The following is a 71,745-nucleotide window of genomic DNA, read 5'->3' as shown; positions in this document are numbered from 1 at the left end:
TTTCGGTCCGAAAATGCTTCTTTTGGCCATTTTCCTACATTTTCCTAATCTTTACTGCCGTCTCTCTTTTAATTAGTCGTTTAGGTGGCTCTCCGCATCCAACGCAGGCCTGGATCGTTTCTCTACGCGCTGCTTTATCCCCAGATCCAAGTAATGATCTTTATGACGAGGATCGAGTAAAAGTTTTTTACTTTTTTACGTAAAAAGAGACTTTCCAGCATTTAATAGGTGCTGTTCCTGCATGTAACCCACATTTTAACGGTGTTCCAAACTGATCTTGGACACTCTAAGCAGTCTCTCTTTAAATCAGTAAGGATCGTGACAAACTAAATTAATGCAAACAGCTGAGAATTACACGCAAGACAAAGTGCACAAGTTTGGTCTGATTTTCCAATCCCACTGATGCTAAATCAGGAGGGAAAAAAGTCAATTAACCAAAGAGGGAATGGAAATTAAACACATTCTCATTTTACCTCAAGCTAAAAATGTATATTAGCTAACAAAAAAAAGTGCTTAACTTTCAACCAGGGACAACAATTTGTATTTCCATGCATAATGTTGGTTAAATAAACATTACGACGAGGCAGATTGTGGCCCACACAGAGTTCACCGAGGGTGCAAAGAGCAAGACGAGCTACGCCGGGTTTCCTAGCAACATGCAGCGAGGCATTTGGGTAATGAGACGAGCGAGCAGCAGCAGCAGCAGCAGCAGCAGCAGCAGCAGCAGCAGCAGCAGCAGCAGCAGCATCCTCTCACTGTGCAATGAACCAGATATTAACTCATACCTCAATACACAGTCTCTCAGTGAGCGGGAGGCGCAGAACTCACTCGAACACAAGGTTTGAGTCCTGTGTTTTTGTACAAGTGTGGTTGTATAAAGTTAAAAAAACAGTGGTAACACTTTAGATTAGAGAACACATATTCAGCATTAACTAGGTGCTAAGTAACATGCATGTAAGTCGCGTACTAGCCCTTTATTATTAAATATTAAGCACGTATTGCACTTTATGTAGGAAAAATCTGAATTTAGGTCATAATAGAGGTAGAATAAGGTGTTAATATGTGCTTAATGATTACTTACTATACACATATATAAGCTAATATCTGCTTCATTTATGCAGTTGCATCATTTCCTGCGCAGCGCTACGAGGTGCATTCATCGTCCGTCCTTTAGCAAAGCCGTTAGCCACGAATGTTTTTACGCAAACCTTACTTTTACATTTAACTCTTCACTCAACACACTGAGTTTGAGATAATATTTAGCCCCTAAACAGGAAATCAATTTTGGAATTTGCTTGCACAAACTTTAGCAGCAGTTAGCCTCCAGTGACCCCGCGAGTTAAAAACAAATAATTTTCATCTTCAAACGTTGGTGCAGGGGAGTGAGGGAGAGGAAAAACGCCAGTTTCTAGCCGTTAAAAGTCGTCTACGACATGATATCGTCGACTTTGAATTATTAAAACAAGGTTTTCGGGGGTTTTCAGCTTCTTAACTGTGAATAATTTCCGAAAACAATCCTTAGTTGCAGCCCTAGAATTAAGCAAGTGAAGGTTTGGGGAATATGGATTAAAAATCTGCTGAATAAGCACATTTATAAACACTTAATTCAGCTCAGTCTTTCATCCTGGAGCCAGTGACACGCTCGTATGATGAGAATGAAGCGATTTACCTACGGAGTCTATCTCGAGCAGCCGCTGGAGGTCGCTGATGCTGCGGATGTCGCTGTGGGAGAGCCGCTCCAACAGCTCCCGTGGGAGAGAAGACTCCTGTGTGTGTGTGTGGAGAGAATCAGTGAGAGCCTGGTTGTCACACTTTCATCATCATCATCATCATGAATGTCCAAAACTCTGTGGCACTAAAATGACGCGTAAAGAGTGGAGGAATCGTGCGTAATTACGCACGGTGCGAAACAACATCAGCTCTCACCTCAGCAGCGGTGCGTAACAGGCAGAGGCAGCCGGCGAGGAGGTGGAAAATCGCGGCTCTCATCTCCTCTCAGGTCCGCTGCAGAGGCTGCACCAGGACGAGGCGGTGTGCTTCCACGGCAGGAGCCGGACTGTCGCTCCCTGGACCCGGGAGCCCGCGCACATCCCTCGGGGAGACCTGGGGGTCACCACCACCACCTCAGCCTCAAGTTTGCTGGATGTTCGTCTGCGAACTCCTGAGTGAGACGAGGGTGTTTTTTTTTTGGGTTCAAGGACTTTCTGTAAATCACTGCGGGTGTGACAGTTTGAAATGAAGTGACGGAAAAGTGAAGCGTGAAGCTCATAAAAACCAAGCCGAGGTCAAGTCGATGCGCAGCTGCTCGCCGTCGTCCAATAAAAAGCTCCGACAACTTTCCCTTCCACGCTTCACATCCATCCTTTGACGCGCGGCGCAGCTCGTCCCAAAACCCGCTTTAGTACATCCTGCAGCATCCTGCGCAATTTACGCAAGAAAAACAAAAAAACATCAGAATCAGTGATACATCCTTAATGATAATAAGAAGAAGAAGAAAAAAAACTTCCTCTGGTTTTTGTCCCGAATGTAAAGAGGGATAAAAAGAAGAAGAAAAAGCCCAGAGGAGGCTGTGATGTCAGCTCCCAGCGGTCCTGTGATTCCCGGAGTGAATGAAGTCAGGACGCATTCAGTCACAGGATATAGCCGTGCGCGCGTCCGTGGCTGCAGAGCGTGAACGCGCACGTGTTCTTCTTCATTTTAAAATTGTTAATGCGTGATTTTAACTCTCAGTAAATTGTAAACAACTACCAGATATTGAAGGTTATGCTGGTAAAAAATGGGCAAAAACACTATTTTCTGCCTCTTTTATGGTTAAAGGTGCCATATGTAAGAATGTGGCCAAAAACGGTTACTACATTCAAATTCAACAATACCGAGGTCTTTTAGGTGTCGTTTTCTGACGTAACTGGCAACCCGTGGTTGCTCGGCAGCTGAGACCATACTGACTGCAATATATTGGTAGGCGGCGGTAGGTGGCGCCACATGCCAAAAACATGATAAACATTTTCAGTTTCTGTCATTTTTCAGCTTCTTAAATGTGAATATGTTAATTTTTCTGTCATTTTTCAGCTTCTTAAATGTGAATATTTTCTACTTTCTGTAATTTTTCAGCTTTTTAAATGTGAATATTTTCTACTTTCTGTCATTTTTCAGCTTCTTAAATGTGAATATTTTCGTGTTTCTGTCATTTTTCAGCTTCTTAAATGTGAATATTTTCTACTTTCTGTAATTTTTCAGCTTTTTAAATGTGAATATTTTCTACTTTCTGTCATTTTTCAGCTTCTTAAATGTGAATATTTTCATGTTTCTGTAATTTTTCAGCTTCTTAAATGTGAATATTTTCATGTTTCTGTCATTTTTCAGCTTCTTAAATGTGAATATTTTTTACTTTCTGTCATTTTTCAGCTTCTTAAATGTGAATATTTTCTACTTTCTGTCATTTTTCAGCTTCTTAAATGTGAATATTTTTTACTTTCTGTCATTTTTCAGCTTCTTAAATGTGAATATTTTCATGTTTCTGTCATTTTTCAGCTTCTTAAATGTCAATATTTTCGCGTTTCTCTTCATTTTTCAGCTTCTTAAATGTGAATATTTTCACGTTTCTCTTCATTTTTCAGCTTCTAAAATGTGAATATTTTCGCGTTTCTGTCATTTTTCAGCTTCTTAAATGTGAATATTTTCACATTTCTCTTCATTTTTCAGCTTCTTAAATGTGAATATTTTCATGTTTCTGTCATTTTTCAGCTTCTTAAATGTGAATATTTTCACGTTTCTGTCATTTTTCAGCTTCTTAAATGTGAATATTTTCATGTTTCTGTCATTTTATAAATAGTTCAAATCTTTCAAATCACGTCCATATGATGCAAGCACAAATTAGAGCAGACTGTTGTTGGGTAACAATAAGAAGACGGGCACCAGTGAGGTGATTATGATGATTAATAGCCGATCTATCTATATCTTTTGGCTATCACTTCCTGTGTGTTGCTGCTATTATCATCCCTCCCCTCCCTCCTGCTCCCCTTGTCTTATTTGCATCCATGTTTTTCTGCAGAGTGAATTTGTTGGAGTGAACATGAAAGACTTCCCAGAGTTAAATCTTTGTAGAAAAAAAAAAAAAAGCAGCGCTGGAATCCGTTAAATCCAGCCTGGAGCACATGAACATGCACGTACACATTTTTTAAACTCTGCCTTTGTCTGACTCTCTCTCTCTCTCTCTCTCTCTCTCTCTCTCTCTCTCTCTCTCTCTCTCTCTCTCTCTCTCTCTCTCTCTCTCTCTCATGCCGCGACTTATCCGATATCCTTTCATTTAACAATGCGTGATTATTTCAAGTGGCCGAGGGTTCCTGTGAGGTGAGAGAAAGAGAGAAAGGTGAGGAGATGCAGAAAAAAAACAACAACAATTTAACCACATTTCACCTCCAACAGTCCCACATCCACAGGTATAGAGACGCCCATTATTTGTAGATATAATGTGCAGATATTGAGTGATATTGGCTCTTTTCTACGTCCAAATTGCACATTAAGATTTACAATAAGACTTCTTGTAAATATGGATTTTACTGTTCAAATTTCACATTTGTTCATATACAAGTGTAGTGTAGTGCAGTTTGTTTGTTTCCCTAAATAAAACTCCAATAATACATTTTAAAAAACTGTTATTACACTCTTTTAACATGCAGTACATTCTAAATGACTTCCAGATATTAAAGTTCTATGTGTTCTGGGAAAATGGGGCAAAATATGTTTATATAATATATAATTATTATTAGATATTAAAGCTAATATTTGAGTCACCTCCTGGTGGCTATTCAGTATATTCTTACTTCCGAGTTGGCCTCAACTGAAAGACCTTTTATGTATATGTGGAATAAATCTATCTGTTAGCTTAAAGTTATCTATGAGTTAGCTTAAATTTAGCTATGAGTTAGCTTAAAGTTATTTATGAGTTAGCTTAATGCTATCTATCTATCTATCTATCTATCTATCTATCTATCTATATAGATATTGGATCTTATCTTCAAGTGATGTTCAAATTAAACAATTTAAAACTTGTGTTCATATACAACTGCAGTGTTTTTTCTTTTTCTAAATAAATAAATAATCTTTTTAAAACTCCTTTAACATGCAGTAAATTCTAAATAACTTCCAGATATTCAAGTTCTAAGAATTCTGGGAAAAATGGGGCAAAAGGTGTTTAAAGGGTTAAAAAAGCTGATATTATATATCTATATATATTATTATTATTATTATATATGATAATATTATTAGATATCATAGCTGATATTTGAGTCGCCTCCTGGTGGCCATTCAGTATATTCTTACTTCCTGGTTGGCCTCATCTGGCAAACTGAAAGACTTTTTAAGTATGTGTGGAATAAATACATAATCTTTTTCGAAATAAAACTCTATAAATAATATTTTTAAAACCCTTTTAACCTGCAGGAAATTCTAAATTAAACTTCCAGATATTCAAGTTCTACGAATTCTGGGAAATAATGGGGCAATAGACATTTTAAGCCTTTTTAATTTTAAGTGTTTAAAGGGTAAAAAACAACAACAACCACCGATATTGTGTTTTACTGACTGTATAATTTTGCCTCCTGGAGGCTATTCAGTATATTCTCACTTCCGGGTTGGCCTCATCTGGCAAACTGGAGGATCTTTTATATGCCTAGCCTACTTTTTCTATATCATTTACCTATTTTTATATCATTTATTGCTGCCATTTTACACAGTTTGCGTCCACGTCTTTGTAGTTTAGGTTTTTCATACGCGTTACCAACAACAATAAAACGTCCTTATCCTTATCCTTACTGTACATGTGGAATAAAAGCAGCTGCTAAAAGCTCAAAACGAAGCCAAATATAGCTTTCATCCTCCCAGTTATATATTTATAGAGCGGATTTATAACCAAAACTGTTCCACGGCTTTTGTTTTACAGCTTTTTTTTTTCCCTTTCTCATCCAGGAAGGAAACTTTTCCTTGAAAAGTATTGCTCAGGAGCACTTCGGCAGCGTGCGAACAGTCCATTGTACTTCTGTGGGCGGAGCGAAGGGAATAAAGTGAGTTTAGAGACGGAGTTGGTCGTAAAAATAAGTGAAAAAGGCAGAGTTTCAGCGACACAGAGAGAGAGAGCGATTGTAAAAGTTAATGAAGCAGAAACTTTTATGTAGCAGGGTGTGGATGAAGGGCTATCCCCAAACCAAGCACATGGTGAAAAAAAAAAAAAAACTTTTTCTACACATTCTCTCTCTCCTCTTATAAAATCCTTCTTTTTCTTCAGAGAAAGTCAGAATGGATTTCACCCTGAGAACCCCGAGTACGTCCAAACACTGGGACACCTGCCAAATCCTATTGTGAACGTGTGGTCGTTTTTTGGGCCCCGACCGCGGTTCTTATCCGGGGATTAGCGTCTCAAATATGCCAGCGTTTACCTACATGTAACGCTACACCGCCACCGCTGTTCCTCCCAGAGAGAAAGCGCTTTATTTAGGGTCGTTTGTGCCCCGGGTTCAAACCGAAAGGTGTCGGCTTTAACTGGAAGGGACGTACGGTATATTATCGCAAAGTCCTGCAAAAGACTCACTCATGCAAACTTTAGTGACGCACACATTCCTCCTCCTATGTTACTTAAAGCAGTTGCATGGTTCCAAGGACCCCTGAAACCCTTGTGCACACACAAAAGGAATATAAGTGAATAATTACACATGTTTATATGCAAAAGGTTAAGGTTGTTAAGGTTAGATCAGGTAATAGCCGCTATATCTGACCTGATGAGATTGATTGCTAACAAACGGACGAGTTTGCCAATTTTCCACCAAAACGGACGACAAAATTCAAAAATGGCCGACTTCCTGTCGAGTTGAGGCCATGGTTACGGTCGACTTTTTTGCCCGTCTTGGTCCATATCGTCTTCCCGCCAAGTTTCGGGAAATTCGGTGGAATTCAATTTTGCCCCGCTGTTTTCACCTTAGGGAGGGCGCTATAGAGCACTTGAGCAACGCTGGTCTGGGAACTATGTTAATATTAGAGCTGGGCAGCACTACGCACGGCGCCGTTTCCACGACGACCGACCAGGAAAAGACGCAGCAGATGTAGGTTTTTGTTCCTATATTCTTACAGATATTGCCTTGTTTTCTTTGGTACTTTTACTTTGAAATTGTATTTTGTGGTTAGGGTTAGGGTTAGATCAGGTAATGGCTGTTATAACTGATCTGATGAGACTGATTGCTCAGGTCAGAGGTCACAGATGTGTTGCTAACAAACACTTTGGTTCTACCAACCAAAATGGTTACGACAAACAGACGCTCATTTTCCACCAATATAGACAACAAAATTAAGAAATGGCCGACTTCCTGTCGAGTTGAGGCCATGGTTACGGTCGACTTTTTTGTTCGTCTCGGTCTATAACATCTTCCCGCCAAGTTTCAGGAAATTCGGTGGAACTCAATAGAGCAACGCTGGTCTGGGAACTATGCTAATATTAGAGCTGGGCAGAACTACGCACGACGCCGTTTCCACGACGACTGACCGGGAAAAAGACGCGCGTGACGTCACGTTTTACGTGGCGCGACACCAGAGTCCAGGCACCGTTTATAGCAGTTAGCTCCGTTAGCTGTGTTAGCTCCTTTAGCGTCGGTTAGCGCGCCTACAGTGGAACTGGAGTGGTTTGTTTGTTAAAGGAAAAGAGCAGCGCTACAAATAAGCAGCGTGCCTGTGTAACTCTGTTTTTTAAAGTTTAGCGTTACTTTAGAGCAGGGGTCACCAACGTGGTGCCCGCGGGCACCTGGTAGCCCGCAGGCAGCCAATACGGTGCCCGCGGGCTCACTTCACTTCACCTCACTTGCATGTATCCGTATGATCGCTCAGTAAAATATCTTTGATATTGTTTATAAAAACTGGTAATCGTTAGGAGTAAGCACTGGAATGAATGTGTATGCAGTTGAATGCATAATATTAATCATCCATCCATCCATCCATTATCTACCGCTTTTCCTCCACCAGAGGGTCGCGGGGGGTGCTGTGCCTATCTCAGCAGACATTGGGCGATAGACGGGGTACGCCCTGGACAGTTCGCCAGTATAATATTAATCATTTAAATGGTAAACAAACAAAAAAATATTATATGGTAGCCCTCCATTTTATTTTTTACCCTTAAGGTAGCTCTCTGTCTCAAAAAGGTTGGTGACCCCTGCTTTAGAGACTCATTTTAACGATCCCGAGTCACGTAAACATGACGTCACGCGTGAGTTTTTTTTTTTTAATCCTCGTTAACATCCTCAAAAATGAAAATATTTTTGTGTAGCCAAAATTTCAAATTTCCACAAATGCTAATGCTAACAGAGACCCGAGTTTAAATTAAATTACACATACCTACCGTATGTGTTTTATTGTAATTGGCGTGCTTGTAAAATCTCATCTTATCTTTATTGGAATGAAAAGCAGGCTAATGTTGGGTGGTCTCAGCCGCTCATTCCTAATTAAATTCACTTTCATGTCGCCACCAACGCGTGCGAAACCAGCCAACAAATCTATTTTTACATTTTACACGGACAAGAAAAGAGAAGATACTGATTTGATTGCTCTGAATTACTGAATGTACAAAAAACGTAAAGCAACGGTGAAGCAGGATTATATAAAGTGTGACCGCGTGAACCAAAAAAACGATCGAACGGACCCGTCTTCTGAGTTCTTATCAGCGCAAAACAAACCTGCCCGAGCGTTTCCTCTGCTGCCGACATCTGCGTTACCGACCGTGGTAAAGTTAGAGTCGAGGAAGTCGCGGCAATAAAGCGACAAAGGCGACAACAAATCAACCAAAAAGTCGTTATCTCACTTCAAGATGCTCCGTTCGCTTCTCCACAGAAACAGTGAGCGAGAACTTTTCCAGGACTAAAACTAAACGTGGGCGAAGCTTCTCAAAAGGTGCCAGATCCTAACGGTGGATTCATGGGTTCAGTCGGCACATGTTGCCAAACGGATCTGATTTGTGTTGCTCTAAAACACAGCAGAGTGGAAATATTTGATTTGAATCGGATAAAGGAAAAAGGATACGAAACAACGAGAGATAATGAGTCATTACGGAAGAGGATTAGGGCCACACAGGAAAACTTTAAACTCAGTCAGAATAAAGTCAGAGTTCTAAGTTTTAAAGTCAGAATTTTGGGTTTGAATTCAGAATTTTGAGTTTAAAAGACAGAATTCTGAGAATAAAGTCAGAATATTGAGTTTAAACTCAGAATTCTGTTATAAAGTCAGAAAGCTGAGTTTAAAAGTCAGGATTTTGACTTTAAAGACAGAATTCTGAGTTTAAAAGATAGAATTCTGAATTTAAAGTCAGAATTCGAAGAATAAAGTCAGAATATTGAGTTTAAACTCAGAATTCTGCGTTTTAAAGGAGAATTAAGTCAGAATTCTGAATTTAAAGTCAGAAACCTGAGAATAAAGTCAGAATTCTGAGTTTTAAAGTCAAAATTCTGAGAATAAAGTCATAATATTGAGTTTATAACTCAGAATTCTGTTTTAAAGTCAGAAATCTGAGTTTAAAAGTCAGAAATCTGAGTTTAAAAGACAGAATTCTGAATTTAAAGTCAGAATTCGAAGAATAAAGTCAGAATATTGAGTTTAAACTCAGAATTCTGCGTTTTAAAGGAGAATTAAGTCAGAATTCTGAATTTAAAGTCAGAAACCTGAGAATAAAGTCAGAATTCTGAGTTTTAAAGTCAAAATTCTGAGAATAAAGTCATAATATTGAGTTTATAACTCAGAATTCTGTTTTAAAGTCAGAAATCTGAGTTTAAAAGTCAGAAATCTGAGTTTAAAAGACAGAATTCTGAATTTAAAGTCAGAATTCGAAGAATAAAGTCAGAATATTGAGTTTAAACTCAGAATTCTGCGTTTTAAAGAATTAAGTCAGAATTCTGAATTTAAAGTCAGAATTTTGAGAATCAAGTCAGAATTCTGAGTTTCAAAACCAGAATTTTGAGTTTAAAAGTCAGAACTCAAATCTCTTTTTCCCGTGTGGCCCTAATCCTCTTCCATAAGTAATAATAAAGTAAGAAACAAGAACAGGAGAGAGAACAGTGTTTGGTTCCAGGTGCAGCAAAAGGCCGACGCCTCTTCCTTTTTCCTCTTCCTCCGATTCTACCATCGCCTCGCTGTGTTTGCAGATCGATGACACGAGCGATAAGGTGACGATCGGACATCGCTGCCATCGACACAAAAGAGAGGAGAAAGGAAACGCTAAAATAAAAAAAATAAAACGATTGACGAGGCCTGTCCAGCTGACAGCTGTTGGACGATCTGGAGCAACGGAACAGTTGATTCAAACGCTGCTCGTCGCTTCATTTGTTGGGAGATTCTAATCTGTAATTAATCTCTGCGTGAATAATGGAGGCACAGTGAGGGAGTTATTAGTGTTTTCCACTGGTGAATCATCAGGAAGCGTTCATATGAAAACACACACACACACAAGCTCAAAGATACGTTTCACACACAATTAGACCATGACGAGGGAAACTCATATTCACACATTCACATCTGTCACACACACACACACACACACAGGAACCAGAGACAAGATGTTCATGTTCATCTGACCAAAATATTACCTTGATAAGAAGCTGATTTTCCATATTGAAGGCGCCGTGTTGAGGTCGGAGCGACAAGTTTGACAATTCACCGACGTCATCTGTAACCAGGCACAGATTTCATCGTATGAGCATCAATTACAAAACTGACATTGTGGTCTATTGAAAACTGAAAATATAGCGATTTTAAAGTCAGAATTTTGAGTTTAAAGTAAGAATTTTGAGTTTACGGTCAAAATTCTGAGATTAAAGTCAGAATTTTGAGTTTTAAAGTAAAGAATTCTGAGAATAAAGTCAGAATTCTGAGTTTTAAAGTCAGAATTCTGAGTTTAAAAGACAGATTTCTAAGAATAAAGTCAGAATTCTGAATTTAAAGTCAGAATTCTGAGTTTTAAAGTCAAAATTCTGAGCATAAAGTCAGAATTAGACCGTGACGAGGGAAACTCAGACCGTTAAGGTTAAAGTCGGGCTCACACTTTTGCGATATTTGGATTAACCCCCTCACAATCGTATGGTCGGATGACAATCAAACCTGTTTTGAAGCGCGTACAATCGCGAGATTTGGCTTTTCATCGCATGCGATTTTACGTCGTACAGTTTGAGCTGGAGGGTTTAGCCACTATAGGCTAAAGTCGCCTCCTAGTGGCCGTTTCACTCATTAGTCTTTGTGTCTTCCTATTTGGCTTCAGGAAGAACCTGGAAGACGACGTCCAGTTTGTGTACACTCTTAGAAAAAAGGGGCCCAAAAGTGTTCTTCTACAAGGGCTGAGGTTCTACCCGGAACCATTGGTTTTTCTAGGGTTCTTGTTAACACTGGTGGTTCCAGTATGAACCATTTTGATCCAGAGGATCCCTTTGGAACCCCTTTCCTGAATGAGGGGTTTTAAGAGGGTTCTTTGTAACACTAAGGGTTCCAGGAACCAAAAGGCCGGAACCAAAAGGCCAATGTGCGCCGAGCGGCCCCTCCGACCACCACGATGATTCATGCATTGCATGTTTTTCGAACTGTGGGAGGAAGCCGGAGAACCCGGAGAAAATCCATGCACACATGGGGAGAACATGCGAACTCCTTGCAGAAAGACCCTCGTTCCAACCTCGGCTTGAAGTCGCTCCAACCGGGGGTTTGAACCCAGGAACTCGGGGTCTTCTTGCTGCAAAGGGCGAGAGCGCTAACCACTACACCAACCGTGGCGCTCGCTAACGCAGATTAAGCCAGATTTGGTTCTATTGTGTGCGTAGACGACGTTTTAGATCTTTGAGTTCAGCTCGTGAAGAGGCTGCAAATTTGGGGGCAACAAATGTTCGATCGAGAGCCTTTCCGTGGATTCTTCTTCGTGACTTCTTCACCGCGTTCATCAACTTCTATCCCATCTAATTTGTCAGCCTCTCTCGCTCGCTCCCTCTTCCTCAAAAGGACTGCGAGGCCAATTAGTGAAGCTCTCACAACAGTGATTACCACGGTGTGGAATCGGGGAAAAGGGAAGAAATCCCCTCCTCGTCTCGTCCAAAAGAAGGATTTCTCCCTCATTTGTCGCCACGCTGACAGTGCAAAGGATGTGTGGGCCTGTAATGTGGTCATTTTGGCTCGGGAACAATGCCGCGCTGTGTGAAGAAGGGGGGAGGGGGGGGGGGGTGGGGGGGGCAGTACAGGGAAGTGACAGAGATACTGTTTGCCCTCATGGAGGAGGTGACATCACCTCAGCAGCTCTGTGAAGAGAAACCAGAGCGGCATCCGGATGAAGGAGGAAGTGTCGCGTTAGCCGACGTCGAGATGCTTCGTGTGTGCGCCGCTGTAACGGGCACCAGGAAAAAGAAGGCGACACCTATAATAACACACACACACAAAAGTCAACATTGTAGGTTAGCATTTAGCAGAAACGCTAAAGAGGACAAGGGTGAATTCCAATTCCTTGCTTAACCCTCAATCTCAAAAAAATTAAGTTGAGGGTCAAGTTTAAGGGCTGTATCGCCCTGAATATTGAGATTTTCCGAGCCCACCCACCCTTGGGAGCAAGGGCTACCCAGAATGCATCGCGTGTTTTGCCATAACAAAGATGGCGGCGAAACGAGTACGCTGCAAATGAAGTATTTTCTTTGTTAATAGAGATAAAAAGTATGAAAAAAAACAGTATGACCTCAATTTAACCCCAATTGATTATGCAAACCTTAATCAATCTTTATTGTAAAATTAATATTCATGAATTAATTATGAATACGTTTGTACGATGCTAATAAAAAAAGTCAAAACAAACAGAAAAAAGTAAGTCAGCATCAGTGATTAAGCTCAATGACCCGCCGCCGCGTTCTGGACCACCTACACGGGGCGTTAGCGCGAACTAGCGGTAGATCGTTCCACTAGCGCGGGGTACGACGCGCGAAAAGAGCGTGGATTGTCTCGCGCGGGGGGGGGGGGACGACGATCCTTTGATGAACGGAACATAAGGCTTTAGGAGAGGTGGGAGCAGAACCCGTGAAAGCACTTTGTAAGCTAGCGTCAGTGATTGAGGGTTGCCAGTGGAGCTCGGCGCCGCACCGCGCCGCCGCGTTCTGGACCGCCTACACAGGGTGATATGCACTTGATTTTGAGTTTACTGAACGCCGTTTCGACTCCTTCCATTGCCTCACCATCGCCTTCAGTGGTATGACCCAGCGTTTGTTCTCTGGCTTCCCCACGATCCTCGGAAAAAGCAAAACTTGGCTTCGCTTATCGGGTTCAAACACAAGTGGAACTCGCTCCAGAGATGTCCTCGTTCCTCGGGAAACATCCCTTCTCGGGTTCCTCGTCGGTTCGCAACGCAGATATGAACAAGAGTTTCCCTCCACGACCTCTGCGAAGTGACGTCTGTAGCTTGATTTACCGTCACGCGGACAAAAGAGAGGGGGTTTCGCGAGTCCATTTTCCGCCACTCCGTGGTTGTCAATGAAATACGATGCAGTTCTTGGCCATTCTTGTATCCCGAGCGCGGCTTATCACCAAAATCCAAATCATTTCCTCATTCCATTCCTCAAAAAGAGTCATAAAAATCCAGAAACAGGTGAAAGTAATTTGCAACGCTCTGCTATGAGACTCTGAATCTGTCGTCCTGACGCTGTGTAACACGCACATCCTTCTCATTTTTCAGCAAGCACAGACATAAGGAGTGGACGGCGAGATCCCTGTGTGTGTGTTTGCAACATCTTTGATGCAAAAGTGCCGCTAACTTTATTTTAATAAAGCGTAAAGATCACAGGTATGTGTATCTGATACAGAATCTATGACTAGAGCCAAAGTGCTTGAACCTGGAATGCTGCGGCTATCATTTTGAAGGCTTTTTTGGCAAAGCGCGAGCATACTCGCGTGCGTTAATGAGTTACTTATACAGCGTAGCTATTAGCCTCTTGCCAACTCGCCAGCAGGTGATGGCAGGGAGACAGAACTCGCTGATTATCATCAATATTTGTGCGGAGGAGTCGTTTTTTAAGACGAGGCTGAGGCTGAACACCTATTAAAGGGTCTGGTTGTGTTTGGCACCGAGACCTGCCCGAAGTGGTGATGGTCGCGTTGCGTAATCGAAAATTAAGTCGAGTCTCTTTTGCACGTCGCTAACCGCTAATATTCCGTGAGCGCGCTGCTTACACGTGCCGCCCCAGGCTCTGTCCGTACTGACATTTTTTTGTCGCGTTTATTGTCCAACTTTCTGTCAGACTCGTCCCAGCGCTTGGCAGCAAAGGCTGTCGTCAACGCTGGAAACCGTGATCTTTTTCCCGCAGACGACGTGCAGCTGCTCAGTCGAGCGGCCAATGGGAGCGCATCTCTCTCTGAACTGTACTGCCGATCAGACAAAGTCTTCCATGAGGTTGTAAAAAAAAAAAAAAAAAAGAACGATTAGCAAAAGGTGCTAGCGCATTTCCACATGCGCATACATGCCCACATGTGAGCGTCCATGTCAGTGTAGTGTTCCACTTGAGCATACCGCCAAAACAGATTTTGTATGTCCTCTTGGGCAGATTATGAGCCAGTGGGGCCCCTGGGCCCAGACTGGAGTAGGGCCCCCACCACCACCACCACCACCACACGCCACCCCTGCACTCACATGCAAATTTAACATATTTTTTGAACATCCCAGTAAAATACAAATTACAAAACTAGGTCATGATAGGGCACTTCCTGTTTTTGTGGCGAAAAGGCAGCTTAATTTGAAACGGCCGACTTCCTGTCGGGTCAAGTTTGTGTCCGTAGACGTGTTCGCGGTCGGTTTGGAGGCGATCAGTCAATGTGTCCTGTTTCGCGGTCTAAATGGGCCAAAAACGCTGACGGTTGTCGTGGCCACGCCCCCTTTTCACCTTTGATGCGTCGAGTACAGTATTTGGCTCATTTAGGTAGGGTGCAAATCGCCAAAATGGTCGACTTCCTGTTGATTTGAGGCCATGGTTACGGTCGACTTTTTCGTTCGCCTCGGTCGAGAGCATCTTCTTACCAAGTTTCGGGAAATTTGGTGGAACTCAATTTCGAGTCGTTTCGGGCCCCAGTCATTCATGGGGCCCTGTTTGTGGTTTTATATTTTTTCGAAGAAAGACTTGTAAGAACATCTGTGAATACTTAATATTATTATGTTCTGGACAAATTGTTATATATAATATTAAAGTGTATAATTTAATCTACCAGGTGAGAGCAATAGCATTTTTGCAGCTAAAGAACTGATGATCAGTGTCAGACGAGGGAGAGTGAGTTTGTGTGTTTATGCTGCCCCCTAGTGGATTAGATGAGCACATGTTCCAGCAGAACATGCAGTATGAAGCATTAAAGTGAGTGTTTGGTGACCTCTGGGCCTTGTATGACCTTTGAAATATTATTCATTTGGCCTGAGTGTTGGTTCATGCTCTGACGATTACTTTTGAGGATTATTTTTCAAAGTGCTTTTGTTGGATTACCTGTTCTGCTACTTAGCGTTTGGTAGCTAAAAGCTAAGACAATGAAAGAACTGTATTAAATGTAATGTATGCACTGTGGCCATCGTTAATTTGATTATTTTCACCTGTTTACCTACTGTGACCTTTTAAAGCTATAGTGTACAGTACAGTAGCAGGCTAACTGCTAATTTGCTAGTTGCTCACACACACACAACAGTTTGTCGTGTAGAAGTGTAAAAATTGACAAAAAAAATAGTAAATTAATGACATAAATTCTACTTAAAGTTAATAAATCAAACAAAAACATGCAAAAGGTGGCACGAAGCGCTCGTCACTCACCTGCTACCGCTTTATCCTCCACATGAGGGGTCACGGGCGGCGTTCACACCCTGGACAGGACGCCCACCAGTCCACATAGAGACGAAGAGGCATCCACTCTGTGGCAGGAAACCACAGAGAACCTGCAGAAAAACAATGCACGAACGAACGAAAGAAAGAAAGAAAGAAAGACTCTGCTGCAACAAACTGAAATGACAATCGGACGCAGGTGAAACACATTAGGGAGCGAGGTTCAAAAGATCAAAAATAAAGAAAAACAGGAAACAGAACAGAAACACAACTTAAAAACCCATGGTAGATGATACAGTAAAGCAACACTATGTAACCTTTGCTGAACATTGTTTTGTTTGTTTTGAGCCAACGTTCTGCATATATCGATTGTTATGTTACAGGTTATATATGTAAAATATGAACAACAGTGACCTCTAGTGTTCCAAACATTTACTGATAAAATAAATAAACAAATTGAAAAAGAAACACTGAACATACGGAGATAAAAGAAAGCTTCCGTGACGGTGCGTCTGCTCTAGAGCGGCGGGGGAGAATTATCGCACTGTGAGAAAGGAAAGTGTAAGAGACGACGAGGCGACGATAACAACAAAGTACGTCTAAAACACACTGGTGAGGTTGGGGTGGACCCTGTGCTCTCGCTTTATTTAGACGCCGTATATATATGGGACACGCTAGCGCGCTTAGCCACACATTAGTCACTGTTGGGGAAGTGCACAGAGCTCTGGTTTCACACGAGAGGACGAGTGATTGGGAAGGAAGTGAAGCTTTTGCGCTTTGACTTCTTTCAAGTCTGTTCTCTTCATTTGTGCTGAAGACATTTCAGTCGCCGCGATAAAGACATGCGTTTAGCGCTGAAGACGACACTGGCTCTGTTGCTGGCAGAAGTTGGATGCGGGTTTATGGGTTTGATCCTTTGCAGCTCAGGTATGAGTGACTTATGAATATTTAATGGTGGTAAGATATTGCAATACAGGCTTTAGAACGCAGGATATGTTATCGCTGATTCCAGCATCATCTCAGACCTGCAGGTGAAGGTGATTCCCTCCACAGAAGATGAACACATGGTGTCACTGGTGTGCACCGGCTGTGAAGGTCCTGCGGTTTACGTCTGGTACAGGAACAAAGAGAGCGTCTATGAGGACCGGTCGCCCTGGTACCAAGAGCTGGTCAGCAGCGACAAAGCGGTCACATACTCGTGTGCCGTCAAAGGCTACGAGGATCTCAGAGCTCCTGAAGTCTTAGTGGGTGAGCGGCTTAATGCGACACCAAGGGGGAAAAAAACGTCCATGAACATGACACTAGAGCGATATGGAGAGAGCGGTATGAGCGGTTAAAATCCTGAAAACTGTTTTTGTTTTTGTAGATTCTGTCGCATCGGACTGCTTTACTGTGACCTACGCTACGGGGACGGTGTGTTCTCCTCGGGAGAATGAGCCCTGCTCCATCACATATCCAAAGAGTTAAGTTTCACCAGCCTGGTCTCTCTCACACACACACAAACACACAGGGGCAGTTCAAGGGAATTTATGGGCGTGGGCAAAAGGAACCCCACCCCACCCTTGCGAAACAACGCGACAAAAGAGCAGATAATTCGCACAGGAACGCTCAAAGATCACAGATTCACAAGCACCGACTGCGCCGCATCGCTAACTTTCGCTACTCATCGCTAGTCATCGCTAGTCATGCTAACATCTTTGGATACGCGACGATAACAAAAAAACAACAAATACTCTCAAATGATCATAAAGACATAAAGTTAACTTACCGGTCCAGTAGAAAACAGAGCCAACAGCAATTTTGCAGCCCTTTCTGGGCTTTCAGTTCGCTAACCGTTCAAACGTAGCACCGGTGTTCACTCCGTCCTTCGTTTGCGACCGAAAAACCAGTTGTTGGCACAAGCTAGCTTGCATAGTGGGGCAGATGACAGTTTTGATGCATCACGATCCAATTAATCCGTTCGTGCCATTGAATATGATTGGATGGTGTTTTCACAGGCCTGTCCGCTCCACAGATGACGTGACCGTTTTCATTTTGTGACAATGCATTCATGAATTGCTCAATAAAATGATCTCCCATCCGTACCTTTAACACGGCTCAGATGACCTGATAACAACTTGTCCCAACAGAAGTACATGTTCAACCTGAACCGTCAGAAAAGGACCATTCTAAGCTGACCTGTAAAACCAGCTGTTCAACGATGGACCAACAAACCTTCATCTGGTATAAGAATGGACAGACTGAAGAAAATATCTTGTCAATTCCTTCCTTCTCTAATCACATTTTCTCCTGCGCTGTAAAGAGCCATGAGTTTCTGCTCTCTGATGAATTCTGTGAGTACGAATCAACTTCACGCTCTGTTGTAACGCAACACTGTTGATATTTACTCATCTGTGGTTCATAATACAATTGGTTTTTGCAAGAAGCAGAGTAGACTGTAAAAGGCAAACGTTTAAAGTTCGATACTCACTTTTGTTTTTTAACCTGCATTGGTATTGATTTCAGGCTTTGACGAAATCTACTGCTGGAGAGTTCGATATGTCAGCAGGAGAATCTGTGCTGTGATACATTCTTCAGTTACTATTTCAAGTGAATTTTTGCGTCCTGGCAAGCAGCAGAGTGCACATTGGCTTAAGAAAAGTAGAAGTGGTCTGGAGAAGCTGACTTCACCACGTATAAAGTATCACATCAACACGAAACACCACAACTTCACGATCGATGAGCTGAACAAGAATGACTCGGCAGAATACATCTTCATATCAGATGAGTGGCGAAGGAGCTGGGTGTATAAACCTGGAGCGAATTTGGTTGTAACAGGTATGTACAATGTTAAAAATTCTGGGGAAATGAGTGAAAACACTTAGTTACTGGACATTAGGTGTCTTAGTCTTAGGTGTCAAAGGATTAAAAACAAGCATTCTATCGATGAACATAAGGCCCAATCTCCATTTCCCAGACCTGCATGTGCAGTTTGCTCCCTCTGCCGTGGTGACCGAAGGGCAGAGAGTCACGGTTACCTGCAGAACCAGCTGTCCTCTGGCTAAAGACACCGACTACACTTGGTTTTTGAACAATCGACCGCCGGACCGGACAGAAAGACGCAGCAAACGCCTGGTTTTAGACCCAGTCAGCGGTCGGGACGCGGGAAAATACGCCTGCGCTGTGGAGAAACACAGGTCACGTGAAGAAGTTCTCACAGTCCACAGAAAAACCAGTCCATGGATACCGGTCGTCACCGGAGTCGCTGCAGTTCTACTGTTTTCGATTATATCTACGGTCGTCTTCATGTGGAGGTGAGCAACACTGTTCATTTTCAGCTAATTCACACTCTAATGGCCCTTTTCCAACCATGGTCCTGGCTCACCTTGACTAGCCTCGGCATTGGTTAAGTTGCGTTTCCACTAGCATCCTCAATGTGGGCGGAGCCAGCACTGCACGGCTGCATGAAAGTGCTGTGACTTTGTTTTACACGCAGCACACAAACCAGTAACTAGTGACTTGTAAAGCAGTTAGAATCAGATCATTAAAACGTTTTGTTCAGTACTTCCTCCATGACCGGAGCACAGACTCCGTCCGACACAGTCACTGGACTGAAATACAGCGGCAGGTTTTGTGATGCCACTCTCAAGTCTTTTGAAGTCTTTCTAACCAATCTACAGCCGGCAGGCTGGTGATGTCACGCATCGTGTCGCCTCAGCTCGCGGTACTAAAAAAGTATGTGGTACCATGCTAGTGGAAACACAGCTTTTAACCGTGCTGAGACGAGTCGAGTTGAGCCGGTGGAAACGCGCCATAACCTGGCTTAATTTCTCAATGTTTTTTATCTTCGCTAACTAGAAAAAAGACGACTTCCAGACAGTCTCCTGGAGCTGAAACCTATGACAACGTGGAACAGGTAAAAAAAAAAAAAAGGTAACGCTTTCTTTTACAGTCCCCTAATTACCAGGTATTTACCTGGAAAATTCATGGTAACACCAAAGTGTTACTAGGTAATTACCAATGGTAATAAGAAAGTAAATACAGTGAAACTGTTGCCAAAATACTGGGCATTTACCTGGTAACTATATAGTTAATTATAGCGTGTTATTACTGCTGTTAATAAGAAGGTATGTACAGCTAAACTATGGCAAAACTATGGTAAATGTAAGTGTATTATTGGGTTATAAACTGGTAATAAGCAGGTACCTACAGTCCCCTAATTACTAGCTATTTACCCAAGGGGTAATCTAACAAACCTAACCCTAAAAATGTGTGTAATTACATGGAAACAAGCTTGGCTTTCTTTTACAGTACAGTTTTACTTTACTTACCGAGTACATTACCGTGCATTACCCAGTATTTTGGCAACGGTTTCACTGTATTTACTGATCTTATTACCCTTGGTAATTACCTAGCAACACTTTAGTGTTACCATGAATTTACCAGCTAAATACCAGGTAATTAGGGGACTGTAAAAGAAAGCGTTACCAAAAAAAAAAAAAAAAAAACATTACGTAAAACATTTGTCAGAATAAATGCTGGATTTTAACAGTGGTGACTGGAGGAAGTAGGTTTAGGCCCACTTTACATTACGCTTTTCGCAACAGCGGGAACCCCCGTGTAAGGAGAATTCCAGATGTCTTCAAATTTTCGCCCGACAACTCAGCGGGAGTCCCCGACACAACTTCAAAGTGCGTGTAAAGAGAACGCGTCAGGCTCGCGACAGCGGGAGGTCAGGGTTTAGGCGATTAGCATATATTAGCGCGCGCTAATTAGCATATACCGCAGGACTTTTGTTCCAAAAAAAAAAAAAAGGCCGGGGGTGAAGGAGGGCGCTGGACGCTGTACGCGGAGCACCTCCGAAACCAAGTGCCCGATCAGTATCTGGTCGGAGGACGAGATCCAGAAGAAGCTGGAGTCATCCGGGAACAAGATGGCCGACGTAAAAGTGCAACAGCGTATGCGGGAGGCCGGCTACGATCGCACAGTCGAGCAAGTAAAGAGAAGAGTTGTAAGCGCCGCCCGCGGGTGTCCCGCCAGATTTCCGGGGCGGTGCGTCTAAAGACGTTGCGACAGCCGGAAAATTTCGCCTCCGTCGCGAAAAAGCGTGATCGTAAAGTTGGCCTCAGTGAACACAGATGCTCAAGGATGATAGTGATGAGAATTTGGTGGGTCAAAGGTTAAGGCCATTGAAAATGGCAAATCTAATGATGGTTTCTTCTCTCTCCTGATTAGATAAGTCTTTGCGAGGAGTACGACGACATCTCGGCTCCACCACCACCACCACCAGAGCAGGTCGAGCACGTCTACACCACAGTTATATACAGGGGTGTGAGTGGCAAAGGACAAAAAAAAAAAGAGGGAAATATACGGTGCACCTACCATGACACGACGGCATTGTATCGGTTAAAAAATGTAAATAAAGTGCAGTAGCCTACATGGAAAAGAGTTAAACCATGTTAAAAAAAAAATGTAAATGCTCTTTCACGACTCACAGAGACTTTTATCTTGGCAGAGATGGCCTCAGTGACACAATTTCCATCTTGAAGTGAAAGTGGTTGTCAAAGAAACACTGCTAGAGATGTCTTTTCGGTGCTTAATGAAATATACTGTTTAGTTTTAGAATCAATCTGATTTTTTGAGTTTTTGTGTTTTTTCGCATCGACGAAGATGTTTTTTTTGTTTGTTTTTTTTGTATAGAAAAGGATTCTTTTTAAAAGTGCTTTTGTTGGATTATCTGTTCTGCTGTTCTTCCAAACATTTACTGTTTTTTTTTTTTTTTTACAAAATAAAATAAACATTGCTAATATTACACATCCACGACTGTCCCACAGCTCATTTTATTTTATTAACTGAACATATACGGAGACTGAAATCTTCTGTGGCAGTGCGTCTGCTCTAGAGCGGCGGCGGAGAATTATCGCACCGTGAGAAAGAGGAGGCGACGATAACAAAGTACGTCTAAAAAACACACTGGTGAGGTTGCGGTGGACCCTGTGCTCTCGCTTTATTTAGACGGCGTATATATATGGGACACGCTAGCGCGCTTAGCCACACATTAGTCACTGTAGGGGAAGTGCACAGAGCTCTGTTTTCACATGAGAGGACGAGTGATTTGGAAGGAAGTGAAGCTTTTGCGCTTTGACTTCTTTCAAGTCTGTTCTCTTCATTTGTGCTGAAGACATTTCAGTCGCCGCGGTAAAGACATGCGTTTAGCGCTGAAGACGACACTGGCTCTGTTGCTGGCAGAAGTTGGATGCGGGTTTATGGGTTTGATCCTTTGCAGCTCAGGTATGAGTGACTTATGAATATTTAATGGTGGTAAGATATTGCAATACAGGCTTTAGAACGCAGGATATGTTATCGCTGATTCCAGCATCATCTCAGACCTGCAGGTGAAGGTGATTCCCTCCACAGAAGATGAACACATGGTGTCACTGGTGTGCACCGGCTGTGAAGGTCCTGCGGTTTACGTCTGGTACAGGAACAAAGAGAGCGTCTATGAGGACCGGTCGCCCTGGTACCAGGAGCTGGTCAGCAGCGACAAAGCGGTCACATACTCGTGTGCCGTCAAAGGCGACGAGGATCACAGAGCTCCTGAAGTCTCAGTGGGTGAGCGGCAGTGGGTGACACTAGAGCGATGTGGAGAAGGTGAGCGGTTAAAATCCTGAAAACTGTTTTTGTTTTTGTAGATTCTGTCGCATCGGACTGCTTTACTGTGACCTACGCTACGGGGACGATGTGTCCTCGTCGGGCGAATGAGTCCTGCTCCATCACATATCCAAAGAGTTAAGTTTCACCAGCCCCACACACACACACACACAAACACACAGGGGCAGTTCAAGGGGATTTATGGGCGTGGGCAAAAGGAACCCCACCCCACCCTTGCGAAACAACGCGACAAAAGAGCGGCTAATTCGGCCGTAAGCTACGCCCCCGATCACAGATTCACGAGCACCGACTGCGCAGCATCACTAACTTTCGCTACTCATCGCTAGTCATGCTAACTTTTTTGGATACGCGACGATAACAAAAAACAAAGGTCATAAGGTTAACTTACCGGTCCAGTAGTAAGCTACGCCAGGAGTACCAGGAGTACAGGAACGCTCAACGATCACAGATTCACAAGCACCGACTGCGCAGCATCGCTAACCTTCGCTACTTTTCAGTCATGCTAACTTTTTGGATATGTGACGTGAAAAACAAAAAACAGAAAATACTCTCAAAAGATCACAAAGACATAAGGTTAACTTACCGGTCCAGTAGAAACAGAGTCGCCATGACATCAGCAGCTTTTTGTGCCGTAACGCTACTGCGACTCTCTCGTTGGATGTAGCAAGCTAGCTTGCATAGTGGGGCAGATGGCAGTTTGATTAATGCATCACGATCCAATTAATCCGTTCGGGCCGCTGAATATGATTGGATGGTGTTTTTACAGATATGTCCGCTCCACAGGTGACGTGACCGTTTTCATTTTTTGTGACAACACAGATGACCTGATAACAACTTGTCTCAACAGAAGTACAAGTTCAAGCTGAACCGTCAGAAAAGGATCATTCCAAGCTGACCTGTAACACCAGCTGTTCTACGATGGACCAACAAACCTTCATCTGGTATAAGAGTGGACAGACTGAAGAAAAGATCTCGTCAATTCCTTCCTTCTCGACTCACATTTTCTCCTGCGCTGTAAAGAGCCATGAGTTTCTGCTCTCTGATGAATTCTGTGAGTACAAATCAACTTCACGCTCTGTTGTAACGCAACACTGTTGATATTTACTCATCTGTGGTTCAAAATACAATTGTTTTTTGCAAGAAGCAGAGTAGACTGTTAAAGGCAAACGTTTAAAGTTCGATACTCACTTTTGTTTTTTAACCTGCATTGGTATTGATTTCAGGCTTTGACGAAATCTACTGCTGGAGAGTTCGATATGTCAGCAGGAGAATCTGTGCTCTGAAACATTCTTCAGTTACTATTTCAAGTGAATTTTTGCATCCTGGCGAGCAGCGGAGTGAACATTGGCTTAAGAAAATTAGAAGTGGTCTGGAGAATGCGACTTCACCACGTATAAAGTATCACATCAACAGGGAACACCACAACCTGATGATCGATGAGCTGAACAAGAATGACTCGGCAGAATACATCTTCATATCAGATGAGTGGCGAAGGAGCTGGGTGAATAAACCTGGAGTGAATTTGGTTGTAACAGGTATGTACAATGTTAAAAATTCTGGGGAAATGAGTGAAAACACTTAGTTACTGGACATTAGGTGTCTTAGTCTTAGGTGTCAACGGATTAAAAACAAACATTCTATCGATGAACATAAGGCCCAATCTCCATTTCCCAGACCTGCATGTGCAGTTTGCTCCCTCTGCCGTGGTGACCGAAGGGCAGAGAGTCACAGTTACCTGCAGAACCAGCTGTCCTCTGGCTAAAGACACCGTCTACACTTGGTTTTTGAACAATCGACCGCCGGACCGGACAGAAAGACGCAGCAAACGCCTGGTTTTAGACCCAGTCAGCGGTCGGGACGCGGGAAAATACGCCTGCGCTGTGGGGAAACACAGGTCACGTGAAGAAGTTCTCACAGTCCACAGAAAAACCAGTCCAGCACACCGTCCATGGATACCGGTCGTCACCGGAGTCGCTGCAGTTCTACTGTTTTTGATTATATCTACGGTTGTTTTCATGTGGAGGTGAGCAACACTGTTCATTTTCAGCTCGCCACGCCATGGCATGGTTAAGTTGTGTTTCCACTAGCATAGTAGCTACCAAATGTGGGCGGAGTCAGCACGGCACCGCTGCATGAAACTGCCGTGACTTCATTTTAACTGATCTACAGTTCGGCTTGATTCTTGTGTCGGACGTCTGGCGACGTCATGCGTAGCATCGCCTTAGCTTCCTTGGAATCTCTCCAGAGCAGGTACTAAAAAAGTACCTAGTATGCTAGCGGAAACACAACTTAACCGTGCCGTGCCGATCCGGTGCAAACACAGCATAAACTGGCTTAATTTCTCAATTTGTTTTATCTTCGCTAACTAGAAAAAAGACGACTTCCAGAAAGTCTCCTGGAGCTGAAACCTATGACAACGTGGAACAGGTAAAACAAAAAAATAAGAATTTTCAGAATAAGCGCTGGATTTTAACAGTGGTGACTGGAGGAAGTAGGTTTAGTGAACACGGAATCTTTGCGAACTTTTCCCATCGGAATTATAGTCTGAATAATTGTACGTGCAGTAGCTTCGTTCACGAGAAACGAAACTTAAATAAAATGATGATTTCCTTCTCTCTCTTTATTAGATAAGTCTTGGCCACGAGTACGCCGACATCTCGGCTCCACCACCGCCCGAACACGTCTACAGCACAGTTACTTTTCCAAACTCCACCGACGCCGTCTACTCCACTGTCAAACCACATTAGCACATATGCTAATGTCAACATGGGACCCACGTACAGTACATGATGTCCTGTTCCTCAGCTTGTAGCTGTTTAATATACAGCAATAACCTATATTTTTGAATAAATTATATCATTACAACAAAACACTTGGAGTCATGCATATTTACTACTGCAAATGTACTCATTATCGGCGCAAATTGAGCATAAAATGACAAAGAATCAGCCATTTAATCACTGTAAACAATTGCAACTTCTTGCATAATTATGTCTCTCAGTTAAACTTGATCAAATGTGGACGTTTTTTGTCCCTAGGAACAAATTTGGAAGTTTTTTCAAAAAACAAAAACACTGCATCAAAATCAATGTTTCTTAGAATTTCAAAATATTATTAATATTTGCTGTGTATATTTCAGGCTGAAGTAGCTTTAAAAGATTGACTTTTTCAAAGTGGTAAAAAACAATATACAATATTTTTACAGCAGTTTTTTAGGAAGGTGCCATTTTCTGCCACAAGGATCAAATTAGTAAGTTTTTTGAAAGGAACTCTTAATCAAACGCCCGATAAGCTACGACTGTATGACTGCAACAACGAAACAAAGCAATCGTGTATACAATGTAAGTCAATATTCATATATTTTATTAATATACCAGTTTCATCCAAATACAAAAAAAAACAAAAAACATTGGATTATTATTATTATTATTATTATTCTTACGTCAAGTTTACTTTGTGCAAGTAGCAAGGAGTCTTTGTTTCTCTCTCTTTCAAGTAAGTCCATCATTCAAGTCTCATTTTCAGTCCTGTTCTAATGCTACAAGTTAAACACAGTGGTTACGAGGTTGGATATTTGTGTTAAATGGGAATGAATAGCGGGGATGGGAAAACGGTACGAATGTGGGGTCCCTGACACGTAAGGCGGAATGTGGAAGCAGCGTGAAAAGGACTTAAAGTTGTTATGAAACGCGGTATGGAGAGTGGAACAAAAAAGAAAATGTGTCGCTTCAGTGCGATTGTGCCACATTTTAATGTGGTTGGTGTCACTTCCTGCAGTCTCACACTCAGACACGCAAAATCGTCTGTCAAGTCACTGGTTCCTACTTACAGTAAACCGAATAAACAACGATAATAACTGTTGCGTCAGACTCATTTCTTTGACCTTCTGTCCTGCCAATCATCTCTCTTCTGCTCTCACACACACACACACACACACACACTTTCAGTGATTCACAAGCCTGTTAGCCAAGGACCGGAGGACCTCTCTCTTCTCATACAGGTACATCTGGGTTTCCCACAGCATGTCCACCAGGACTGCGTCACTCACCTCGTCCAGCATCACCTCCTGCGACAGCTGGGGGCTCAGTCTGCACACGCAGAGGAGATGAAGATATTTAGTCAGAAATTAAACCAAAAAAAAACAAAAAACAAAACAGGAAAGACCAGGAAGTCAACGTGAGCAAACCTGTGATAGATGGTGTCAATCATTTCACACCAGGCTCTTGCTCTGTCCACAGCACAGCCGTCAGAGTCTGTGCACTGTTCAGACAATTATACAAACATCAAAGGTTAGGAAAAGGGGTCACGGGCATGGTTTTATTTTTATCTGCAGGTGCAGTACTCACACAGTCCACCAGCATCTTGCCCAGCTCCTTTGCCCCGACGAAGCTCTTGGCGAGCTCCAGGGGATTGGACGGTCGGAAAACATCCACAGAGCTCACCACCACCTGAGGGGGTTTACCTTGGAGACGTAGCCAAACACGAGCATGAATTATACACAGGTGCACGGGTATTCTCCTGTGCAGCTTTGTGGGCAAGGGACAAAGTGACTTAAACGGCATGGGCACGTTAGCGCGTTAGCGCACGCCGCGATTCCATGACGACTGACCGGAAAAAGACGTGCGCGACGCCATGTTTACGTGCCGCGGCACCGGAGTCCAGGCACCGTTTACCAGTTAGCTCCGTTAGCTCCTTTAGCGCCGTTAGAAGCGCCTACAGTCGAACTGGAGCGGACACAAAAGCACTTTAGGGGAAGGCAATATAGAAATAAGAATGACATGTATTGGCTGAAATCTCCATATTTATACTAGCGCTGGGCACGTTAGCATGCTAACGGCGTCAACGTTAACGCACACTAACGCATGACACGTTTCCATGGCGACTGACCGGAAAAAGACTTGTGTGATGTCATGTTTACGTGCCATGACACCGCAGCCTAGGCACCGTTTACCAGTCAGCTCCGCTAGCGGTGTTAGCTCCTTTAGCGCGCCTACAGTCGAACTGGAGTGGTCTGTTTATTAAACGAAAAGAGCGGCGCTACAAATAACCAGCGTACTTGTATACTAGCGTTACTTTAGAGTCACGTAAACATTACGTCACGCGCGCATGTTAGCGTTGATGCCGTTAGCGCCGCTAACCGCCGCTAAAGTGCCCAGCACTAACAGATACAGATAATTCTCTACTCTCTTAGGGTCTGGAAAGGGTGTCGTCGCCTCCCACTTCCAAGAGGTGTGGCCAAACGACATTCTGGGCTAGAAATTCACTTTTTTTAATCATTAAAACATTTGATCAGAGGCTTACCTGTGCCGAGGGAGATCACCATACCCAGTTTCTTGATTTCATGCCTGTGACCCTGAGAGGAAGCAGGAACAATACGCGTTAAATGTGCACGTAATAAAGGATCACGGAAGAGGAATCCAAACAGAAGATGTCAGCCTACCTCTGCCTTTAACGATTTGTTGTACTGATGGATCTCCGACATGGCGTCCAGGGTCGGGTTATTGGCGAGCAGCCCTCCGTCCAGAAAACGGCCCATGGGTCGGAAGTAAGTCGGAGCAGCGCCGCTGGAGCGAGCAGCTCGCCACACTAGCTGTTCTGATAAAAAAAAATGACAAGAATACGATTGATGAGCCAAAACAGCTTGAGAAAAGCTGGAAAACACACAAACACATTCATCCACGGTGATTATGGATCCTTTAAAAGTCAATTTTCTTATTATTTATTACATTTAAAGGCTCAGTGTGTAACACTTAGGAGGGTCAATAGTTTCCATAACCTTAGAATACGCCATTTTATATGTACTTTAAGGTTATACAGGGGCCACCATCTTGCTACAGTGTACCAAATGGACGAACCAACCAGGATAGTGCAATTTGACATTTTGAAGCAGAGTTTTTCTCGAAAAACAAAGAATAATGACATCCTTTCAGCCACCACAGTTACAGATCAGATTCATACACACTGGACCTACACTACCGTTCAAAGGTTTGGGCTCAACTATGCAATTTTTGTTGTGTTTTCCATTAAAAGTCACACTTTTATTCATCAAGAGAGTTGCAAAATGAATAGAAAATATAGTCAAGACACTGAAAGAATCAGCAAAACTGTTTTCAGCTGTGCTAACATCATTGCACAAGGGTTTTCTAATCATCCAATAGCCTTCTAACGCCATTAACAAACACAATGTACCATTAGAACACTGGAAATGGACCTCTATACACCTATTTCTGAATCATTTAATGTTACATTCATTGAAAAAAATAGTGCTTTTCCTTCAAAAAATAAGGACATTTCTAAGTGACCCCAAACTTTTGAACGGTAGTGTATAACACTAAGGCTAATTCGTGAGTTGAGAAAATGTAACGTGAGATATTTTGTCCGACGTGTAGAGTCTCCCACATCCACACACCTTCATCTGTCACCTTCCTACGCTTTCTGGTTGGCTCCTCTGTGTATCCTACTATCAACACATCCTCATCCTCCCATCCTGTAACAACAACACGGCCGACACGCAAACAACTCAGGCCAAGGTTTTAATTTAATTTAATTTAATTTAATTTAATTTAACTTGCAGTCATCCAAAGTTTAGATTAGATTCGAGGACTTTGACGCCATCCCGTGGCGTGGATGGATAACACGGGGGTAACACTCGCGGACTTACCTTGCGGAATGGTGATGGGTTTGAACGTGGCGGTGGTGGAGTACGGCGGCTCTCTGCGGACGGAGGGCGGGTCGTAGTTCCTGAAGATGTGCAGCTCGCCTGGGTGTCTGTCGGCGAGGACGCTGGTCACCATCACCCTGCAGGAAGGAAAGAGAAGAGTCAGTGAGGCATTGAGAAATGTCCTTATTTTTGAAGGAAAAGCACCTTTTCTCAATGAATATAACATTAAATGAATAAGAAATACACTCTATACATTGTTAATGTGGTAAACGACTATTCTAGCTGCAAACGTCTGGTTTTTAATGGAATATGTACATAGGTGTAAAGAGGCTAATTTCCAGTGTTCTAATGGTACATTGTGTTTGCTAATGGCGCTAGAAGGCTATTGGATGATTAGAAAACCCTTGTGCAATGATGTTAGCACAGCTGAAAACATGTTTATTTGGAATAAAAATCATTATTTCTGATCTTGTCAATGTCTCGACTATATTTTCTATTCATTTTGCAACTCTTTTGATGAATAAAAGTCTGACTTTTAATGGAAAACACAAAAAAAACTGTCTAGCTGACCCCAAAGTAGTGTAGTAGGACTTCACAAGCTTCATGAACCATTACACTCTTAGAAATAAGGGTTCCAAAAGGGTTCTTCTACAAGGGCTGAGGTTCTACCTGGAACCATCTGCTTCCCCTAAGAAAGGGTTTTTCAAGGGTTCTTGGTAACACTAATGGTTCCAGTAAGACCCATTTTGATCAAGAGAACCCTTTGAAACCCCTTTCCCGAATAAAAGGGTTTTAAAATGGTTCTTGGTGGAACCCTCCAAAAGGGTTCTCCTATGAGGACAAGCAGAAGAGCCTTATAATGGTTCTACTTGGCACTTTTATTTCTAAGAGTGTATAGAACCAAGCGGTTACCTGGGGAACTGGACTTCCGTCATCTTGGTGTTCTCTCCAAACTCCTTCTTCAGGAAGTCCTCCAGCGGTGCCGACTCGTAGGGTCGTGACCCCTTAAAAACCTGCTCCTTCATCCTGAAGTATAAGCAGCGCAGGTACTCCATTGACTTACCTACATATAAAAAAAAGAAGCAGTTATTTTTTTGTGTTTTTGCGTTACATGAAACAACGTAAAGCATTAAAAAAACGTGCAAACCGTGGACTATAGCGAGGGCCAGTATTCCCCCGGTGCTCGTGCCAGCGACCCAGTCAAAGAGCTCTCGGGTGGGTCGACCGGCCTCCTTCTCCAGAGCGATCAACATCTGGATCAGCACCAGACCCTTAATGCCTCCGCCGTCCAGACACAGCAGTCTGTCCAGCCTGCAGGAGAAGAGAGAGAGAAAACACGTGTAAGCCTTGCTGTTTTTCAAAAGCTGCACAGTGCGACAGCGTTCAATCTGAGATCATATCAGATTAGACTCACTTCGTTTTCTCCATTTTGGGGCCGTCCACTTCGGAAGCGCTTCTGCTCATCGCGCTGATCGCGGCGCCCACGTGCACGAGGTTGTCGAACCCTGTGAGCCAATCACAACAGCTGTTTATTGGTGACGATGGGAAACGACTGTAGGGTCACCGAGTTTTCTATTAAGTGGTAGTTACTAAAAAATTGAAAGACATAGATCCAATGACACATCTAAACTGATCTGCAGAGTAAAGCAGATATAAAATATAAAATCATTCCTTAATTAAAGCACTACATTTTATTGTGTTAAAAGGAATTTCAACATATTTTATTATCCTAACTTTCTTTCTCCTTCTTCTGAAAACCGCCTCCGTCAAGCAAAACTATCAGACCAGACCGAGGGAGCGTTTGTATGTATACAGCAGCAGTGCAGGAGCAGGTGGGGGACACCGAACCAAGCATTTTTTGAGCAGCAAGAATTAACTTCTGAAACTTTTTTGTCGGACGCCAAATTGTTTTACGGTCGTCTCACTTTACTAGCGCAATGTTGCTGTTGCCTCCATTTGTCTTAGACGTAAAACGAATCACTTCCTGATCTAAAATGTGCAGTAAATATCAAAATCTATAAGACAGAGGGAGCGTTTGTATACAGCAGCAGCGCAGGAGCAGAATTAACTTCTGAAACTTTTTTGTCAGATGCCAAATTGTTCTGCGGTCGTCTCACTTTACTAGCGCAATGTTGCTGTTGCCTCCATTTTGTCATAAAACGAATCACTTCCTAACCTAAAATGTGCAGTAAATATAATTATCTATAAGACCAAGGGAGCGTTTGTATGTATACAGCAGCAGCGCAGGAGCAGAATGAACTTCTGAAACTTTTTTGTCGGACGCCAAATTGTTTTGCGCTCGTCTCACTTTACTAGCGCAATGTTGCTGTTGCCTCGATTTATTTTGTCTTAGACATAAAACAAATCACTTCCTGACATAAAATGTGCAGTAAATATAAAAATCTTTAAGACAGAGGGAGCGTTTGTATGTATACAGCAGCAGTGCAGGAGCAGAATTAACTTCTCAAACTTTTTTTGTCGGACACCAAAGTGTTCTGCGGTCGTCTCACTTTACTAGCGCAATGTTGCTGTTGCCTCCATTTACTTTGTCTTAGACATAAAACAAATCACCTCCTGACCTAAAATGTGCAGTAAATATAAAAATCTATAAGACCGAGGGAGCGTTTGTATGTATACAGCAGCAGCGCAGGAGCAGAATGAACTTCTGAAACTTTTTTTGTCGGACGCCAGATTGTTCTGCGGTCGTCTCACTTTACTAGCGCAATGTTGCTGTTGCCTCGATTTATTTTGTCTTAGACATAAAACAAATCACTTCCTGACCTAAAATGTGCAGTAAATATAAAAATCTATAACACAGAGGGAGCGTTTGTATGTATACAGCAGCAGCGCAGGAGCAGAATTAACTTCTGAAACTTTTTTGTCGGACGCCAAATTGTTTTGCGGTCGTCTCACTTTACTAGAGCAATGTTGCTGTTGCCTCCATTTCGTCTCAGACGTAAAACGAATCACTTCCTGACCTAAAATGTGCAGTAAATATAAAAGTCTATAACTATAAAGCAATAGAGAGGCAGTAGAGGTGATGGATGGTGATGGACGGTGTTACCTATGCTTTGAGATGTGGCCTTGAAGGAGACGGGAGGAGGGCTGCTGGGGGAGGGAGGGAGGCAACGCTGGACTCCTACACTACACAGCATGTCCAGCAGTATCTTTCTATTAGGACCTTTCAGATTTTAACACACACACACACACACACACACATGCAAGCGAGTCAATGTGTTAACACATGCACCCAAACAGCAGAGAGAGAGAGAGAAGAAAGAGGTGGATAAAGACAAAGAGACAAAGAGAAAGAAGAGAGAAGACCAGCGAGCTGTTAGCAAACATCATGCATTTTTAAAACCATCAACACAACAGGAACATTTTGTGTGCACACCACCATTTCGGCTTCAGAGAATCAACTGGGTGCTTTCATACACATTTTTTCGCTAATGCACTAATCTTCCTCATTTCCAATACCACACTCTTATTATTCATGTGGGCTGTGAATGCTGAATTGACGAGATTAAAGGGCTTAAAAGCTTAAGGTAGATTAAGGTATTATAAAAAAAAACTGTTTTGTCACTTTGATACGAAAGTTTGGGCTCACCTATACAATTTTATTTGTGTTTCCCATTAAAAGTCACACATTAATTCATCAAAAGAGTTGCAAAATGAATAGAAAATAGAGTCAAGACATTGACCATTGATCATTAACCACCAGCAAAACTGTTTTCAGCTGTGCTAACATCATTGCACAAGGGTTTTCTAATCATCCAATAGCCTTTTAACGCAGTTAGCAAACAGAACGTACCATTAGCAAACACTGGAAATGGGCCTCTATAGACCTATGTACATATTCCATTAAAAACCAGACGTTTGCAGCTAGAATAGTCGTTTACCACATTAACAATGTATTTCTGATCCATTTAATGTTAGATTCACTGAAAAAAAACCAACACATTTTTACATTCGTAACATTGGTATCAGTCCAGAACATCATTACTTAACTATAATCTAAATCATTCATTGCATCATGCTGAGGTTTCACAATCGACAAGCCACATGACATCGAACACCATTCACTTGTTAGCGGAGTTATTATATTCTATAATAGCACAATTTCACTCTCAGATATTCCTTATTTTCCTAATGTTCTTAGCGTAATATCATTTTCATTCTCCTTACCTTTGCTGTTGCGTGCAGCGATCAGTCCCGGGGTTTCTCCCAGGTCGTTGTGGATCTCCACGTCGGCACCAAACACGATCAGAGCTTTGATCAACTCCATGTGGTCCATCTAACGAGCACACAAAAGAAACGGAAAGTCTTTACATTTTTAACCTGGAAAACAGACAATGCATGTACAATGGATGTAGATACACACCTTCATAGCCAGGTGAAGGGCCGTGTTCCCATCCTGACCCCTCAGGTTGGCGTTCGCCCCATGGGTGAGCAGCACCATGGCCGCCTCAAAGCGCCCCCTCTTGGTCAAAACGTGGAGGGCGCTCTCGCCGGTCTTACTGAGGTAGTTGACCGCGCAGCCGTGCTCCAGCAGCAGGCGACACATCTGACGCAGAGACGCCAACGTTGTTTATTTAATAGTTTCATGAGTTTGCGTTCATTGCTGCCATTAGCATTTCCCGCCCTTTGACCTGACGTTGCATTAGCGGTGTTCGCTAATAGCATCATAGCAGCGCAACTCATTCAACAAAGACAAATTAGGTCACCAACTTCCTGATAAGAAAATAAGTAATCTAATGTAGGAGCCATATATTAATTTGTATTTTCTGGGTTTATTCCTCCTGAACACCAGGGGGCATACTTGTAAAGGCTGAAACATTCCCTATAACCATATAGGGATGAATAAGTGACGATTATTTTGCTAACCGAGTAATGTGTCAGTTATTTCCTGGGTGAATTGATGAATCGCTTGGTCAAAACCAAAACGATTCAGTTTAATGGAGAAATTGAAGAAAATATTCACATTTAAGATGCTAAAACGATCAGAAATCTTGTTTTCATCGGGAAAAAAAGCTTCAAACCGATCATCGATTATCAAAATAGTTGACTATTCATTTAGTAATCGATTAATTTCAGCTCTAAATAAGTGGGTTAACAGCTCTTTTTCTGTGCTTTAGGCAAGGGCCTTGCTTTAAGAAGACTTCCAACTGTGATTAAGAAGTTCAAACTGTGGATGGCAGCATCACATTTAACATTAACTTAAAATATCAGGATTATTTTTTACCTCAGCAGTTTTGGCCCAGTGCAGCGGCGTCCCTCCATACACCGAGTCTTCTGCCTGGAGCTGCCCTGGATCTGCTTTAAGGATCTCCTCCACACACCTGTCAAACCGGGCAAATTAGCATCTGTGTTAACTGTTAACTGTGACAACCGTTTTTTAAAACCCTGACCTACGTCCTCTACTCACCCCTTCTCGCTGTACTTCATTGCACTGTGGATGGGATAGCCGGTGCCGCCGATGGCGTTGCACTTGGCCCCGCCGTCCAGCAAGGCTTTGACGGCCTCCACGCGTCCCATGCGGCACGCCACATGGAGCGGCGTCTCCCCGTTACAGTTGAGCTCATTCACGCCCGAGCACAGCCGCGAGCACAGGACCTGGGTGAGGAGAAGAGGAGGAGGAGGAGAACGACGCGATGGAGCGGTGCGGAGGAGGGGAGAGTTGTTTTCATGACTATTACTATTCTACGGATCGTTTGCTCACCTGGATGACGGCGGGAGATTCCTGCTTGGCGGCGCAGTGCATGGGGGTCTCGCCGTTGCGGTCTTTGATGTCGGTGCGAGCTTGGCTTTCCTCCAGCAGCTCCTTGACGGACACCAGGTCGCCGCGCTCGCACGCCAGATGCAGCGGCGTCTGACCCGACGCGTTCCGAGAGTTGATCTGACTGGAGGGGGAAGAAAAATACATAAATAACTCCACTGAGGGGTCAAAATATGTCAACTAAAGTCTTTAAAAACCAGGCCGCTTGGGCTGCTAAGATGTGAAATGAATGAAGTCCATAATATATTGAGAGAAAGGTCTGCAACCAATGATTTTTTAAACCTATTAACCCTTCTGTGTTGCGTTAGGATTGTTTGGGGTAACATCATAGTACGATGTGGTGATATCTAGCAAGTCAGATATGTTGTTTGTGCAGGATAAACGACAAATATTTGTTTTTAATTTCACGATTTCTTCATCTTCACAATAAATTTCCCCTGATAACACTACTTAAAATCCTAATGTATTTCAGAAGCCTGCTCTGGGGCTTTTATTTTGCTAAAATTAGCAATTCAATGTTTCCACAGAGATGGATTAACAGTGCGCTACGGAGCTCTAATACCTCGCATCTCTCGCCTCTCATCGTACCTCTGGATGTAGTTGTGTTTGAGACACTCTCTCAGTCCCGTCTCCACGGCGACGTGGGCGGAGCTCCAGTCCGGGTGGCTGCGGACGCAGTCGACGATCGGCTGGGTGGTCTCAGCTTTCAGGGGGAGTGTCTCGTAGAAGGGCCGGAGCTTGAGGGCATACTGCGGGAACCAGTTCATGGCGTCCTCCTCGGAGCCCACCTGAAAGAGCCTGTATACAATGTGAACGTGGACAGGTCATAGCATGCAATAAAAAGGGCTCCTCCGCCTCTCGCCCCACTGCACCGTGTGATTGGACACTGACCTCAGGACCACGTTTGGAGTCTCGGGGCACATGAGGAGACAGTCCCACGACTGGCAGCTGGTGTTCCGGTACAGCACCATGCGTCCCTCCTCCTTCAGCAGCTCTTTGCCTCCTCCGCCGTAGTCGGACAGCGGCACGTCCCGCACCCGGTAGGGGTTGGTGAAGAGGGTGGAGACAGAGGACACCGTGTCCAACAGCCGGCCAAGGAACTGCATCGTGAACCTGTTGTCGTAAACATCAATGAATGATTTATTTCAAGGCCCGGATGGACGCAAGATGGCACCACTTTAGTGTAGCAACAGGTGTACCACCACTGATATTACACGGTACTTTCAACATTCACAAGGATCCTGACAACAGAAACCTACCACCCTCAACTACAGGCATGTGTACAGTGTATATTGTCCCATTCCTGACAGTGAATTGTGTGGTTTGTGTGGTAACGACCCACTTATCTCCTGTGAGATAAGCTAACTGTGTCATCCTCGTCTTCACCAGTTGAGCTAAACACACAGGGTTGATAACGCAAGTTAGTTGTCAACTACATCCACTTCCTTCCGGTATACCCCCCCCCATGACACATTTTTAATAACTATAAATAATCGACAAGGAACGAACAAGTGTCTCCATTCAAGCTGCTCGTGAGTTTCCAGTTACCCCGAATCAATTTGACATGATACCGCCGCTCACAGCCTGTATCCACACACACTGTCAAGGGAAACGAGCCCTACGTGTCTTTAATGTTATTATTTTAATATTTAAAGAACTCCAACGTACACGTTACTTTCTTTACTACCGTGTTGAGCCGTGGTTAATCGCATTAAGTGGCGTAAAAACAGCCCGCTTGAGCCTCTCTGCGTGCGCTTACTTACCCGCTTGCCGTGCCTCCGTAAACCGCCTGACTTCTGATAGCTAACGTCAACAACCGTGACGCAGCAACCTAGCCTGACGGCAGACCCCCGAGTGACGTGACGCTCCTCCAATCAGAGCTGCGAGGGGGGAAAAGGGGGGAGGGGCCTGTTGGATTGACAGCGAGAACGTCCCGCCCACCCACGCACACACACACTATCAACTCACACTTTAGTGTTTGTCTGAATTTGCAAAGACAAACAAATAATCAAATCCAACTTTATTTGTACAGCGTTTAAAGACAATCACACAATAACAAATAAAAGACATAAAGGCTCACAAGAGGCAATAAAATACATATACAAACAACTAAAATAAATTAAATAAAGCATAATAAAAACTAAAATAAAGGCAGAAAACAAGAATAAAAAAGGCTCAGAATCAATACACATATTTTATTTTTGAATATCTCCAATGTGTAGTGTATTGCATAGCTTTGTGGTATATATTACTGAGTTTTCCTAGCAAAAATCACTCAGTATTTATTTTTTTATTGTGCTAGTAATATAATGATATTGACAGGTTTGGGCCATATTGTGTCATAGTATGTCCCACATTGTAAACAACAAAATAAATACACTTCATATGCTCACTCTGCTTATGGCTGTAAATAAATGTCAGTTTTTATATTCAGGATTTTTCTTCTGTACTGAGTGCACATCTAAGGTTTAGTCCTTTTCTACACTGTGTGTACATTTTTGGATATTGTGCATTTGTATCTTATTTTTTATTCTCATCTCTACTTTATTATTTACTCTATATGTACATCATGAGTGTACATTTTTACCAGTATTTTATTTTATTTTATTCTATTCTTACTCTTATCTTTACGTTTTATTTCTCTTTTAATAGAGTGAATTTGAGCTGTTGTAAATGTGAATAAAGTCATTCATTCATTCATATGAACCCATTAGGATGCATGTATGACATTAAAGGTGCATTATGTAATAAATCTGGCCATTAAATCCTCCTAATATGTCACAGAGACTCAACAGGAACAATGTTCATATAACAAACTGAACTCACCAACAACAACAGTACAGACAAAATATTTGCATTAAAAAAAATCTTTTGCAGACTGCAAATCATGTTTTTGGCATGTGGCGCCACCTACCAATCATTGCAGTCAGTAGAGTCTCAGTTGCCGAGCAACCACGGGTTGCCAGTTACGTCAGAAAACCAAACCTCGGTAAAAGACCTCGGTATTTTGAATTTGAATGTAGTAACCGTTTTTGGCCACATTCTTACATATGGCGCCTTTAATTTACAAAGACAGAGACTTAGAAAACTAAGCACATGTTCACTACAGTTTTAGTTATAAACACACAATGCAATTTAAGTAAGTTATTGTAAAAAAATAAAATAAAACATTTAAGTTAACGAAAATGTTGTTGTTTTCAATGTTTCTCTATAAGAACCATTATTTATTATTTTTATTATTTTATCACTCAGTGACAGTGAGAGAGCTGGAGGCAGCGCGCGCTTCTTCGCATCCTCCCGAGTGTCTTCACCGTTGCCAGGGCGACGCGATGGGCTGACCCTGGCCACGTGACACATTTGCTGCTGCAGTTGTTGTGTGTGTGTGTGTGCGCGCGCGAGAGAGAGAGAGTGAAAAGAGAGAAAGAGAGAGTGTCCTCCTCCTCCTCCTCCGCCGCCTCTCTCAGTCTTAGCTCTGCCTCAGAGTGGCTGTGTTGTCCGGTCAGAGCAGTCAACAGAACCGAGGCTGGTCCACCACCACCATCACCACACCGCGCACAGCCATTTAATAAACACAGGTCGCTTGGTTCGGGCATGAAAGATGGAGCTCTCGGCGGTGGGAGATCGTGTTTTCGCCGCGGAAGCCATACTGAAACGCCGCGTCCGTAAGGTGAGCTAGCAGCACGTCCCGCTTCTTTTTCAGCTGCCGCGGTAGAGCACGGTACGGCACGTCACGGCTCCGGTTCGTAGCCTCCCGTGTCTCGCAAAGTACCCGCTGAAGGCCTTGTGGCTCGCGGGTACCTGTTTTTTTTTTACTTCGCGGTTAGCTTAACAAGCTAAACCTAGCTTGAACGTCCAGGCGGGTAACGGGGTAATAAAAAAGCCCCCAGCGACACAAAGAGGAGCCGAGTACGAGCTGCGGGGGGAACGAGGCTCCCCGGTGAATGTGTGCCCGTGTGTGCTGAGTTTTTAATAATAAAAAAAAATGGAAGGGCCCGAATTCTCCGGCAGCTAATGGCAGCTAAAAGCTACGCGGACACCGTCCCCCTCAGAGCTGCCCGTGTAGTAGTAACCCGCGCCGGGGGCACTTTTTATGAGGCTGTTGTTTTCCTCCAGAACGCCGAGAAACATGGTTCCAAACCATAATGTTAACCCGTGTGCTGGTGGAACGTGGAAAACAGATGGTTATCGAGCACCAGTGTTTTTATTAGCCTGTTTTTGAAGTGGTAGAGTCCAGGTACAGTGGTTTTGGATCAGGACTTGGTCCAATGTGGTCTATATGCTGAAAAAAAACGTTGAAATGTGCCTTTATTGCATTTACACAAATAGATTAAAGGTTTCACAAATCAGAGGGTGTGTTTTTATGAATCTTCGGGGTCTGTAGATTAATCTAGTCCAGATTTGAGAAGTCTAGGTACACTGGTTTTGGATCAGGACTTGGTCCAATGTGGTCTATATGCTGAAAAAACGTTGAAATGGGCCTTTATTGCATTTTTACGAATATAATAAAGGTTTCCACAAATCAGAGGGTGTGTTTTTATGAATCTTCAGGGTCTGTAGATTAATCTGCATCAAGTTAATTTCCCCTTAAGTTCCGAATCGGAGGCTAACTTCAGCGCCGTAATGCTAAAATACCTTATAAATGATGCTAGGATGCCATCTTAAAGCAGCAGGACGATACTTATTATTGATACGTATGAATTATTACACGTCTTAGTGCACCTCTCCTCTTTTGTGCAGATGCATGCTATTTGAGAGAAACTTTAAAAAAAAAAAAGCAAAACAAAAACAATGACCAAATATAGGCTTGAGAATGAGCTCTGCGTACGAATGGGCAGGAGTGACTTGGTCTTCCTGAAGGAATGTGGATATTTACTATGCAGCTCAAGTTACTCCTGTGCTGTAAAATGTGTGTGACTTCATGGGATTCCTGGGAGCCAGGATGAGCTCACAGCAGCAACATAAGCAGCAGCAGCAGCAGCAGCTTTCACAACCGCACAAGTTCTGCTGCTTATTTGAAAAACGGCATCGTTCATTTCAGATGAGGTGATGATGAAATGACGATGTTGTGCTGCACTAAAAGGACAGAAGAACATCTCGAGTGTTTGTTAAATACCCAAAAGGCAAATCCGGTCCAGATTTAATGGATTTTCTCTGCCTCTGTCATTTTACAGTATCAAAGCTGCTTTTGCTTATTTCCTTCTCCTTTTTTTTTTGTTGCAGGCAAGACTTGAATACTTGGTGAAATGGAAAGGATGGGCAATGAAGTAAGTCGTGCTGTATATGCTATGCATCTACTGATGGTGTTCATTAAGTCCAGTTTGTTATAATTGTTCCTTTATGTGCAGACACAGCACCTGGGAGCCAGAGGAGAACATTTTGGACGACAGGCTGATTCTGGGCTTTGAGCAGAAGTGAGTAATAACTTTCTTTGCTGTAAGTTAGCTAAAAATCAGGTTTTTTTTCGCAGGCTAGCAGCTATGTTTTCACTGAGCTTGTGCCCCCTTGTCCCTTGGCTGCTCTTCAGTAGAGCTAGAGCTAGCGTGTAGCTCACACAAACGCAATAAACCCGAACGATCCATTTTTATTAGGGCACATTACAACAGGGTATCCGAGGGGTCTTAAAAAGTCTTAAATCCAATAATTTGAATTTAAGGCCTTACAATGTCTTAAAAGGTCTTAAATACAATTTTGTTACTTTTATTTAAAACATGCATAAACTTCAGTCTCGCTTTGAAATGTTTCTGTTTTTGAGGATGCGATAACAACAATAACTACAACACGGAACTAAAGTAGGTCACCTGTGTTCCCCGGTGAGAATTTATCGAGCACCACCTAGCTAGCGTGCTGTTGCAGCTTAGCATAACAGCAGAGAAAACTTAATGTAAGCCGAATTGCAAGTTCAACGATTTGTGGCTCCAGTTTTTCCTTCATGTCTTTAGTACTTTTTTGCCAGTATGGATTTGAAATGGGTCTTAAATTTTTCATTATGGTCTTAAAAATGTCTTTAAAAGTCTTACATTTGACTTGTTGAAACCTGCAGAGACCCCGTACAAAGATGTACAGTACATACATGGAAGTCATGTTTGCTGCAACACCACCAGCCACGCCAAAGATGCTACGTCGAGTGGAAAAAAAACTTAAGCTCATGTTGGTAAACTGTGTGCGTTATGTTTTCTGCAGGGAGCGCGACAGGGAGGTGAACGGACCCAAGAAGCGAGGCCCGAAACCGAAACACTTGAAGGTAATGTTTGTATTTTTAATCGATTCAACTCACTCTCGGGTAGATGCGTTTGCTGAGCGTAAATGAAAGTGGAAAAGTTTGTGGTTTCTTACAGTTAAGTTTCTTCTTTCGGGTTTCTGCTCGTTTGAAGTTTGCTTACATGTTTGTAACGTGCATCGTCCCGCTGGTTTTCATTTGTACAAATCAACTTAAGCGGTTACGCTGAGCCTTTTAAGATGTCTCGCATGGGCCATGTTTTTGTGATCAGCTGCAAAAAGAGGCTCTTTATTATCGTTTAAAGACGGCGTCAACAACTAGAGCAGCGTTGGTTGTAAGTAAATCAATAAATGGTCGTCTTTTGACGGACTTTTCAGGTCAAAAGACGTTGTTTACATCTAACTTTGGTTGATAGTTGTGCTGTAAATGGTTAGCCTAGCTTTGGCCTAACAAATCTGGGGCGAACATTGTCGTTTGGTCCAGAAAATGTTTTAAAAAACAATGTTCTCGAATGTGAAAATCTTGTTTTGTCCACAAACCAAAATTATTCAGTTTTAATGATTTCTTTTTTATGTGGAGCAAAGAAACAAAGAAAATATTCACATTTAAGAAGCTAAAACAATCAGAAATCTTGTTTTAATCATGGAAAAAGCTCAGCAGCAGTTTTCTCTTAGTAAAACTCACTTCTTCTTCTTCTTCTTCAGGGTCGGCAGAAACGAGAACCCAGCAGCCAGACCGCCAGCGCCCGCAAGACGACATCGCGCTCCGCTTCCAGCCGGGTGATCCCCTCCTCCTCTGCCGCGCCTCACCACTTACCGTCTTCGTCCTCTTCCTCGGCGGCCGCGCCCTCTCCCAAGCTCAACTCCCTCGCCGCCACGCACAAGCTCAAGAAGGACATCCACCGCTGCCACCGGATGTCCCGGCGCCCGCTGCCCCGCACCGACCCCCTGGCGTCCAGCTTCTCCAACCCCGGCGGCTTCCCCTCCCGCATGCACGTGTCGCCCTTCTCCGAGACCGTCCGCATCCTCAACCGCAGGGTCAAGCCCCGGGAGGTCAAGCGAGGGCGAATCATTCTCAACCTGAAGGTCATCGACAAGCCGGGGAGAGGCGGCGGCGGCGCCACGGGAAGCCGGAACGCCGCCGCGGGACGCCACAACATCCCGTCGCGCAACCGCATCATCGGGAAAAAGGGAGAGGCTCCGTACAGGCCTTTCCAGCCTCCTCTGAAGATGCTGGGCTTCCCGATGTACGGGAAGCCGTTCGGGCTGCAGTGCGGCGGCCCGCTGCCTTTCCACGCCCACCCGGGCTCGCGCTCCAGGAACAGCCACGCCCCTCCCTCCTCTCAGACTCGGACTCCTCCCTCTCCTTCCACCTCCAGCGGCTCTGAGGGGAAGTCTCCCACCGCCACTGCGGCTTCTCCCTCCGCCCAGGGTCCCGAACCTCACGCGGAGACCCAGAAGACCGCCAAGCCTCCAGCTCCGGCCACGCCCTCTGACGCCGACATGGCGCCGCCCGTCCTCCCCTCCTCGCCGTCCCCTTCTTTAGAGGATGACAATGACGCGGAGGGCGCCCCAGACCGAAAAAATCCCGCTGCTGCCCCGTCCTCTGGTGACCAGAGCTCCGCCCCCACTGAGCCGCAGCGGGTGCCTGCCGAGGGAGACCCCGACTGGTACCCGGAAATGGCGCCGAGCTGCAAGGACGTGGTGGTCACCGACGTCACCACCAACCTCGTCACCGTCACGATAAAGGAGTTCCCGTCCCCGGCCTCCTGCCCCGCCTCCCCCTCCGCTCTCCCGGACAACAACGCCGCCGCCGCCTCCTCCTCGCCGCCCCCCGCCTCCGACAACCCCTCCCCAGCCAAGCCATAAACAGGAGAGCGGGCGATTATATGAAGGTGTTCACGCCAACGTTGCCACTTCAGACCCTTCCTTCCTACCTTTTTCCCCCCGTAAAAAGGTTTGTCCGTGTTGATGAAATGTAATGTAAATTTTAGAGCTGCAACTAACTGACGATTATTTTCATGAAAACGGCGGAAAATGCTAAGAAAACGTCGATCAGCGTTTGTCGAACCTGGGAACGACGATGTTCTCCAACGTCTTTGTTTTGTCCACAAACCAAAATGATTCAGTTTTAATGATTTCTTTCTTGAAATGTTCACATCCAAGAAGCTAAAACGAGCAGAAATCTCGCTTTAATCGCGAACAAAAAGCTTCAAACCGATGATCAAAATAGTTGACGATTAATTTAGTTTCAGCTCTAGTAAATTTACATCACCCAGCTATTGAATAGTAGAAAAAAAAGAGCATATTTTTGTTAAATAGAAGATGTATAAATTAGAAAAGGGGGCAGCTAATAATAAGCTTCTTAAATTGCCATATTTTACCACTTGCACGGCACCGACTCTGGCTTTGAAGCAGACTTGGACGGAAACGGAGTTTGTTGTCGTTCGCTCCTTTGCACCCGACATGTCGGGTGTTGAAATCTTGTCGCTTGCGGCGCCAATGGAAACTTGTTTCCATCTGGTGCGTCGAGTTGCAGATTCCATCGAAACAACTTTCCTCAGTCTGTCGTACACGGCCAAACGAGGTGTTACGCCGATTTCCTGCCCCCGCCCGCCAACCCAAGAAGTCCAGCTTGTCGATGATAAACGAGGTGCGTGTTTGTTTTTTGCACTTAACACAGCTGGACTTTCATATATTGCATCAATACATTGAGGTAAATGCAATGCACTTCAAAATAAAATGTAGTTCCATCGATTCTTCAAGGCCTTTTTCCTCCCCGCCCGCCGCCCCTTCGCTCTCTTGAACGTACGTACGAATATGAGTTAAGTATTTACAATATGCACGCACAACCCTTTTTTAGAAGCTGCAAAAACAATATACAGAAAGTAGTTCTTAAGTTATTGCTCCTTAACCTCGCCGTATCTCCCTGCGTATTTTTGTTATTCGTCATCAAACCCCGCCCACAAATCTGCAAATGACGTCCGCCGAGACTCTAAACTGGTCGTCGAGCTACGCTAGGTGTTTGAGGAGTCTGTGGAGGACTTCTAAATGTCAACGTTTGTCTGTTAAAGACTGCTCCACACTAGAGGATCTTCAAAATCTGGACGGCGAGCTGTTGGCGTCCATACGTTAGCGTACATTAGCATACATTAGCTTGTCTTTATGGTCAAAAACCTCCCAAGTTGCTGCCGTTTCAGACCGAAATCTCACCCCCGGAAGACGGAACTGTGTTGCGATTGGCCGGGGCCAACGAGAGCGTTCCCAACTGGTACCCGGAAGTGACGTCATTAGCGTGACGTTAGCTTTCATGAGCGCAGCGCCCCCCCTCTGGAACGGTGGATGCACTGCAACTCATTATCAAAACATTGTGAAACGTAGTCCCTCGTTGACCCGGAGTCGGACCCAGAAGTGAAACACCTTCCACAACGGACGTTCTTCTTCTTCTTCTGCGGTTCAATGTACGCAACCGTATGTGCCCGGACTAGTGCCCGGTTTAGGAGGATCTGCTGTTCAGGAGACGGGATCTTTACGTCAAGATTCCAGGCTTATTTTAGAGCGCTTGCAGAGCCCGAGAATAAAATAAAACCCAGCGTTCTTAGCAGTGGCTGAACTGTTGGTTTCCAAACTTTAGGGCTTCATAAACAAGGTAAAAACAGCGTTAATTGGAACTTCTATGGTCTATGGGAGCTTTAATAGCGGTTGCGTACGTCTTTGTTTCGTCCGATGGCGTCCGAGAACGAAATCTGGCCACTTCATCCTCCAGCGTGGGACGGCCTTTACCGTCCAAATTGTCCGGTGGAGCAAAGACCTTACCGCCCTCCCTCCCTCCAGCCCCTCGTTTGTTTGTTTGTTTGTGCGTCGTGGGGTCTTGTCGTTTAGCTAACAGTGCTTTACTTGTATGTTTCTAAAGAAACGGGGATTGTGCAGCACGGTTCGCGAACTTCGCGGTATCCCGTCGAACTGGGGGAATGTAAACCATCCCGAGACTTTTGCGGAACGAGCGAAATTTCCAATTTTGTATATTTAAAAACAACCTGGCGAGACTGAATCTTGCGACTATGAAGAAACTAAACCCACTGTACACAGAATCTTTAGTTCTTTTTTCCTCTGGTGCTGCCTTGCTCATTGACCCCCCCCCCCCACACACCCCCTCATACCTTAGCTCTTACTCTGATGTGTTTTCAGTATTTTAAAACATCTTCCACATGTATTGCCTTACAGCCGCTCCATTCAACCCCTCCGGTTACACTCCAGGTGACGTTTACCTCGCCGACTCTTCCGTATACCATAACGTTAGCATGTTTACTTTATGTACTTGTACGTAAACACACACCGTAATAATAACTCTTGACTGTTAACGTAGCGTTCTCTCTCTCTCGTGTGTCATGGTCGACCGCCGACGTGTGCTGGACGGTTCTCTGTGTCGTCGACGCAGTTTCAATACTCTGTCTCTCTCTCTTCATAGGTGGAAATGGAATGGTTTATTCCAAAAATGTTAGCGCGCGCTTTTGGAATACGCCTTTCCGTCGACTTTGATGTCTTTTAAATGGTGGTTAGAAGTGACTTTCTTGCAGTTGGTAGACGTGTAAAAGGTGTTCGGCTGCTATGTGCCAACAGTAAGCGATGTTTTCCTTGTTTTTTCTTTCTCGTATATGGGGGGGGGGGTAAGCGCATCTCAACTTAGTGGCCTGTCTCTCAACCAAATAGGGCTCTTGATTTTTTTTTTGCTATTTGACTTTTGTACGCTTTTTTTGGTTTTGTTTATTCGTGGCGTTGCTAAGGAAGGATCCTTGTTGGAATGTGGATATAAAGACGCTTAAGCTGTTTTATTTTGTACTGTAATAGTTGTTGTTTTTTTAACGGTATGCATAATGACGTTCATGTGATGCTGTCCATTAAAAAAAAATACGCCATATCTAATAGTCCAAACTCCCCCCGATTTTAGCGCGTCGGGGCAGTTTACGTACGTTGTTGGACGATAGCGACGACGTGACGAGATGTATCTGAACTTCTGAAGCATGTTTTGCAGAATCCTTATTGTACAGATGATGTATTGGGTGTCATGTTAACCATTACTATTGTTGCTTTCTGTGTGTTTCTTGTACAAGGCTTTGAATTAAAAAGCTCTTTAAAAAGAAAAAAAAAATGCGGGTTTTCTTTCGGGGGGCGTTTTTCATTCAGCGTCCGATGCCAGGGTTTTTGTAAATGGACGTTGAAATTGCTTGAATTTCGTGCAAGAAAGAAGTAAAGTTGATGTTTACTTGCACCGTTTTTTTGCATTGTTTGATGTGAGATTCCACGCAGGACGATGAGCGAGTAAAGCGAGCAAACGACAACGAGACGCCTGGGAAATTAAGACCGACTTGGACCCGTGATCCCAAGAACAATCACTTGTCCAAACGCAGATCATCCAAGGTCATTGTGCGACTTTTGGCCCTTGAATTTGAGGGGATTTATTCCTGGAAAGTCCTTGAATTCTGGTGTGGGGAACCCTGGTGAGTACGACACTGTCCTTAATTTCTCAGCTTTTTCTTCGGCCTAAAGGTCAGGACCAGTGTAGTCCTCATGGAGACGGAAAACCTGATCCCAGTGAGGCAGAACCTCATTTCTGAGGAACTAGGTTAGGGTTAGGACTATGTATGTATTGAGGTCAAAATAACTAATTCATGGGTGTTTACATGACATTAAAGTGCTTTTTTGGTGAGTTAAGACCTGGTTTTAGGGTTAGGGGATAAAATGTGCATTAAAACCTTGACAGAGAAGCTAAAATGCTCTGTTTTAGCCGTCGGGGAAACTGCTTTATTATCATGGGAAACATCGTTCACCATGAAAATGTGTGTTAACGCAAAGCTCTGAGACAGGACCTCAGGGTGGTGTGTTATAAAAGAAGGTCAGAACTCACTATCTCTCTCGCCTGCTGTTACTCACGAGTCAATGCTGTTTTCTCAATCCCATCCACAAGGAGGCACTGTTGATGCATCCACACACCGTTTCCACAGGGATCGTGTGTGAAGGTACAGGGTGATGTTGGGGTCATCGTTGTAGTCTTTTATGCACTGTTCAGGTTCTTGTAAATGAATGTGATAGATAGATAGATAGATAGATAGATAGATAGATAGATAGATAGATAGATAAAAGTTATCTAGCTTAAAGTTTTCTATCAGCTAGCATAGATTTATCTATCAGTTAGCTTAAAGTTATCTATCTAACTGATGGATAACTTTAAGCTAAGAGATAGATAGCTTTAAGTAGATAGATAGATAGATAGATAGATAGATAGATAGATAGATAGATAGATAGATAGATAGATAGATAGATAGATAGATAACTTTAAGCTAACTGATGGATAGATGGATAACTTTAAGTTAACAGATTGATGGATAACTTTAAGCTAACTGATGGATAGATAACTTTATGCTAACAGATAGATAGATAGATAGATAGATAGATAGATAGATAGATAGATAGATAGATAGATAGATAGATAGTGAACTTTAAGCTAACAGATAGATAACTAAACTTTAAGCTAACAGATAGATAGATAACTTTATGCTAACTGATAGATAACTTTAAGGTAATAGATTGATAAATTAATAACTTTAAGCAGATAGATAGATAGATAGATAGATAGATAGATAGATAGATAGATAGATAGATAGATAGATAGATAGATAGATAGATAGATAGATAGATAGATAGTGAACTTTAAGCTAACAGATAGATAACTAAACTTTAAGCTAACAGATAGATAGATAACTTTATGCTAACTGATAGATAACTTTAAGGTAATAGATTGATAAATTAATAACTTTAAGCTGATAGATAGATAGATAGATAGATAGATAGATAGATAGATAGATAGATAGATAGATAGATAGATAGATAGATAGATAGATAGATAGATAGATAGATAGATAGAAGTGGTATCCTCTGTTCTATCTTAGTCAGGATATAATGAGATCGTGAGCCAGATGGAAGCAAACAGTGTTTTCATTCTCGTGGCCTATATCTACGTCTGTGTGAGTGTGTGTGCGACATCAACCACCGCTCGGGATTATTAATCCACAATCTGGGCTCCTGGTGACTGCATTATGTCGGGTGTGTAAGCTCAGTTTCAAACAACCGCGGCTTGCGGATATTACGGCATGCGGCGACGCACCTATTGAGTTTTGACGGGGAAAAAGAGCACGTTTGCACTTAAAGTGGATTAACGCGGTTTAAAATGGAGTAGGATAAAAAGGATTTTGTGTACGAGGACAGTCCTCAGAAATACATGACATAGATGCTGCGTAGAGGATTTGAGGTTGGGCTATTTTTGACAGTGTCAAATATAGAAAATGACAGTAGCAGAGCGTCATGCGTAGCACTGCAGTAACAAAGACATCTTTACGGGGCTTCATCTCATCGTCTCTTTGATGGATTGTGTAGTGAAAGCCAGCGCAGACAGTTTTGGTACCTGACGCATGAATAACGAGGTTGACATTTTTGGTTTTTCGGGGGAAGACACATAATGTACATTTAATATAACAGCCGTGATACATGATCGCTGTTATGTAAATGTCTCCCTCAGGATGTGGTTTTATGATTAACTTTGAACATTTCATCCATCATGGATCATACCATTAATCACCAGTAAAAACCGATATCCCTTAACTCTCATTCACAGCGACTGTCGGTTTAAAGCAGGAGCCTGGAACTCAAACGACCTGAGGGCCACGGGCGCTTCGAGTCTGTCCAACTAATCATGACACAGCAATAACGACATCCGTGATGATATTTCCTCATTCATCCACCTTTTGCCGCTTTATTTGATGATATTTCATCAGTGAAGTTTTTTATTTGAAGGAACTTATGAAGGGCGGAGTATTCGGACCAAACGACAACAAAAAACAACTAATCTTTCAAGAATAAATTCGGAATATTAGGGGAATAATCGAGAGATTTTGTATCGTTATTTCATTTCATTGTAAAATGGCAGGTTGCGGGTTTATTCTCTGATTACGACTTTTTTAACATTATGACAAATTTTCCCAATATTATGACTTTTTTCTTGCATTGTTACGAAATTTTTAATGACTACTTTATACCTGTAAATTACGACTTTTTTTAATATTACGACACTTTTCTCGTAAATTACAACTTTTTGTAATATTACGACTTTTTTTTAATATTACAACTTTATTCTAGGAAATTACGACTTTATTCTCGTAATATTACAACTTTTTAATATTATGACGTTATTCTCGCTATGTTGACGTTTTTAATATTACAACTTTATTTTCAATAATTACGACTTTTTTAATATTACGACTTTATTCTAGTTAATTATGACTTTTTGTAATATTACGGCTTTTTTCAATATCACAACTTTTTTTTATATTACGACTTTTTTTAATATTACAACTTTATTCTCGTAAATTATGACTTTTTTAATATTACAACTTTATTCTTGTAATATGACAACTTTTTAATACTACTTATTCTAGCAATGTTACGACTTTTTTAATATTGCTACTCTGTTCCATTAACAGTATGACTTTTTTTTAATATTACGACAATAATCCAATGATATTGCGACTTTTTTTTTACAACTTTATTCTAGTAATATTACTGGAATAAAGTTTTATTCCAGTAATATTACAACTTTATTCCAGTAATATTATGACTTTTAATATTTTGTCTTTATTCCACCCCCAAAATAATAACTTGGTTCATTAACAGTATAAATGAGTGATAATAATCTCTATATTCAATGCTACGGAGCAACATAATTAGAACATGCAGAACTCTTACATGGAAGGTAAACGGTGCATGCAGGCGTTAGCATTTAGCTCAAACATGCTAACATGCATGCAACTACACTACTTTTTTTTTTTCTTTTTTCCTTTTTGAACCAGAGCAGCGTTAGATTTATTAAGAGCGAAAGAGTGTGCGTGAAGGTCGAGAAGGCTTTTGAAATACCTCTGCACAAAGACGCCGGAATGCACTGACACGTCCACGGTCGGATTATTCCTTCTCGGTCGATTCGCTGTTGAGTTATACGACCCGGCCTGTGCTGCACTGTCTCTCTTTATTATGAATCAATGTCAGAAGCAGAAGAGTTTAGTTATCTGTTCGCCCTGCGAAGAAAAACTTTCTGAGTGTTTGTGGTGAACGAGGCCACAGAGGAGGTCAGGGTCACAGTATTTGGCATCAGTGGTGGGTTTCAGTTAAACGGCGCCTCATGCATTTTCTTCTCCACCTACGCAGTCCAGAAAACTGTAAGAGCTTTTCTGTTTTCTCCTCTTCATCACTCTCCCCCTCACTTAATTGGCGATGATGGAAATTACACAAACGTGTCCAGTGCTTGAAAAATAGGGTAGTTCTTAAAGGTGCATTATTTATTATAATAAATCTAAAGCAACTATAGCCATAAAATCCTCTTAATATGTCACAGAGACTCAGGAATAATGTTCATATAACAAACTGAACTCTCCAACAACAGTACAGCTAAAATATTAGCATAAAAAAAAAAAACATTTTGCAGACTGCAAATCATGTTTGTGTTTTGAAACCATGTGGCGCCACCTACCACCGTCTACCAATCATCGCAGTCAGTAGAGTCTCAGCTGCCGAGCAACCACGGGTTGCCAGTTACGTCAGAAAACGAAACCTAAATGACCTCCGTATTTTTGAATTTGAAAGTAGTAACCGTTTTTGGCCACATTCTTACATATGGCGCCTTTAACCCTTTAACACCTAACCCTCAAAATGTCATGTAGCTTTCGGGCCATTTTTCCAGAATAACGTCCAATATCTGGCAGTTATTTACAGTTTTACTGCATGTTAAAATAGTGTTTTTAACAATTTAAGATGAAGAAAAAAGGGTAAATGCTACATAACTGCTCTGTTTTTTTTATTTTTTACTTCAGCATCCTCTCACCCCCAGCACGACAATGAGAAAACGACTGAAACTTTCCAGAACTATACTTGGCAACCCAGTTTTTAAAGATGCCAAACTATTGTGACCCAAATCGCAGTAAGTAAATCAGGACAAGAGCAAATGCCTTATCTGTAACGCCTCATATCAATTAACATGAGATCCACTGGCCCCATCCGTGGATCACGCCCCAGACTTTGGGAACCAGGGATTTAACTCGTATTGTTTCCTTTATTTCATTTTAGACTGTACTTGTCTTTGAAGGATGTCCCTTGGTCATTCTACGATTGGAGAAGCCGCATACTTGTACTAGAATATGTGTCTGAAAAGAACATTTGAGTGATTTTCATAAAAAAAAAAAAAAAGAGCCTTCTGCATTCGAGGTTACTTGAACAGTCCCAAAGTTCGGTCCCAGTGGATATTTGATTTAAAAATAAGAACATCTGAAAGAAAGACTTAGTTCTGGAGAATGCAAATACAGAGAAGAAGAAGAACCCATACGATTAACTCTAACCCTAAAACTGAGTTCAAAAAGACCTTTAATCTGGTCACAAACACAATTTGCCTCAAAGGGCTTTACAGTCTGTACAGGGAGACACACACTCTGTCCTTAGACCCTCACATTGGACTTTACAGTCTTTAAGAGACAAGCTCTGTCCTTAGACCATCACATCGGACTTTACAGTCTGTAAGAGACATGCTTTGTCCTTAGACCTTCACTTCGGACTTTACAGTCTCTACGTTGAGACACACACTCTGTCCTTAGACCCTCACATTGGACTTTACAGTGTCTACATTGAGACACATGCTCTGTCCATAGACCCTTACAGTCTAAAAGAGTCAAGCTCTGTCTGTAGACCCTCACATCAGACTTTAAAATCTGTACAGCAAGAGACACGCTCTGTCCTTAGACCCTCAATTTGGGCTTTACAGTCTTTAAGAGACAAGCTCTGTCCTTAGACCCTCGCATCTGGCTTTACAGTCTATAAGAGATGCTCTGTCCTTAGACCTTCACTTCGGACTTTACAGTCTCTACGTTGAGACACACACTCTGTCCTTAGACCCTCACATTGAGCTTAACAGTCTGTAAGACACACGCTCTGTCCTTAGACCCTCACATTGAGCTTAACAGTCTGTAAGACACACGCTCTGTCCTTAGACCCTCACATCAGGCTTTAAAGATTTTAAGAGACACACTCTGTCCTTAGACCCTCACATCAGGCTTTAAAGATTCTAAGAGACACACACTCATCTGACTTTACAGTTTATAAGAGACAAGCTCTGTCCGTAGACCTCACGTTGGGCTTTACAGTCTGTGCAGCAAGACACATGCTCTGTCCCTAGACCCTCTCATTGGTCTTTAGAGTCTATAAGAGACGCTCTGTCCTTAGACCCTCAAATCTGGCTTTACAGTCTGTACATTGAGAGACAAGCTCTGTCCTTAGACCCTCACTTCGGCATTTACAGTCTGTACGGCAAGAGACATGCTTTGTCCGTAGACCCTCATATCAGGCTTTACAGTCTATAAGATACAAGCTCTGTCCTTAGACCCTCACTATGGGCTTTAGAGTCTGTAAGAGACGCTCTGTCCTTAGACCCTCAAATCTGGCTTTACAGTCTGTACATTGAGAGACAAGCTCTGTCCTTAGACCCTCACACCGGCCTTTAAAGTCTGTGTTCTGTAGAAAATAAAGGGCAATTGTAGCAGACGCTAATAGAGCGGCAGATAGTGATTTATTATTAATGTCTTTATTAGTTAGTGTGAATGAAGACGTATGAACATAAGGCTGTGTGTCTCCATAGACCCTCATTTTCATTTTTATTGACGCACACACACACACACACACACACACACACACACACACACACACACACACACACACACACACACACATTGATCCTCTGACTGACGCATGGCCACCGCCTCTCTCTCTCTCTCTCTCTCTCTCTCGCTCTCTCTCTCTCGCGCTCCTCCTCTCCAGCGCGCGCCGTCTCCATGGTAACGCTCGGATGAGAGCAGCTTAGCAACACAGACACTGAGCCTCAGCTTCTTCTTCTTCCTCCTTTTCCTCCGGAGCAGCGGTCAGACATCGCGGTGCCACACAGACGCAGAGCGGGGCGGAGAGAGCGCAGAAACGGCATCTCCGCGTAAGTGCCTCCGCTTTGTCAGCTCGGGTCAAAAGTGGGGATTTATATTTAGATAAACATATAACGATGATGTTCGCGGTGAACGGGCGTCTCTGACCGCTTCTCTGTTTGCTCTCCTCCAGGATCAATAGTGGAAATAAACACGCGGCCGTATTGACCTCCAGGTTAGCGGCGGTTTTCCATCCGCAGTCGTCATGAAGTTCATGGTGGTGCTCGTCGGAGCGGGCGCTCTGGCCTTCCTCGGCGCCGTCATCTGCATCGTCGCCACGGTCGGTCCGCGGAAACGCGCCGCGCCTCTCGGCGACAACGGCACGCTGTCGTCGGAGTCGCCGCTGGAGCCGCTGGAGTCCGCCGGCGCCGTGGCGCACGCGGGGCCGCTGGGCGCGCTCCACGGCGCCGAGTCCTACGACGGGGGGAACGGACTCGGCGGCGGCGGCGGCGGCGTCGGGCTGGAGGTGCCCGCTCTGAACGAGCTCAACCTCGGCGAGGAGACGGGAGGCGGCTCCGCGAAGCAGTTCAGCTTCAGCCGGCTGATCTGCACGCCCGTGCCCGTGGGAGAGTGCAACACCAAGGACCTGCGGCAGCGGAGGGAGCAGCAGCAGCAGCAGGCGGATGAGCCGCTGTACGGAGCCGGCGATGAAGACTGGAATTACCTCCGCACTACCGCGGAGGAGCTCCGGCAGACGGTGCTGCAGCAGAACGACCAGATCCTCATGGACCAGAGGACCATCCGCGAGCTGACGGGGAAGCTGGGCGAGTGCGAGAGCGGCCTGGAGGACGACGACGACGACGGCGGCAACGGCAACGGCAACGTCCCGGAGCGCGGCGTCGGCGTCTGGAGCGGGAACCGGCGCGTCATGGCCGGCGACGACGTGAGCTCGTCCACCGCGGCGCAGCTGCAGACGGCGCGGGCCGTGGAGGAGCTGGCGCGGGCCATCATGGAGCTGAAGGACCGCATTGAGAAGCTGGAGGTGAGCGAGGAAACTTAACTTTGGCACAAAAAAACAACAACAAAAACAACTTGTTGGAGATTTGGACAAAAGATGATAAATGAGTCTTATATTCCCCTTAGAATTTAAATTATAAAATAAGATTATATTATTTTAAATATGTCATAAATCAGTTGTATTAAGACCCAAAATAACCATCATACCAATTAAAATACTGTATATTCACATTCAAGGGCCACAAACTCATGTTTATATCGTATAAATCCAATAATATATACATGATGGTGGGTGAAAAATAATGCATTAATTGTGGCATATTGGAAAACATAAATCACATGGACTGTATGCTGGCGACGAGCCAAACAGGATTTTCAAGTCGCTCACATGAAATATTAATTCGCTTTTTCACCATGTACAATAATAATAATAATAATAATGATATGAATTCACGACGATTTTTCTCCAGTGTTTTGATTTTGGACTTTTAAACGGTTTAAATCTGCGTATTCTCTACGTTATATCGCACTCTTTTGCGTCAACTCGACTTGTTATTCGTGACACACACGGGGGGCCGCTCCACGTTTTTCCCTTGCACAGTGGACCCTGGGGAAATCTTTCCACCTGCTGTCTCACACACACACACACACACACACACACACACACACACACACACACACACTTTACCCTCTCTACCTCCGCATCCAAGGGCGATAAATAAAAGATGAAGCTGGACAGGAAAGAGGGTGGTGGCGGAGAGAGAGAGAGAGAGCTCAGCTTGATACTTAGCCCCAGTGTGTGTGTGTGTGTGTGTGTGTGTGTGTGTGTGTGTGTCTCAATCTCAGCTACCACACACACACACACACACACACACACACACACACACACAGCTGCATCACCATATATAAACACAGTCAGTCCCGACGTTTGTCTCTGTCGGCGTGAATTTACGACCGCTGCACGTCAAAGTCCAGCCCTGCCTCAGCATCTCTCTTGATATGATTTACTCTATCTCCTCCTTTACTGCTGCCTCACCATCATCATCATCATCATCATCATCATCATCATCATCATCACGCTCTCTAATACCGACGCTGCCACAGCCGATCCATACCGTCGTCAATACACAACGCCTCTCGCGACCGACCGTGCCGCTAACGCTGCTGCTTCACTTCGATCCTGCGCTCCACTCCTCGTCTTTTCAGTTTCATTTTTACAAACGGGAAAAAACCGCGATCTGTCCGTCGCGTTCTAAGTGATAGTGCCGGGTATTTTTGGCAGTCGTATTAGAGACGGAAAATTGAGTTCAACAAAAAGGCTCGCCAAGTAAGATCCGCTCTCACACAGGCTGCTTCTAAATCGAATCCTAGTCCGTTTGCCCGGAAAATCCGGTTCCTTTGGGGAGGTGCGAAGTCTGATCCGCAAAAAAGCAGCAAATGCTAGCTGGTCCACCTAAAAACGTCGTAGTCGTTAACTAACCCTAACCCTAAAAACGTAGGTGGTCTCGGTTCGCTTCAAGTGAAACCAAAATCCAGGAAGTGGACTACAGTCGTATTCACACCAGCTCCTTCTAAATCGAATCCAAGTCCACTTGATCAGAAAGTCCGGTTCCTTTGGGGAGGTGTGAACGCGCAACCGAACTCTGATCCGCACCAAAGCGGCAAACGCTAGCTGGTTCACCTAAAAACGTAGGTCTCGGTTCCCTTCAAGTGAAACCAAAATGCCGGAAGTGGACTACAGTCGTATTCACACCAGCTCCTTCTAAATTGAATCTCAGTCCGTTTTCTCAGAAAGTCCGGTTAGTTTGGGTTAGATGTGAACGTGCAACCGATCTCTTATCCACACTAAAGCAGCAAACGATAGCTGGTCCGCCTAAAAACGTAGGTCTTTGTTCGCTTCAGGGGAACCAAATCCAGGAAGTGGACTACAGTCGTATTCACACCAGCTCCTTCTAAATCGAATCCCGGTCCATTTTCTCAGAAAGTCCGGTTCCCTTTGGGTTAGGTGTGAACGCACAACCGAACTGATCTGCACAAAAGCGGCAAACGCTAGCTGGTTCGCCTAAAAACGTAGGTCTCGGTTCGCTTCAAGTGAAACCAAAATGCAGGAAGTGGACTACAGTCATATTCACACCAGCTCCTTCTAAATCGAATCCTGGTCCGCTTGATCAGAAAGTCCGGTTCGTGTGAATGCGCAACTTGTTTGTTTTTTGTTTGTGGGCGTGCCTCAGGAAGCAAAATAATTGTAATAAAGTATCTAATGTCTGTCAGATGATAAACGAGTTCCAGACGGAAAACGACTCCAATCCCAGTGAAGAATTCTGCTCCATTGAGTTGTTTCTACCAAAACTCAGCAGCCAATCAGCAGGCAGCTTCCTAAGGCACCGCCCACGAAACAAAAAACCACAGCGATAGCCGGGAGAAATGGCTAAACTCATTGTTACAAAGAAGCTAAGGTTGGTCTCAGTTTTGTGAAAGTGAAGCAAAACAGGAAATGGACGTCAATGCAGTGCATTGTGGGTAAAGACGTAGCGTATATGTGTCGCATGTTAGCGATAAAACGATCGGATTTGATGCGGCTCCATGTTTTGCTCTTACGTGGAGTTTTCTTGTTCATTGTTTGCCTGGTCTTCTCCTTTAGTAATTATTGATGCAGCGCCACCTCAGGCGAGGAGGGGAACTCGTTATTTAAATGGTTCGGTATAGTAGTATACATTCTCTGCTCTGTTTCTTTGTAGATCTCTGCAGACACGATCTTTGATTCCAACCAAAGAACACGACAATTAGCGAACAGGAAGTCGGCGCAAGACGACGCACTCCAGTAGCCGTCCGCGTCGTTTAGCCTCATTTCGCTTTGATAAAGTCAAAATTTGCATCATAACATCGGGCGTACTTGGATTTTAATGAAACGGCCCCAACCTTTAGATCTCATTCTCTCAGAGACTCTAATGACATTCACAAGAGCACACATGCTTTTTCATATGAATATGAATAGGAATACTAAAATGTGGGACATTGAGTTAAAATCCCAAAAATATTCATAGATGCAACATCAAAAAGGCAGCGAGTGCATCAAAGAAAGTACAATCTATGCTATTGACTATTGATTTAACAAAGAACAACACAAGAATATTTGACCTAATAAGTTAAAATTACTCTTTTAATAGGTGTTTGGAAAGTGATTAGAGTATTTAAAGGTGCCATATGTAAGAATGTGGCCAAAAACAGTTACTACATTAAAATTTTAAAATACCGAGGTCTTTTAGGTTTCGTTTTTCTGACATAACTGGCAACCCGTGGTTGCTCGGCAGCTGTTTCATGTTACGTGTCCCAGGGGAAGGGGAGTCCAGGCACCATTTAGCTCAGTTAGCTCCGTTAGCTGCATTAGTTCCTTCAGCGCCGTTAGCGCGCCTACAGTCAACCTGGAGCGGTCTGTTTATTAAACGAAAAGAGCGGCGCTACAAATAACCAGCTACAACAATGAGTGCTAGGCATGTTAATGTGCTAACGTTGGTTAACGGCGGTAAACGAACGTCAACGCGTGAGGCGTTTCCGTGACAATTGACCGGAAAAAGACGCGCGTGACGTCACGTTTACGTGCCGGGGCAGCAGAGTCCGGCCACCGTTTACCAGTTAGCTCAGTTAGCTCCGTTAGCTGCGTTAGTTCCTTTAGCGCGCCTACAGTCAAATTGGTGTGGTTTGTTTATTAAAACAAAGGTCTTTTAGGTTCCGCTTTCTGACGTAACTGGCAACCCGTTTTTGGTAGGTGGCGCCACATGCCAAACCATGAACGGTCTTTACTACCGCTACTACAAAGAGCCTCGTTTTTACTACTTTACCAACTCCCACTGCTTCTATTAGAACAACAACAACAACAACAAACCCTGCTGGTTGATGGTCTCATCGTGTGCTTCCTCTGTCGTCTTTCATTATTCATGTTCTAAACACCGATTAACATCTTATACCCTCTGTATCTGCTGCAGGCAGAGATCGGCCCGGCTGCCCTGAACCTCACCGACGCTTCTGCGAGTACTAGCGGCAGCAGCAGCAGCCCTGGCAGCAGGAGCCCGGTTTCTAACACCGTCAAGGCTCCTCTTCCTCCTCCTGCGCCTCCGTCCGCTAGCAGAGCGTCCTCCTCGCCTCCAGCTCCCGCCCCGGCGGCGCCCGCGCCGGCACCGGCACCAGCCAGCCACCGCCCGGCCTCCGCCGCGTCCCCCGCCCACAAACACCCATCGAAGGTCTCGCCCGGGCGCGGCAAGGGCACGTGGAGGGTGGAGGACCTGGAGGGCGAGCTGGAGCGGAAGATAAAGATGCTGGAGAAGGAGCGGCAAGCCATGAGGAAGGAGACCCAGGGTCAGCACGAGAAGATCAACCAGGGCATCGACACCGTCAACCACCGCGTCACCGAGCTAGAACACAGTGAGTCTGAAAACTCAAAGGTCCGGGGCGGAAGAAATAGCGGCATCTGATGGTGAGACGGCAGAAGGCAACAAATTCACGCGTCGGGTTTTTTGTCGGCAGAGCTGTTCTTCATTTGCGTACGAAAGCTTCGACTTAGGCAGAAGATGGACGACCGCAGTAAAGCAGTTTGCTCAGTTAGCTCCGTTAGCTCCTTTAGCGCCGTTAGCGCGCCTACAGTGAGCCTGGAGCGGTCTGTTTATTAAACGAAAAAGAGCAGCGCTACAAATAACCAGCTACAAAATAGTGCTAGGCATGTTAATATGCTAACGTTGGTTAACGGCAGTAAACGGCATGACGCGTTTCCATGACGATTGACCAGAAAAAGATGCGTGTGGCATCATGTTTGTGTGCCGGGGCAGCAGAGTCCAGGCACCAGTTAGCTCCGTTAGCTGCGTTAGTTCCTTTAGTGCAGTTAGCGCGCCGACAGTCAACCTGGTGCGGTCTGTTTATTAAACGAAAAGAGCAGCGCTACAAATAATCAGCTACAAAAATGAGTGCTAGACATGTAAATATGCTAACGTTGATTAACGGCGTCAACGCATGACGCGTTTCCATTTTCCGATTGACCGGAAAAAGACGCGCGTGGCGTCCTGTTTACATGCCAGGGCAGCGGAGTCCAGGCACCAGTTAGCTCAGTTAGCTCCGTTAGGCGGTATTAACAAAAATACAAACATGCTAACGGGTAGTACATTCAATTTCTGACAATAAAGGCTCCTAAATATTTCACACTAGACCTCAAAAAAGCCTCAAAATGTGCGTTGTTTTTGCTTATTTTAACCATGACGGGGACAGAAAAATGTCTCTTTTGCCCATTTTTCCAGAATAACTTCTAGTTATTGACAATTTACTGTGCGATATTATAGCGTATTAGCAATTTTAAATGAAAAAAACCCAGAAAAGATGGATCTGACCACGGCATCACTGAGCTGGGCCGAAGTGAACATTTTAATGAGAAATGTGGGCAAATTTTGTCATCACAGCAGTCGAGGAAAGAAGGCCAAGAGTTTTCTTAATGAGTTCCGTAGGTTGGAAAATGTCAAATAAAAATGAAAGTGCACAAAGTAAATGAAACGGGAGGGAAAAGCTAAACTAATTTGCTGTTCTCGAACGCAGCCTGTAAATCTTGTCCGTGTCAATGATGTAGCGGTGATATGGTTTGGGAAAATGTCACATTTGGATTGAAAAAGGTTTTTTTTTTTCCGTGAGTGATTAGTTTGTGAAATGCATCTGAAATCAATGGAACTGTGAGGTGAAAGCGAGAGAGCGCTAATGATTCTCCCAAATCATTGTCCTCAACACCTCCGACTGTCTCTCCACGTCCTCGCAGCCTCAACGATTCACAAGTTGGTTGCAAAAGTCGATCATTAGCCCTAACGGGCACTGTGTGGGCACGTGTGCAAACCAGTGCAAGCGGCGCGCGTGGCGTCGTGTTTACGTGCCGGGGCAGCGGAGTCCAGGCACCGTTTGCCAGTTAGCTCAGTAAGCTCTGTTAGCTCCTTTAGCGCCGTTAGCGTGCCTACAGTCAACCTGGAGCGGTCTGTTTATTAAATGAAAAGAGCATCGCTACAAACAACCAGCTACAAAAATTAGCGCTAGGCATGTTAGTATGCTAACGTTGGTTAACGGCAGTTAGCGGCGTCAACGCATGACACGTTTCCATGGCGATTGACCGGAAAAAGACGCGTGTGATGTCATGTTTACCAGTTAGCTCCTTTAGCGCCGTTAGCGTGCCTACAGCAAACCTGGAGTGGTCTGTTTATTAAACGAAAGAGCAGCGCTACAAATAACCAGCTACAAAAATTAGTGCTAGGCATGTTAATATGCTAACGTTGGTTATCGGCGGTAAATGTTGTCAACGCATGACGCGTTTCCATGGCGATTGACCGGAAAAAGACGCGTGTGATGTCATGTTTACCAGTTAGCTCCATTAGCTCCTTTAGCGCCGTTAGCGTGCCTACAGTCAACCTGGAGCCGTCTGTTTATTAAACGAAAAGAGCATCGCTACAAATAACCAGCTACAAAAATTAGCGCTAGGCATGTTAATATGCTAACGTTGGTTAACGGCGGTAAATGGCGTCATCGCATGACGCGTTTCCACGGCGATTGACCGGAAAAAGACGCGTGCGATGTCATGTTTACCACCGTTTACCAGTTAGCTCAGTTAGCTCCATTTGCTCCTAAGAGCAGCGATACAAATAACCAGCTACAAATAACCAGCTACAAAAATTAGTTGACCAGAAAAAGACGCGCGTGATGTCATGTTTACGTGCCGGGGCAGCGGAGTCCAGGCACCGTTTACCAGTTAGCTCCGTTAGCTGTAACAGGCACTGTGTGGGCATGGGTGCAAACACCAGAAACCTTCTCCACCTGGTCGTGACCCGTGGTTTCATCTCCATCTTTGTGTCTCCAAAGCTCTGACAGAACCTCCCTTCCCCGACGGCTTCGTCCTCTCCTTCCCCATGCGGACGGACTACATGTACGGCCTGGTGAGGAAGGAGATCACGGAGATGTACGCCTTCACCGCCTGTTTGTGGCTGAAGGCCAAAGAGGGCGGCATCGGGACCCCCTTCTCCTACTCGGTGCCGGGGCAGCCTAACGAGCTGGTGCTGCTACAGGGAGTCCACAATCCTGTGGAGCTGCTCATCAACGACAAGGTATGGGGGGGGCCTCGGGGCCGCGGGTGGGTAAAAATGACAAATGAGGTGCAGCTGTGGGACTTGAGTGTGCAGTTATGAAAGTGCACATTGTGCATAAATAATGAATGGGATTCTGGGGCCGAATGAGATCTCGTACCCTGCAGGTTTCCTTCGTAATTACTCGGCCAGGGAAATCGTTACGTCCTTATATTTGTGCGAGACATAATTAAAGGCGCCATATGTAAGAATGTGGACAAAAACGGTTACTACATTCAAATTCAAAACACAGAGGGTCTTTTAGGTTTTTGACTTAACTGGACTATACCCGTGGTTGCTCGGCAGCTGAGACTCTACTGACTGCAGTGACATAAACAGCCCCACAACATGACTCAGCTAAATAGTTTTCAGTTAAGTAACGTTAAGTCTGTCTTTTTAAAATGGCCGTGTAGACTCTTCTTGGTCGTTTCTGCTATACATTCGTACTGCTATACACTATACCTCGATTTCCAATGGTATTGCGCCGTTTTGCCCGTCATCGCTAGCTAGGGGCCTTAAGTCGAGCTACGGTTGTAGCCGTATCGGTTGTAGCTTGACGAAACAGTTGTGCTCACCTTGTCCCAGTATACAAGTACGAGTTGGGAATTGATTTATTGTATTTTGGAGTGTGTAATCTGACTTTGCTACACGATGTGGTGATACGGGCAAATTTCATGCTTGTTAGCATTAACGCAGTTTCTGGTTAAATAACGTTAAGTCTGTCTTTTTAAAATGGCCGTGTAGACGATTGGACTATTCACTGCCTTTTTACGCTATACTGCGCCCTCGATTTCCAGTAGTTTTGCGGCGTTTTGCTCGTCATCGCTAGCTAGGGGCCTTAATTCGAGCTACGGTTTTAGCCGTAGCGGTTGTAGCTTGATTTATTGTATTTTGGAGTGTCTAATCTGACTTTGCGACACGGCAAATTTCAGCTTGTTAGCATTAACTCGGTTTCTCATTAAGCTAGCCACAAGCTTGTTAGCTTAATTTCTGTTGCTGTAGTCCTATTTTTTTATGAATTGGATTTGGCTTGACGTTTTTTGGCCGTGTTAGTCCGACTTATAAATAAATAAATAGAGTTTAATACTGCAGTGACATTTTCAAAGTCAGGTTTTTGTTGAACTAACACAAGAATTCTGTTCTCCAGCGTCACGCAAATGCACTCACATTTGTAACTTCACGTACTTGTGAACTTCCTCACATTTTTTGTACTATTGATGCAAAAGGGAACGTTGATTCTCCGAGCTCTGTTAACCAAATTAAAATGTTACTGGGTGAACAGAATAAAAAAAAAAAAAAAAGTAATTGCACCTGCTTTTGAAAAGAACGCTCTTGAACATGACATTGATTCATTCAGAAGTAGAACAACACACAAAAAAAAGGAAGATTAAATTTTAATTAGATTTTGATTCAGCACAATAGAGCTTTTATTTTTGACCGTATATTTTCCTTTCTCCCAAAAAACAAAATGACAAAATGATGAAAGAGTCCGAGAGAAATCCATGAGGCACGACACGGAGGCGAGCTCCCCCCCGCAGCAGCTGTTGTTTTATATATTCTACTTTCCTTTTTTTAGTGCTTACGCTTACAGAGTGCAGCGGCGGAGCGAGCACGATTGAGATTGAGATTGTCCGCGGGACTTAGTTTTGCTGACATAAGCCACCAATGTGTCAACATTCTGTCTGAGTTACACAAACACACACACACAGGTTTGCACAGCTATCCGTTTCAGGACTTGCATTCATTTGGACAGCCTTACCAAAGCATTGTCCCTAACCCAGATAATGCCTATACCCTATACCCTAACCTGACCCCAACACCTCACTGTCTCCGACCTGCAGGTGGCGCAGCTGCCTCTGTCGCTACCGCAGGACGAGTGGCAGCACGTCTGCGTCAGCTGGACCCTGAGGGACGGAGTGTGGAAGGCTTACCAGGGAGGGAAGATGAAGGGCAGGGGAGAGGGACTGGCTGCATGGCATCCCATCAAACCTGGAGGAGTGCTCATACTGGGACAGGAGCAGGTGAGACGGATGGATGAGAGACAACATGATGTGGATGGAAGGATGGATGGATGCGAAAGATACTAAATTATGTTGATGGAAGGATGGATGGATGGCAGATAAATTAGTTGTATGGATGGTTTGATGGTTGGATGGATGGATGAGAGACAAACTGAATTATGTTGATGGAAGGATGATGATGGATGGATGGCAGATAAATTAGTTATATAGATGAATGGATGGTTGGATGGATGGATTGATGCTACACTATATTATGTTGATGGATGGAAGAATGGATGGATGGATGGATGGATTGATGTTACACTAAAGTATGTTGATGGAAGGATGGATGGATGGATTGATGTTATACTAAATTATGTTGATAGAAGGATGGATGGATGGTTGGATGGATGGATGGATTGATGTTACACTAAAGTATGTTGATGGATGGATGGACGGACAGACGGATGGTTGGATGGATTGATGGATGGATGGACGGATGGTTGGTTGGATGGATGGACGGACAGACGGATGGTTGGATGGATTGATGAATGGTTGGACGGATGGATGGATGGTTGGATGGATGGATGGATGGATGGATTGATGTTATACTAAATTATGTTGATAGAAGGATGGATGGATGGTTGGATGGATGGATGGATTGATGTTACACTAAAGTATGTTGATGGATGGACGGACGGACAGACGGATGGTTGGATGGATTGATGGATGGATGGACGGATGGTTGGTTGGATGGATGGACGGACGGACAGACGGATGGTTGGATGGATTGATGAATGGTTGGACGGATGGATTGATGTTATACTAAATTATGTTGATAGAAGGATGGATGGTTGGATGGATGGATGGATTGATGTTACACTAAAGTATGTGGATGGATGGATGGATGGATGGTTGGATGGATGGATGGATGGATTGATGTTATACTAAATTATGTTGATTGAAGGATGGATTGTTGGATTGATGTTACACTAATGTATGTTGATGGATGGATGGTTGGATGGATTGATGTTAAACTAAATTATGTTGATGGACGGATGGATTGATGTTATACCAAATTATGTTGAAGGATGGATGGATGAGAGACAAACTAATTATGTGGATGGATGGATGTATGGATGGATGGTTACATGCTGAAGTGGAGAGAGAACTATTTAAAGAGAGCACCACAAAGCTTTTGATCAGCGACAGAGCGATAGAAACCCTGAGGAAACGACCGCCGCTCTCTCCTTTATGAGTGAAACTGTAGTTACATAACCATTATGAAATCTGTCCACTGTGGAGTCAAAAACAATGACCCAGAGAGCGCTCTGCGTCTCACTGCTCATGAATAAAGGATTAAATTAAACGGAGGCATGCTGCAATCATGCAGCAAGACTTGATATCGTGGATAAAACCGGTCCCATACCATTCCAATTCTTTGGTAGCCATCCGTTGGAGTACCAGAGCAAAATGGTATGGTAAAGTCAGGGTGGAGCTAGTTGCACCCTTGCATACCGTACTATACCTAACTGAAACACAGCATAACCCTACGTTTTCTCCATCTCCCCCTACCCAAAGGATACGTTGGGCGGACGCTTCGATGCCTCCCAGTCCCTGGTCGGCGAGCTCTCCCAGTTCAACCTGTGGGATCGGGTGCTGAAGCCCGCAGAGGTGGCCGCGCTGGCCGAGTGCAGCTCCTCGGCGCTCGGCAACATCGCCCCCTGGACCGACCACGACGTGGACGTATACGGCGGCGCGACCAAGGAGTCCCTGGACCCCTGCCACGCCGCCCAGAGATCCAATCCCCCGAGCCCCAAACAGTGAAGGATCACTGGGGAGAAGTCTGGCCACGCGACGGCCCGGGGTTTGAAATGTCGATCTAAGAGTTGATTCAGGAGCTTAAAGGCGTATCATATCGGACATTACAGTATATTTATTCGGTGGTTGGAAACCTTGATGGCGGACAGTGAGATGGGGCTCCCAGGCCGTTCAGAGTTGTGTATCTGTTTTTGTGTGTTTTTGTGTTGGTGTTCACACTTACTTCTGCAGTGAGTTTTAGTCACAGGATCACCATAGCGGAGGCTGCATGAGTGGAATCGACGTCTGGCATGAACGCGACAAATGTGGACGACGTCCACGAGAGACGGTTGACTTTGGCTTTGGTTAAATGTATCAAATAACCAATAGTTTTTTTCAGGAAGAGGGTTTTATGAAAGAACCTTTAATTTCACGATGCCATAGCTAGCATAGTTTTTTTTCTTAATTTTTACAAAAAAAAGTGATTAAAAACTCATGTCCAGCTGCTTAATTGCGCAAACTGATTTAGGGCACGGTGTCGCGGTAGCGCTGATTCCAGCACTCGGTGAGTTTTGTTGATTTCTATCCGTATATGATCCCGTTGAGTGGCGTCTTGAGTGTGCGTTTAAGTTTTCTATATTGCGTACCATGATTTGGTAAAACAGTGGTCTTATAAATGTACAGTATATCGTGTATTGTATCTCTAATGCTAATGTTGTGCCAGTCTGCTCCCCCCACACCTCCCCCCCCCCCGGTTGTGCCGTAGCCCCTTACACAACTCTACAAAGTCGGGTTGCAGCATAAACAAAACCTCAACAAGTTGGATCAAATTGCGACGCATACCTGTGCGCGACCGAGGTCATCTTCGCTGTCGCTAAAGAAACATCCCCCAGTTGGGGGACATCAATTTTCTTTTGGAAAAGTTACCGACTCCAAATACAACTCGACAAACAAGCAAACACATAAGTGCAGCACTGATTCCGTGGCCCTCTCTTATGTACGTATGTGAATTCAACATTTTCCATTTCCTGTTTCAAAAGAAAGCAGCTAATGCTTCACGGTTAGACGGCATGCAGCTAAGTGGGAAGACCTTGGCGTGAGTGAAAGCAATTACACTTTTGTGAAGATATAGCTGCAGAAAAACACTGAGCATAAATAGAGAAAGAGAAATTGTATAGTGCTACAGACATAGACGTAGTCATGTTGGATCTTTTTGAATAAGTCGAGTCTCTAAAGATTTCCACTGCAGAGAAAACAAAAAAACAACAGACTGACTGATGGAGAATCAAGTTACTCAACAACTACACAACGTAATTAAATCCAAACAAAAGAGCCGTGTGTCCCAATACTGAGGCCACTTCCTTTGAAGGTTGTCTTTAAAGTGCTGTACCAGGGTTCTAGCCACGATTTATTTTAGCTAATGGTAATGGCGACCAATTTGGGGGGCTGGTGTGGCTGCTTTTAAACCTGAAAATTGGCCATTCTAAGGGTAACGTTCTTTTTACACCATATATTCTTGATGGGTCATACCCTTTGTATCTTGGCAGTGCGTAACCTTCTTGGAATGTAATGGAAACCGCGCCGCTGCGAAGGATTGGCCAAGCTTGCTAGAGCGGTAATTCTCCGTAGACCAGAACGGTCTAATTTTGGATGAACCTTTATGGGCCGTGTAGATGGTACCCTCCAAAGGATGCATCCCCTGAATTGGGGCACAGCTGTATGTGTCGGCCAGAAATCATAGCATAACGGACCCGATACGCTACCATGCGCTAGCTAGAACCCTGCTGTACCATTTAGTAGACTGACTTCAAATGAGTCCTTCCACCAATAGGTCAATCCTTCTCAATTGAAATCCCTTTTTTGTGGAAAAGACGGCAGCAAATGACCAAGGGACCTTCAGTCTTTCTCAATTATATTGCACACTCTTAGAAATAAGGGTTCCAAAGGGGTCCTTCTACAAGGGCTGAGGTTCTACCTCGAACCATTTGCTTCTGAAAAACCCTTTCCCCAAGAAAGGGTTCTTGGTAACACCAATGGTTCCAGTAAGAACCATTTTGATCCAGGGAACCCTTTGAAACCCCTTTGAATAAAGGGTTTTAAAAGGGTTCTTGGTGGAACCCTCCAAAAGGGTTCTTGGTGGAACCCTCCAAAAGGGTTCCAGGTGGAGATTCTACCTGGAGCCAAAAAAGGTTCTCCTGTGAGGACAAGCTGAAGAACCTTATATGGTTCTACTTAGCACTTTTATTTCTAAGAGCGTATCCGTCATCAAAACAAAGACGTAGCATAAATGGATGACAGAGGAATGTAGCTGCAGAGCCACAGATTGACACTGCACTGTAGCTCTGTTGCTATGGCGACAGCGAAAGGATGGGCCATGCTTGCTTAGAGGGGTAGGAGGGGGGGATTCTCCGTAGACCAGACCAGTCTAATTTTGGATCAACCTTTGTGGGCCGTGTAGGCGGGCGGCGACCTCCAAAGGATGCAGCCCCTGAATTGGGGGCACAGCCGTAAATTAGCTGTATATTAACACGTTTGCTAACATATGTCGTATTGTTTTCTTCGGTTTTGTGTGGGCTCTGCGACATAAATACTTCATCGTTTTTTTGTTTTCGTCACCGTTAGGCGTCGTCTCTGGACAACCTGCCCACTGTGAGGGTCGAGGGTTCGATCCCCACCCCCCCCCCCACCAACAACTACACTGAACCTTGTTAACACTGTGCCGTGAAGTGAACTGTGGTTTTCAATCGCACTCGGTGCTTCTGTATATTATTACCTCAAGACATCAGCACCATAATATGATTACGACCCAATTGTAAAGTGCCTGCCTGGGCTGACGTGGGCCCCCCGCCACACCCCCCCCCCCTCTACTTTCTGCCCTTTCAAAAAAAGAAAAGAAAGAAAAAGATCAAATGTTTTAATGTTTTCTTCTTCATCTTCTCTTTCATCGCTCTGTCACTTTCTCTCTTGCTTTTTCTTGGTCGTTGAAGACTTGGACACAACAAGTTTTTGCACTCGTCCTTATTTGCATCCTAATGGATTTTATGATATTGTGAAATAGGTGGATCAAAAAAAATATTATAATAATAATAAAGTGGTTATGACAACATCAATGTCTTCCCCTCGGTTTATTGAATGACCACCTGACACCTCAACTAATACAATAAGGCGATTATTCATCAGAGAAGCACCATGTTTGAGGCGGACATAATGGTTTACTCATAGATTTAACTGAGAATGTGTTGATTCGTGACCATTGATCTGCCCACACACACACACACACACACGCGCACACACACAGACACACACACACACACACTGTGATCTTCTGTATAACCCTCCACGGATGACTTTCTTATGATTGTATGATGATGATGATGATGATGATGATGATGATGTTTGATTCAATTCCCAAATCTTCCTCCACAACTAAAGCGATTACTGATTAGCCAAAACGCCAAAAAGCTGTTTTGTATATTTATTTGCATAATAAAAAAAAAAAAAAAAATAGAAGCAAGAAATGAATGTTAAGAATTTAAAACTAACTCATCTTAAAAACAAAAAATCAAAACTAAATGTTTTAATCTTTGATTAGCATTAGTGTAGCTAGCTGTTGTGACCAGGCAGGCAGCGGCTCATCAGCAGCAGCTGCGCTGTCTGGGGCAGGGAAGTGGGAGTGAAGAGGCTGGGTTAACTTGGACGTTTCCAAAGGTAAGCTAGCAAGGCTACGATCAGCATTAGCGTAGGGCTTACATAACACTGGCATGGCTGACAGTCGCAAAAGCTAGCTACGCTAATGCTAATGGAAAAAAATATTTAAAAAATGTGGTTTGCCTGATGAGGTTGCACAGTTTTTGTATTGTGTTAGCCCTACGCTAATGCTAATCGTAGCCCCGCTAGCTTACCTTTGGAAACGGTGGTTCGCCAAGTTAGCCCAGCCTCTTCACTCCCACCTCCCTGCTACAGACAGCGCAGCTGCTGCTGATGAGCCGCTGCTTGCATGGTCACAACAGCTAGCTATGCTAATGCTAATGGCAATTTTTAAAAATTGCATTGTGCTTAATGAGGTTGCACAGTGTTTGTGTATTATGTTAGCCCTACGCTAATGCTAATCGTAGCCCCGCTAGCTTACCTTCTCGCCAAGTTAGCCCAGCCTCTTCACTCCCACCTCCCTGCTCTAGACAGCGCAGCTGCTGCTGATGAGCCCCTGCCTGCATGGTCACAACAGCTAGCTACGCTAATGCTAATGCTAAAGGAACATTTAAAAAAATTGCGTTTAAACTGATGTAACCTGTGAGCACTGTTATGTCAAACAATCAGTCTGTCGGTGAGTCATCAATCCACCAGTTAGTTGGATAATCACCAGGTTCATTCTCTCCGTGTCGACGTCTCTCGTCTGTCACAGCTTGTTAGCTGAGTCACATGACCTCCTCCTCCTCCTCCTCCTCCTCCTCCTCCTACTCGACAACACTCCACTTCCTCTGCTGCTAAATTATAGATAGACCTTAATTACTTCTCCCCGAGGCTGGCAGACATTATACACAACATCCTTGTTGTGACCCACCGCCATCACAGTCACAACTACCTCATCTCAAACGATGCTATTTCTACAATAAAATTGCTCCTTTTCATTTTGTTTTTTGCGTATTTCCACATCCCGAGACGCCGACACAGTCAAGTGTGTGACTTTCCCGCTTTATTATCGGTGCTTTTCTTCATCAATAAGTGAAACGCAGCAGACTTTTTCATTCAGAGCTCGCCTGGCGCTATATTTACCGCCAGAAAACCGCTCCCTCCGTCACGATGAGTGCTCTCCTGAAGGTGTTTATTCCTCCTCCACCTCCCTTTCATACCTCCCTTCATTGTGGTTTTGACGCTCGCGTTTCTGCTAAACTGTCGCTGCCCTCTGGTGCTTTTCACCAGGGTATTTCACGTTCTCTCGCTTAGAATATTAATATAATATTTCCTTTTTTTTGTCAAAAATACCTTCATATAACAAACTGAACTCACCAACAACAACAGTGCAGACAAAATATTTGCATTAAAACATATATTTTGCAGACTGCAAATCGTGTTTATGTTTTGAAATCGTGTTTTGGCGTCATGTGGCGCCACCTACCGCCGTCTACCAAGTCTCAGCTGCCGAGCAACCACGGGTTGCCAGTTACGTCGGAAAAGTAAAACCTAAAAGACCTCGGTATTTAGATTTTGAGTGTAGTAACTGTTTTTGGCCACATTCTTACATATGGCGCCTTTAATGTGTAAAAATAAACAAACAAAAAAACATTACAAAGCAACAATTTTAATCAGTGCTGGGCGCGAAGCCTGAACCTTCCTACAACATCGGCAGGGAGTCGGCTCCCCCCGATACCTACAGTGGACAAAGAGGTGTGAAAACACCGCCTAGAAAGGAAGACTCTTTGTCCATTGGGGGGGATGCGAAAGGGGATTTGCTCAGGTATACATGTGGAGGGCTCACGATCCTATGTATCCCTATATCCAACACACAGAGGGCAACGAAACGAGATAACAAGACGTTTCCCCCCCGCGATGCTTCCTGATGGCATCAAATTGGGTTATCAAAAGGCGGAAATCAAATTCGGCGCCTCTTAATCCAGTCGAGTGGATCCTCACAGTACAGTATTTGCTGGCTCCGCTTCCCTTTTGTCGAATTGCCACGGAAATCTATCACGATTAATTTTTTCTCCGCAGAGTTTCATTAACACCAGTTATGTGGGTATGTGCGGCAGTTTTTTTTTTTTCATTATTGGATGAATTTGATTGGATTTTAAAAGGTCAAAAACTAATGAAAACGCCATTTTCAAAGGTCTGCTGTTTGACGGATCTATAACTCAATATCATTCAGTTTAAAACAACACAAAGGAGTTGGCGCCAAGTATATACTGTACTGAACGAATACACTGTATAACGAGGCTATTCAACTTAAGGCCCGGGGGCCCAGATCAGGCCCTTCAAGCACTTTGGGCCGGCCCGCGGCCCATTAACCCATAAATTATGAATGTATTATTTAAAAAAAACCTTTGAGCTAATAGATAGATAGATAGATAGATAGATAGATAGATAGATAGATAGATAGATAGATAGATAGATAACTTTACGCTAACTGATAGATAACTTTAAGCTAACTGATAGATAACTTTAAGCTAACTGATAGATAACTTTAAGCTAACTGATAGATAACTTTAAGCTAACATATAGATAGATAGATAGATAGATAGATAGATAGATAGATAGATAGATAGATAGATAGATAGATAGATAGATAGATAGATAGATAGATAGATAGATAACTTTAAGCTAACAGATAGACAGATAGATAGATACATTTAAGCTAACGCATAGATAACTTCAAACTAACAGATAGACAGATAGATAGATACATTTAAGCTAACGCATAGATAACTTCAAACTAACAGATAGACAGATAGATAAATACATTAAAGCTAACGGATAGATAACTTTAAGCTAACAGATAGATCATTTTAAGCTAACGGATAGATAGATAGATAGATAGATAGATAGATAGATAGATAGATAGATAGATAGATAGATAGATAGATAGATAGATAGATAGATAGATAGATAGATAGATAGATAGATAGATAGATAGATAGATAGATAGCTTTAAGATAGATAGATAGATAGAT

The 71,745-nt window shown here is 43.7% G+C and overlaps 4 protein-coding genes across 4 annotated transcripts in view; 2 read left to right on the top strand and 2 right to left on the bottom strand.

Moving 5' to 3' along the window:
- Window positions 1-2,331, bottom strand: part of pdgfaa (platelet-derived growth factor alpha polypeptide a) — a 15,171-nt gene extending 12,840 nt beyond the window's left edge. The window contains exons 1-2 of the mRNA XM_083905747.1: window positions 1,927-2,331; window positions 1,670-1,766 (exon numbers count right to left, since the gene is read on the bottom strand). Of these exons, the coding sequence (XP_083761873.1) occupies window positions 1,670-1,766; window positions 1,927-1,989 (160 nt within the window). The 5' untranslated portion in view covers window positions 1,990-2,331. The remainder of the gene's footprint in view (window positions 1-1,669; window positions 1,767-1,926) is intronic.
- Window positions 2,332-25,953: 23,622 nt separating this feature from the next.
- Window positions 25,954-36,699, bottom strand: pla2g6 (phospholipase A2, group VI (cytosolic, calcium-independent)). The gene is made up of 17 exons (XM_083906149.1): window positions 36,679-36,699; window positions 35,807-36,028; window positions 35,504-35,713; window positions 34,859-35,039; window positions 34,565-34,752; window positions 34,382-34,478; window positions 33,521-33,703; window positions 33,325-33,433; window positions 30,554-30,644; window positions 30,287-30,450; window positions 30,052-30,202; window positions 29,140-29,276; window positions 27,919-28,073; window positions 27,780-27,831; window positions 26,825-26,940; window positions 26,665-26,738; window positions 25,954-26,566 (listed from the first exon to the last, which is right to left on the bottom strand). Exons 2-17 carry the CDS (start codon window positions 36,019-36,021, stop codon window positions 26,422-26,424), a joined length of 2,268 nt encoding a protein of 755 aa, XP_083762275.1. The 5' UTR covers window positions 36,022-36,028; window positions 36,679-36,699; the 3' UTR covers window positions 25,954-26,421.
- A 1,786-nt stretch (window positions 36,700-38,485) lies between these two features.
- On the top strand, window positions 38,486-46,161 carry cbx6a (chromobox homolog 6a). Its single transcript, XM_083905510.1, has 5 exons — window positions 38,486-38,582; window positions 40,136-40,179; window positions 40,261-40,326; window positions 41,096-41,156; window positions 41,837-46,161. Exons 1-5 carry the CDS (start codon window positions 38,514-38,516, stop codon window positions 42,998-43,000), a joined length of 1,404 nt encoding a protein of 467 aa, XP_083761636.1. The 5' UTR covers window positions 38,486-38,513; the 3' UTR covers window positions 43,001-46,161.
- Window positions 46,162-53,395: 7,234 nt separating this feature from the next.
- On the top strand, window positions 53,396-65,107 carry nptxrb (neuronal pentraxin receptor b; the record flags this gene model as incomplete). Its single annotated transcript, XM_083905859.1, has 5 exons — window positions 53,396-54,172; window positions 58,131-58,566; window positions 61,021-61,262; window positions 63,122-63,301; window positions 64,862-65,107. 5 exons carry the CDS (start codon window positions 53,396-53,398, stop codon window positions 65,105-65,107), a joined length of 1,881 nt encoding a protein of 626 aa, XP_083761985.1.
- Window positions 65,108-71,745: the final 6,638 nt, after the last annotated feature.

The sequence above is a fragment of the Microchirus variegatus genome (genome assembly GCF_963457635.1).
Source record: "Microchirus variegatus genome assembly, chromosome: 19".
In the NCBI taxonomy this organism is placed as follows: domain Eukaryota; kingdom Metazoa; phylum Chordata; class Actinopteri; order Pleuronectiformes; family Soleidae; genus Microchirus; species Microchirus variegatus.
Note: the sequence above shows the minus strand (reverse complement) of the source record. Positions and strands in the feature narration are given on the sequence as shown.

Bases quoted from the DNA above. Each gene is read 5' to 3' on its own strand.
- pla2g6 (XM_083906149.1), bottom strand. From the start codon at position 36,021: ATGCAGTTCCTTGGCCGGCTGTTGGACACGGTGTCCTCTGTCTCCACC. The intron at 30,451-30,553 runs GTGAGTCTAATC...CTTCTCCTGCAG, and splicing joins CCCAAAATGGAGAAAACGAA to GCTGGACAGACTGCTGTGTC. The intron at 26,739-26,824 runs GTGAGTACTGCA...TTGTCTGAACAG, and splicing joins GCAAGATGCTGGTGGACTGT to TGCACAGACTCTGACGGCTG.
- cbx6a (XM_083905510.1), top strand. From the start codon at position 38,514: ATGGAGCTCTCGGCGGTGGGAGATCGTGTTTTCGCCGCGGAAGCCATA. The intron at 40,180-40,260 runs GTAAGTCGTGCT...CTTTATGTGCAG, and splicing joins TGGAAAGGATGGGCAATGAA to ACACAGCACCTGGGAGCCAG. The intron at 41,157-41,836 runs GTAATGTTTGTA...CTTCTTCTTCAG, and splicing joins CGAAACCGAAACACTTGAAG to GGTCGGCAGAAACGAGAACC.